This window comes from Silene latifolia, chromosome 7 (genome assembly GCF_048544455.1).
Source record: "Silene latifolia isolate original U9 population chromosome 7, ASM4854445v1, whole genome shotgun sequence".
Classification (NCBI taxonomy): Eukaryota; Viridiplantae; Streptophyta; class Magnoliopsida; order Caryophyllales; family Caryophyllaceae; genus Silene; species Silene latifolia.
In genome coordinates this window covers 13,175,341-13,247,429 of record NC_133532.1, presented here as the reverse complement: position 1 = coordinate 13,247,429, position 72,089 = coordinate 13,175,341, and the positions used below count along the sequence as shown (strand labels likewise).

The 72,089-nt window shown below is 40.3% G+C and overlaps 4 protein-coding genes and 1 non-coding gene across 5 annotated transcripts; 3 read left to right on the top strand and 2 right to left on the bottom strand.

Moving 5' to 3' along the window:
- The first annotated feature begins 14,943 nt into the window (after positions 1-14,943).
- LOC141591781 (ubiquitin carboxyl-terminal hydrolase 23-like) lies at positions 14,944-29,973 on the top strand. Its single transcript, XM_074412235.1, has 11 exons — positions 14,944-15,574; positions 16,302-16,416; positions 17,569-17,679; positions 18,984-19,156; positions 19,336-19,662; positions 22,411-22,536; positions 26,894-27,445; positions 27,561-27,635; positions 27,740-28,271; positions 28,655-28,745; positions 29,368-29,973. Exons 1-11 carry the CDS (start codon positions 15,281-15,283, stop codon positions 29,522-29,524), a joined length of 2,553 nt encoding a protein of 850 aa, XP_074268336.1. The 5' UTR covers positions 14,944-15,280; the 3' UTR covers positions 29,525-29,973.
- Positions 29,974-32,079: 2,106 nt separating this feature from the next.
- LOC141590898 (glutaredoxin-C11-like) lies at positions 32,080-32,668 on the top strand. The gene has a single exon (XM_074411412.1). It carries the CDS (start codon positions 32,242-32,244, stop codon positions 32,548-32,550), a length of 309 nt encoding a protein of 102 aa, XP_074267513.1. The 5' UTR covers positions 32,080-32,241; the 3' UTR covers positions 32,551-32,668.
- A 1,929-nt stretch (positions 32,669-34,597) lies between these two features.
- On the top strand, positions 34,598-35,224 carry LOC141590897 (monothiol glutaredoxin-S9-like). The gene has a single exon (XM_074411411.1). The coding sequence runs from the start codon at positions 34,683-34,685 to the stop codon at positions 34,989-34,991; it is 309 nt and encodes a 102-aa protein (XP_074267512.1). The 5' UTR covers positions 34,598-34,682; the 3' UTR covers positions 34,992-35,224.
- Positions 35,225-40,862: 5,638 nt separating this feature from the next.
- On the bottom strand, positions 40,863-46,438 carry LOC141591779 (E3 ubiquitin-protein ligase MIEL1-like). Its single transcript, XM_074412231.1, has 12 exons — positions 46,254-46,438; positions 46,066-46,153; positions 45,910-45,966; positions 45,783-45,815; positions 45,478-45,555; positions 45,344-45,387; positions 45,208-45,248; positions 43,750-43,832; positions 43,541-43,632; positions 42,299-42,368; positions 41,514-41,552; positions 40,863-41,145 (listed from the first exon to the last, which is right to left on the bottom strand). The coding sequence occupies exons 1-12, from the start codon at positions 46,337-46,339 to the stop codon at positions 41,002-41,004; spliced, it is 855 nt and encodes a 284-aa protein (XP_074268332.1). The 5' UTR covers positions 46,340-46,438; the 3' UTR covers positions 40,863-41,001.
- A 12,953-nt stretch (positions 46,439-59,391) lies between these two features.
- On the bottom strand, positions 59,392-59,498 carry LOC141593908 (small nucleolar RNA R71). Its single transcript, XR_012521963.1, has one exon. It is a non-coding gene; the product is annotated as a small nucleolar RNA R71 (small nucleolar RNA).
- Between the last annotated feature and the right edge of the window lie 12,591 nt (positions 59,499-72,089).

Below are 72,089 nucleotides of genomic sequence, written 5' to 3'. Positions count from 1 at the left end.
AAGAAGCTCAAGATGGATGCCGCGGGGTCCTTCTTCGAGGATGAGAAGGCGGCGATGAGGCTTTTTGAGGCGGACAAGGGTGGGGTGTCGAAAAAATGGATTTCCCCAACGCATATCATTCTTCAGGATGAGCCGCTTTGCCATGTCGGCCTCATACCGGCCCTAGCACAGGGTGAGTGGGGTCGGTGTGAGGCCCATCACCGCTCTTAATGTTCCTGTTTTTCGAACTTCGATTTATTTCTTCTACTTAATTATTATATATTTTTTTTTTTTTTTTTTTCGCAGACCACTTTGGACGGGACTTGTCTGAGGATATCCTCCAGAGAATGGGGCTGCACAAAGACAAAACCGTTGCTAACCTGCACCCCAAGGCTCTGGCCCATGACCGTAGGACGTCGCCGAATGATCTTATGGACCAGCGGCTGAAAAGCTTGAATGCGGTGGAGGCTCAGGCGAAGGTTGTTAGTAACATGCCGCGCCATACTCGAAAAACAAAGCCTTCGGCGGTGATGGCGTCGACATCGGCTCCACCTTCCATCCCCCCTGTTCAGAAGGAGACGGTGGAGATCGTTTACATCTCTAATGGGGATGATTCTGACGAGGAGGAGGGGTCTCCCCTTGTCCGTAAGAGAAAGCAGACAACCTTTACCGCTGCCGTTGCTTCTGCTGCTGACGAGGAGATGCGCCCTTCGGCCAAGAAGGCCAAGCACGGTACTGATCTATCCGGTGGCTCAGATTTAGCCGGTTCATCAGGCGCTGCCGGTGACCGGCTCTTCGGCATGTCGATGTATGTTGATACTGATGCTTTCTTTAAATTTTGTAGATCAGCCGCTGTCAGTCGCCGCTCCTATTGAGCAGCGAGTGGAAGAGAAACCCGCGCAGGCTGATGATCATGACGTCGCCATTGGGTCTTCATCCCAGAAGGTTTCCCTTTCCCGACCGCAGACTAGTGATCGAAATGTCACTGTTGACCCTTCATCCCAGAAGGTTTCCCCCTCCCGGCTCGTGGCGGGAGGTGCGAGGTTGGTCGAGGAGCTGGCGAGGTGGAACGAGCTGGCCGGTGCTCGCATTATAGAGCAAGAGAAGGCCGTGGCTCAGTCCGCTCTTGAGCTTGATGTCACTAAGAAGGTGGCCGCGAAGGCGGGCGGATCTCCTCAATGAGCAAAGGCTTAGGGAGATGTCGAGAAAGCGCTCTTGGGCGAGAGAAAGCTTAGGGAGGACGCTGAAAAGGAGGTCCTTCTTTGAGAGAGCCAAGGCCGAGGCTGCTGCGGCCGAAGTTGCAAAGTTCTTGGAGAAGTGTGACCTTGTTCGAGGCATGCCGACCTTTATCTCCAAAGAGAGAATGAATTTAGGGGCAAATTTCGATCCGGGGAAGGTGATCCGGAGCAAGGAGGCCATCATCGGGCAAAAGGAGGACGACATTGAGATGCTCCAAACCAAAATGCTCCCGACCCGTGTTCCGACCGGGATCCGGCCGGCAAACCGCCCGGGGAAGTAATTGAGGAGCTTTTTCCTCTTGAAGGTTCCTTTCCGTGGGACAAATATGACGAGCTGTTTGACGATAAGCTCGAAGCTAAGGAGAAAGCCGTGGAGGAGAGGGTCAAGGAGGCGGCGAGAGTGAAGATAGAGCAAAGAGCGGCCGAGGAGGCGGCAGCTATCGCTGAGAAGGCTAAAGCGGCCAAGGAGGAAGCCGATTGGGCAAGGGCAGTTGAGGCTGCCGAGGCTAAGGCCGGGGCTGCTGAAGCTGAGGCTGCTAAGGGAGCTACTGGGTTGCCCCTCGAAGAAGGTGCTGCTACCGCTGCTGATGGCGAGCAACGGCAGACATAGGGAGATGATATCCGTAGCCTTTTGTCTTTTGGTTTGTCCTTGTAATTTCTTGTAATTCGTTGAACATTTTTTAATAAGAGCTCGTTTCTTCTGCCTCCGGCCTGGCCGAGGTTTTTACCTTACTTCTTTTTCTTGCGCTAGTATTTGAGCCTCAACTGTACTTTTAGCGTCTCTCTTCTTCGTGCGGGTTGTCTCCTTACGTTATTAATTGAGTGTCTCTTTTGCTTCCGCCTCGGCTTGGCCGAGGCGATCTAGAGCGCGTATCTCAATCGTGTTAACGCTTCTAAGGCATTTTGATTGCTTTGCGAGTATCAATCTGCGATGGTCGTGATTGCCGCTCTTGTCGGTGTGACAATGTGAGCCAAAGATTCGCTTCTTCATGAGTCCCGTGGCGTCTACCACTTGGAGTGATGCGACGGCGTCCAACCTCTTGGGGTGACCGCCGTGGCGTCTACTACTTGGGGTGACTGCGACGGCGCCTATTTCTTCATGAGGCTAGTGGCGTCTACCACTTGGAGTAGCTGCGACGACGTCCAACCTCTTAGGGTGACTGCCGAGGCGTCTACTACTTGGGGTGACTGCGACGGCGCCTATTTCTTCATGAGGCTAGTGGCGTCTACCACTTGGAGTGACTGCGACGGCGTCCAACCTCTTAGGGTGATCTGCCGTGGCGTCTACTACTTGGGGTGACTGCGACGGCGCCTATTTCTTCATGAGGCTAGTGGCGTCTACCACTTGGAGTGACTGCGACGGCGTCCAACCTCTTAGGGTGACTGCCGTGGCGTCTACTACTTGGGGTGACTGCGACGGCGCCTATTTCTTCATGAGACTGCCGCTCTTGTCGGTATGACGTGTGAGCCGACATCTCTTATCGATAAAGACTGCTCTTGTCGGTATGACAAGGTGTGAGTCGGCGTCTGCTGCTTCCTAGTTACTATGGGAAGAATGAACATTTTGATGGAAGACTTGGATGATTTAGGTAAAAACACGCGTCGGGGTGCCCACAGCTGTTTTGGACACCTCCGCCGCTACATAGAGTATTCCCGAGATTACCGGCGTCCTAATGGCCTATCAAAGGCACGAGCGTCCTAGTCGGCCGCTAGTTACATCCATGAGGTCGCCCTCCTGTTGTAAGGATAGACTTTTCCCTTTCTCCGATTTCTTTGCCACTTTGAGGGATTGCATGTTGCATCCTCTCGGCTATCCGGACGTTGACCACCTTGTCGTTCTCGTCTTTGGAGACGAGCTTATGCGCTTCCCCGGTCCGAGACGTACATCGTGTTAGGGCCGGATGGACATCACTGCGTCAGCCTTACTCAGGGTGACTCGGCCTATGAGAACGTTGTAGGCGGACGAGCCGTCGATGACCACGAACTCGGCTAGGACATTTTTAGCCGCATTCTTTTCGCCGAACGTCACCGGAGTCGATTGATCCTAGTGGTACCAGTAGCCCCCGCAGAAGCTGTATAGTGGGTTGGCGCGCAGGGCTCAAGTCCTTGACTTTCGGTAGCCGAGGCTGAGGAAGCACTCCCTGAACATGATGTTCGTGTAGGCGCCTGTGTCAATCAGGCACCTCTTGACTAGGTGGTTGGATATGTCCAAATTGACTACAAGTGGGTCGCTGTGAGGAGCGATGACTCCTTCGTAGTCCTTCCTTCCAATGGTTATATCGGGGATGTTGGAAGTAGGGATCGCTGTGTTGGGCACAAAGTTGATGGCCTGATATAGCTCGTTCAGGTGCCGTTTGTGCCCATGAGCGGACCCTCCGTTCTCGTTGCCCCCGATGACAACATGAATTACCCCTATCCGTTCGAAGACGGATTTCTTTCCTGAACTGTCGGCGTCAGTCTTTTGGCCTTTGGCGACGTACTTGCCGAGGCTCCCCTTCCGGATCAGCTCTTCAATGGCATTCTTCAGATGCCGGCAGTCGTTGGTTAAATGGCCGGTGTGGCCGTGGTACTCACAAGATCTTGGCTCGTGTCACCGTCACTTTTTGGCTTGGGGGGTCTCTCCCACTTCTGGCCCTCGTTTTTGCTCAGGGCGAAGACCTCGGCGGCTGATACGACGAGAGGGGTTTTATCACTATACCGCCTCTGGTGGTACGTTCCCGAACTCCACCCGGCGCCTGTTGAGTCCTGTTTCCTGGCAGACTTGTCCGACCGTGATCTATTATTGTCACGGCGTCTCTCATCGGACCGTGATCCATTGTTGTCACGGCGCCTTTCATCCGGGTTGTCCTCCCGGCGGTTCTTCTTTTCTGAGTGTTCGGCCTCGCTGGGGCCTACCCATGTCTTGTGATAGTCTTCTACCTTGATGGCCTGGTCGGCCATCCTCCTGGCGGCATCCAAGTTCAGGCCTCCGCACTTGATGAGCTCATTTTTTAAGTCTCCCCTTGGGAGGCCCTTCATCGCCACAAGGCCGCCGCCCGGGGTTAATTTCCCGAATCTGCTGGACCTTTCCATCGAACCTCTTCACATAGCTTCGTAGAGACTCGCCCCCCTCCTGTTTGATAGTTAGGAGGTCCGATGTCTCCACGGCCCTTCTCTTGTTGCAAGAGTACTGGGCTAGGAAGGCGTCTCTTAGGTCGGCGTAATAGTATACCGAGCCGTCGGGAAGCCCTTTATACCAACTTTGGGCCATCCCATGCAAAGTTGTTGGGAAAACTCGGCACCAGACCTCATCGGGCTGCTCCCATACCGACATGTAAGACTCGAAAGCCTCAGCGTGGTCGGCTGGATCACTATCTCCTTTGTATGATAGGGGTGGCAATTTGAGCTTAGTTGGCACCTGGACTTCTAGGACGTAGGCGTTGAGGGGCTGTCTGACCACGTGTCGAACGACACGCGGCGATCGGCTCCTCGCATTCCTAATCCGGCTCCTCTCCTCGTAGCGGGAAGGACTCCTTCTTCTACTCGGGCTTCTTCTCCAACTCTGCTGAGTCGGACTCCTCTGGTTCCTTCGGGGTAAGCCTCGTTCGTGTTGCGGGGACGCTGTCCTCCCACGAGTGCGGGAAGGACTTAGGTCTACCACGCCCACTTTGGGCTCCCCCGGCGACTTGGCTGGGTCAGCTTCTCCCAGTGCTCCGTTCAAATTTCTCGGAGTCACGTTTTGGGCCCTGGTCTCCTGGACGGTTTCCGCCGCTCTTGTCGGCGTGACAGTGTGAGCAAGCGCATTACTAATTAAGTCCGGGACCATTTTCAGTTTTGATATGTCAACCACATGTCCCATGATGGTGACCTGGTTGGCTAGCAGCGGCGTGTCCGGCATTGTTGGCATCCCGAACTCCGGTTGGATTACTCCGCCGGTGGAGGGCTGCACGACTCCAGAATTGTTGAAAGTATCATCGTGGTAGAATGCGGTTTCGTCGGTCACGACTGCGTCTTGTTGTTTTGACATCTTAGCTTTTTGGGTGGGTTTTTGTTTGGGAACGAATGTGACTAGCTTCTAGTATCTTTTCCCACAGACGGCGCCAATTGTTCCGGGCGTAATTCCAGAGCAAGTATAGTTACCACCCGTGGCTTGTTGAATGATGTCTTGAGTTGGATTCTCCTTTGGTCTTAATCGTTCCTCTGGGCCTCTCCTGCAACAATGAACGAACTGAGGGCTTGGCTTTGTGCCAAGCGTACTCACTCCGACGCTCAAGTCAGTAAACTTAAAGGATAAGTTGCTACTTGGCTGAATGTGTATTGTAGAGAGATAAGGAAGATATTACCAGATGAATAGTGTATTTAGGTTTTGTTGTGTATTCGTTGGATCCTTTCCTCAATGAAGGTTGAGGAGTATTTATAGGCTTTTACCTTTTGTCACGTAGTGGCCAAGTGGCCAAGTGGCTAGCAGGTGGAAAGACTGATCTACCCCTCGGCCGAGGTTTCTATGGCAGGCCGGCGGGACCTGTTGACTCACCGCCGAGGGGTCTTGGATATGAGTACGCGGGTATGTGTCCCGTCTGTCAGGTTGTCATGCCGAGACCCAGTGACAGCCGATGGGTTCAGACGGCTAGGGCCGCATAAGTCGTTGACTTGCTGTGGATGTCTTTGACCTTGCTCAATATGTTGACTTGGTCAGCGGTGCAGAATATGCCCCATCAGTAACCACGCTATATATTTCGAAGTTAAGAGGGTTTTAACTGAATATGGAGTAGAAAATAAATTTCAATGCAATTTGTTCATATATGGAAGGGTGACTTCTTTTAATGTTTTGTTTTATTGGTAGCAACTTGTATTCATATTTTAAATCCTTTGAAAACAGGGGACGACAATTGAGCGCAGGTTCATGTTCTAATACTTCTATGGCGTCAAGATTGTCCATAAGACCACAAGTACCCGAAAGTTCAATTTGACGGACTGTGTCCTCGCTTCAAAACAACCAAACTATTCACATTTTGGTTTCCCTATCATCCCGAATCAAAAATTGAGAGTGTATTAAACTTTTGTTTTAAAATACCGCTCCCTCAATCATGTTCATTTATTTACCTTTTTTTTTTTTAATTATTTGTGAGTAGTTTTTTAAATTAAAATTAAACAAATGATTGAGAGAGAGAGAGGGTGTAACACCCCACAGTAATTGGAGAGGTTCAGTGATAGGCTTAAATGACTAGTGCTTAAAGGGATTGAAAGTACTACTCATATCAACAAAGTGCACTTTCTTTTATGGTCATCCATGCGAAAGAACTCCAACGTTAAGCGTGCTTGGCTGTGAGTAGTCTTAGGATGGGTGACCTCCTGGGAAGGTTCCCGAGATGCGCATGAGTGAGGACAAAATGCGCTATAAAGGACCCGTGTTGATCTGTGGGCCATGTACACAGCCTGGTGAGCTATCATAAGTAATCGCTCCCGATCCGGTTTGGGCCGGGGTGTTACAGAGGGACTACTCCATATACGATATTCACAAATTAAACACTTTAACGCAGTCAATTATTAACGATCTCGTGATTTCACGGGCTCCAAAACTAGTTTTTAAATTAAAACTCAAAAATTTTACTTGAATGCTAAAAAATTATACCATCTGATGTACTGCATCAGATGTACTTTCCACTTACTGTACATTCATGCCAAATAAGGAGGAAAATCAAAGGAAATCCGTTTCATTTCCATTCATCTCCCTTTATTTTCATTTCCATTTCCCTCTTTCGAACCAAACGCACCCTAAAAATATTCGAATCACTTGACTGGATTCCATAGTGACTTATACATCAAACTTGATGGGGCATATTCTGCACCGCTGACCAAGTCAACATATTGAGCAAGGTCAAAGACATCCACAGCAAGTCAACGACTTATGCAGCCTAGCCGATGCAGCCCATCGGCCTGTCGACTGGGTCTCGGCATGACAACCCGACAAAATGGGGACACATACCCGCGTACTCATATCCAAGACCCCTCGGCGGTGAGTCAACAGGGCCCGCCGGCCTGCCATAGAAACCTCGGCCGAGGGGTAGATCAGTCTTTCCACCTGCTAGCCACTTGGCCACTTGGCCACTACGTGACAAAAGGTAAAAGCCTATAAATACTCCTCAACCTTCATTGAGGAAAGGATCCAACGAATACACAACAAAACCTAAATACACTATTCATCTGGTAATATCTTCCTTATCTCTCTACAATACACATTCAGCCAAGTAGCAACTTATCCTTTAAGTTTACTGACTTGAGCGTCGGAGTGAGTACGCTTGGCACAAAGCCAAGCCCTCGCCTTCGTTCATTGTTGCAGGAGAGGCCCAGAGGAACGATTAAGACCAAAGGAGAATCCAACTCAAGACATCATTCAACAAGCCACGGGTGGTAACTATACTTGCTCGAATTACGCCCGAACAATTGGCGCCGTCTGTGGGAAAAGATACTAGAAGCTAGTCACATTCGTTCCCAAACAAAAACCCACCCAAAAAGCTAAGATGTCAAAACAACAAGACGCAGTCGTGACCGACGAAACCGCATTCTACCACGATGATACTTTCAACAATTCGAGTCGTGCGACCCTCCACCGGCGGAGTAATCCAACCGGAGTTCGGGATGCCAACAATGCCGGACACGCCGCCCGCAACAACCAGTCACCATCATGGGACATGTGGTTGACATAGAAACCGAAAATGGTCCCGGACTTAATTAGTAATGCGCCCGCTCACACCGTCACGCCGACAAGAGCGGCGGAAACCGTCCGGAGACCAGGGCCCAAAACGTGACTCCGAGAAATTTGAACGGAGCACTGGGAGAAGCTGACCCAGCCAAGTCGCCGGGGGAGCCCAAAGTGGGCGTGGTAGACCTAAGTCCTTCCCGCACTCGTGGGAGGACAGCGTCCCCGCAACACGAACGAGGCTTACCCCGAAGGAACCAGAGGAGTCCGACTCAGCAGAGTTGGAGAAGAAGCCCGAGTAGAAGAAGGAGTCCTTCCCGCTACGAGGAGAGGAGCCGGATTAGGAATGCGAGGAGCCGATCGCCGCGTGTCGTTCGACACGTGGTCAGACAGCCCCTCAACGCCTACGTCCTAGAAGTCCAGGTGCCAACTAAGCTCAAATTGTCACCCCTATCATACAAAGGAGATAGTGATCCAGCCGACCACGCTGAGGCTTTCGAGTCTTACATGTCGGTATGGGAGCAGCCCGATGAGGTCTGGTGCCGAGTTTTCCCAACAACTTTGCATGGGATGGCCCAAAGTTGGTATAAAGGGCTTCCCGACGGCTCGGTATACTATTACGCCGACCTAAGAGACGCCTTCCTAGCCCAGTACTCTTGCAACAAGAGAAGGGCCGTGGAGACATCGGACCTCCTAACTATCAAACAGGAGGGGGGCGAGTCTCTACGAAGCTATGTGAAGAGGTTCGATGGAAAGGTCCAGCAGATTCGGGAAATTAACCCCGAATCGGCGCCTTGCGCAAGATGAAGGGCCTCCCAAGGGGAGACTTAAAAAATGAGCTCATCAAGTGCGGAGGCCTGAACTTGGATGCCGCCAGGAGGATGGCCGACCAGGCCATCAAGGTAGAAGACTATCACAAGACATGGGTAGGCCCCAGCGAGGCCGAACACTCAGAAAAGAAGAACCGCCGGGAGGACAACCCGGATGAAAGGCGCCCTGACAACAATGGATCACGGTCCGATGAGAGACGCCGTGACAATAATAGATCACGGTCGGACAAGTCTGTCAGGAAACAGACTCAACAGCGCCGGGTGGAGTTCGGGAACGTACCACCAGAGGCGGTATAGTGATAAAACCCCTCTCGTCGTATCAGCCGCCGAGGTCTTCGCCCTGAGCAAAAACGAGGGCCAGAAGTGGGAGAGACCCCCCAAGCCAAAAAGTGACGGTGACACGAGCCAAGATCTTTGTGAGTACCACGGCCACACCGCCATTTAACCAACGATCGCCGGCATCGAAGAATGCCATTGAAGAGCTGATCCTGAAGGGGAGCCTCGGCAAGTACGTCGCCAAAGGCCAAAAGACTGACGCCGACAGTTCAGGAAAGAAATCCGTCTTCGAACGGATAGGGGTAATTCATGTTGTCATCGGGGGCAACGAGAACGGAGGGTCCGCTCATGGGCACAAAAGACACCTGAACGAGCTATATCAGGCCATCAACTTTGTGCCCAACACAGCGATCCCTACTTCCAACATCCCCGATATAACCATTGGAAGGAAGGACTACGAAGGAGTCATCGCTCCTCACAAATGACCCACTTGTAGTCAATTTGGACATATCCAACCACCTAGTCAAGAGGTGCCCGATTGACACAGCGCCTACACGAACATCATGTTCGGGAGTGCTTCCTCGGCCTCGGCCGAAAGTCAAGGACTTGAGCCCTCGCGCCAACCCACTATACAACCTTCTCCGGGGCCTACCTGGTACCACTAGGATCAATCAGACTCCCGGTGACGTTCGGCGAAAAGAATGCGGCTAAAAATGTCCTAGCTGAGTTCGTGGTCATTGACGGCTCGTCCGCCTACAACGTTCTCATAGGCCGAGTCACCCTGAGTAAGGCCGACGCAGTGATGTCCATCCGGGCCCTAACACTGATGTACGTCTCGGACCGGGGGGAAGCGCATAAGCTCGTCTCCAAAGACGAGAACGACAAGGTGGTCAACGTCCAGATAGCCGCCAGAGGATGCAACATGCAATCCCTCAAAGTGGCAAAGAAATCAGAGAAAGGGAAAAGTCTATCCTTACAACAGGAGGGCGACCTCATGGATGTAACTAGCGGCTGACTAGGACGCTGTGCCTTTGATAGGCCATTAGGACGCTGGTAATCTCGGGAATACTCTATGTAGCGGCGGAGGTGTCCAAAACAGCTGTGGGCACCCCGACGCGTGTTTTTACCTAAATCATCCAAGTCTTCCATCAAAATGTTCATTCTTCCCATAGTAACTAGGAAGCAGCAGACGCCGACTCACACTGTCATACCGACAAGAGCGGCAGTCTTTATCAGTAAGCAGATGTCGGCTCACACTGTCATACCGACAAGAGCGGCAGTCTCATGAAGAAATAGGCGCCGTCGCAGTCACCCCAAGTAGTAGACGCCACGGCAGTCACCCTAAGAGGTTGGACGCCGTCGCAGTCACTCAAGTGGTAGACGCCACTAGCCTCATGAAGAAATAGGCGCCGTCGCAGTCACCCCAAGTAGTAGACGCCACGGCAGTCACCCCAAGAGGTTGGACGCCGTCGCAGTCACTCCAAGTGGTAGACGCCACGGCAGTCTCATGAAGAAATAGGCGCCGTCGCAGTCACCCCAAGTAGTAGACGCCACGGCGCACACCCCAGAGGTTGGACGCCGTCGCAGCCACTCCAAGTAGTAGACGCCACGGCGGACTCATGAAGAAGCGATGCTGGCTCACACTTCACACCGACAAGAGCGGCAATCACGACCATCGCAGCTTGATACTGCAAAGCAATCAAAATGCCTTAGAAGCGTTAACACGATTGAGATACGCGCTTAGACCGCCTCGGCCAAGCCGAGGCGGAAGCAAAAGAGACACTCAATTAATAACGTAAGGAGACAACCCGGACGAAGACAGACGCGCTAAAAGTACAGTTGAGGCTCAAATACTAGCGCAAGAAAAAGAAGTAAGGTAAAAACCTCGGCCAGGCCGGAGGCAGAAGAAACGAGCTCTTATTAAAAAATGTTCAACGAATTACAAGAAATTACAAGGACAAACCAAAAGACAAAAGGCTACGGATATCATCTCCCTATGTCTGCCGTTGCTCGCCATCAGCAGCGGTAGCAGCACCTTCTTCGAGGGGCAACCCGGAGCTCCTTAGCGGCCTCGGCCTTTCAAGCGGCCCCAGCCTTAGCCTCGGCAGCCTCAACTGCCCTTGCCCAATCGGCTTCCTCCTTGGCCGCTTTAGCCTTCTCAGCGATAGCTGCCGCCTCCTCGGCCGCTCTTTGCTCTATCTTCACTCTCGCCGCCTCCTTGACCCTCTCCTCCACGGCTTTCTCCTTAGCTTCGAGCTTATCGTCAAACAGCTCGTCATATTTGTCCCACGGAAAGGAACCTTCAAGAGGAAAAAGCTCCTCAATTACTTCCCCGGCAATGTGCTTGGCGGATCCCGAATCGGAACACGGTCGGGAGCATTTTGGTTTGGAGCATCTCAATGTCGTCCTCCTTTTGCCTGATGATGGCCTCCTTGCTCCGGATCACCTTCCCCTGGATCTGAAATTTGCTCCTAAATTCATTCCTCTGCTGGAGATAAAGGTCGGCATGCCTCTGAACAAGGTCACACTTCTCCAGCAACTTTGCAACTTCGGCCGCAGCAGCCTCGGCCTTGGCTCTCTCAGCAAGGACCTCCTTTTCAGCGTCCTCCCTAAGCTTTCTCTCAGCCAAGAGCGCTTTCTCGACATCTCCCCTAAGCCTTTGCTCATTGAGGAGATCCAACCTCGCCTTCGCGGCCACCTTCTTAGTGACATCAAGCTCAAGAGCGGACTGAGCCACGGCCTTCTCTTGCTCTATAATGCGAGCACCGGCCAGCTCGTTCCACCTCGCCAGCTCCTCGACCAACCTCGCACCTCCCGCCACGAGCCGGGAGGGGGAAACCTTCCGGGATGAAGGGTCAACAAAGTGACATTTCGATCACTAGTCTCGGTCGGGAAAGGGAAACCTTCCGGGATGAAGACCCAATGGCGACGTCATGATCATCGGCTGCGCGGGTTTCTCTTCCACTCATTTGCTCAATAGAGCGGCGATCGACAATGATCTACAAAATTTAAAGAAAGCATCGGTATCAACATACATCGACATGCCGAAGAGCTCACACGGCAGCGCTGATGAACCGCTAAATCCGAGCCACCGGATAGATCGATCACGTGCTTGGCCTTCTTGGCCGAAGGGCGCATCTCCTCGTCGGCCAGCAGGCGAAACGCAGGCGGTAAAGGTTGTCTGCTTTCTCTTACGGACAAGGGGAGACCCCTCCTCCTCGTCAGAATCATCCCCATTAGAGATGTAAACGATCTCCACCGTCTCCTTCGAACAGGGGGATGGAAGGTGGAGCCGATGTCGACGCCATCACCGCCGAAGGCTTTGTTTTTCGAGTATGGCGTGGCATGTTACTAACAACCTTCGCCCGAGCCTCCACCGCATTCAAGCTTTTCACCGCCGGGTCCATAAGATCATTCGGCGACGTCCTACGGTCATGGGCCGAGCCTTGGGGTGCGGGTTAGCAACGGTTTTGTCTTTGTGCGGCCCCATTCTCCGGAGGATATCCTCGACAAGTCCCGTCCAAAGTGGTCTCAAAAAAAAAAAAAAAAAAAAAAATATAATAATTAAGTAGAAGAAATAAATCGAAGTTCGAAAAACAGGAACATTAAGAGCGGTGATGGGCCTCACACCGACCCCACTCACCCTGTGCTAGGGCCGGTATGAGGCCGACATGGCAAAGCGGCTCATCCTGAAGAATGATCTGCGTTGGGGGAATCCATTTTTTCGACACCCCACCCTTGTCCGCCTCAAAAGTCTCATCGCCGCCTTCTCATCCTCGCAAGAAGGACCTGCCGGCATCCATCTTGAGCTTCTTCCTGACCGACCCATCCGTCATGCTCCGCCTTAGTCTCACACCGCAAATTCACTTGGTGCCGAAAGGAGAGGGGCGGCGGATAGTCATCCCAAGCACCTTAACATACACCCACCGATCTCTCCAGTCTTTTACAAGAAGTAAGTTTGTCAACGAAACATAACCTTTCTCCGTTTGCACACCGTACCAACCGACGCGCCGCGATTGACGGTGGAGATAATGAAGCCGGCGGAATAAATTCACCGTCGGGCCTCCCCTTGAAGAGACAAAGCCACACAAAGCCGACTATCGTCCTCATGGCCAACGGATGCAGTTGGGCCACAGCGACGTTCATAGCTTTAATGATGGCCATGACGTACTCATTCAGCGGGAACCGGAGCCCGAACTCCAAGTGTCGCATGTATACGCCGGTATGGCCCGGCGGAGGGCAACAGACGGCCTGACCCTCCTCAGGGATAACAATCTTGTACCCCCTGCCGAAAAAGAAATGGCCCTCGAAAAATTTCTCACCAGAACAACTGGCAAACTTATGGGTCCAAGTTCGGTCAACGTGTACCTTGCAGACGTCACCATGATCCATAACGCTTCGCCTCACCTCTTTGGGACGAGCCTCTTGACATCATCACCAAAATCGTCCTCGCGTCATCATCAACATCAGAGTCATCCTCCCATTCCTCCAAAATTCGAGGATCGACTTCAGAGAAGGAGACCAGGGCCCCCGTGCTTTATCGAGGGGGCGTCCAACTTCCCCTCCTCGTCAAGACGCAACGGGAACCCCCGGCGCCGGTTTACTAGGACCGACATCACCAAGACATGTTTACCATAAAGACTTACAAAGTTAAGAAATGGAAAGTTTGTTTGTTTACCTTAAAGAAAACACTCACGAGTAGCAACTCGAGAATTAGAAGACAAAGAAAACCCTTGAAAGTTTAGAGAGAAATTTTGGAGAATGAAATTGGTGACCAATTTCACGGGATAACTGCCCTATTTATAGGGAAAAGCCCATGAAGAAGGACCAATCAGAGAACATCCCATGAAGCGTCAACCAATCAGCGTGCAGACACGTGTCGGACATGCAACCACGGGATGTCAATCGTTGCAACAGTTGAACGTCAATCAATGCAACAGCGACCAAGCGTCTTCAACACGCCTATTCATATCTCTCCGCCTATTCACCTTCCTCAACAAATTCCCAAGCATCTGTTCTCCGCCGCCATATGATCAACCAAGCTAAAATAGCGTCGGTACGGGGCAATCAAAAACAACCGGCACACTCAATCCTGGTCTCGGCCAACAATCACTTTTTTTCCACATCGGATGCCCTTCACGCATCCATGTGGAGGGGGGATATGGTACGGCCTAACAAGAACCACGCCGAGATAAAAGAAGCCGCCGCAGAAGAAGCCGATGCAGAAATTTTCCGCAAATTACTTACGCAGAATATACGCTCAAACGTACATCGGAGCCCATACCACGGCATGACTACGGGGGGCAAATTGATGGGGCATATTCCGCACCGCTGACCAAGTCAACATATTGAGCAAGGTCAAAGACATCCACAAAGAAGTCAACGACTTATGCACCCTAGCCGATGCGACCCATCGGCTGTCACTGGTCTCGATGACAACCGACAAATGGGACACATACCCGCGTACTCATATCCAAGACCCCTCGGTGAGTCAACAGGGCCCGCCTGCCGCCATAGAAACCTCGGTAGAGGGGTAGATCGGTCTTTCCACCTGCTAGCCACTTGGCCACTTGGCCACTACGTGACAAAAGGTAAAAGCCTATAAATACTCCTCAACCTTCATTGAGGAAAGGATCCAACGAATACACAACAAAACCTAAATATACTATTCATCCTGCAGAATATCTTCCTTATCTCTCTACAATACACATTCACCAAGTAGCAACTTATCCTTTAAGTTTACCGACTTGAGCGTCGGAGTGAGTACGCTTGGCACAAAGCCAAGCCCCTTCCCGTTCATTGTTGCGAGAGGCCCGGAGGAACGATTAAGACCAAAGGAGAATCCAACTCAAGACATCATTCAATGGCTCAAGTAAGCATCTTTTCTATACTGCTTCCTAATCACGCCCGGAACAAAACTAATTTGACTCACAATCACCCCAATCTCGAAAACACCCACTAATCCAGATCAATCCGGGAAAAATGTAAAACAAACCCAAATTCTGAAATGATTCAACCCAAACTGATTCGACCATACAAGTTTACAAGATTACAAATTTACAACCGACTCAACGACCTATTCGCCAGTGGGCCAGGTCTACAGTCATCCCTCCGGAGAATTAAACAACAGAACCGGAGATTTAAACCATTTCTCACTCCCACTTTTCTCGCCGCCGCCACCGCCACCGCCGCCACCGTCACATCTATACTCTACGCCATAACATTTCAACATCATAAAATTCGGACTAAACCCTAAGGTTAGCACCTCACCGGAATCCATGTCTGCCGCCGCCGCTGCCGCTTCTGCCGCCGCATCAAAAAATTCTACCGAAAAACAGCCGCCAACGTTGCGTAAAGTCGAGTTTCATCTAGCGAGACAGCCTGAATCTTTTTTCTCAAATACCAGTAACCCTAATCCCATGCTCCAAATGTTAAACCCTAATTCTTCCAATAATTTTACAATATTCCCTTTCTCGAATCCACCTTCTTCTTCCTTCAATTCGAGAAAGTCGGAACCTTCTGATTTTTTTGAGGATGCCGTTCTCTCCTTTCGAATGCCGTTTCGCCGTATTGTAAGCTTACCTCCTTTTCGCATGTTCTTTTCGTTTGTCAATTAGCTCATTTTGTCGAATGATCATACTCCCTCTGTATAATTGTCATTTTTTTGTGGTTTGATTGTCAATGCCATGTTTTTTTGGATTTTGATGAAAAATTATTTAGATGGTTGGAATTTTCCTGCCTGAAGTATGAGCTTTTTGCTAAAAATTACGCCTTTTTTGGGAAAAAATGTGTGCGAATTATAGAACAGTGCGTCTTGCTTCAGACCATTGCTTTTGGTCTGAAATAAGACGGACAACATGTTATCATTTGACAATAAAATGTTTGTATTTTCTGGTAACATGTTACCAGTATTTTTCCCATTATTTTCAGGGTAAAAATGACACCTCTAGTAATAAGATTTTGTAGTTTAAATGATTATAATCTCTTAAAAAATGGTAACATTTTGTCGGTGTTATTTCAGACGGGAAAACTGCACGTCTGAAATAAGATTTTGCGATTATAGAATAAGACCGTCTTGTGAGAAGGTCCTTTTATTGCTGAAACACTCGTTCATTCCTACTAAAGTTTTTTTACATAAATAAAAGGATCGCCTCACGCAATAATATAATTATTAATTACTGAAAAATGTGACACTAGTTTTGTTACTTCGGTTCTTGTTGCTAATTAGTTATCTTTGGAAAATTCAGGTTTAGTTTGTAAGTTATAACCTCTGAATTCATTTGGATAAATGTGTTGTAGGGTCCTGGATTGGTGAACCTTGGGAATACCTGTTTTCTTAACTCAGTCATACAATGTCTTACTTACACGGAGCCGTTGGTCGGGTATTTGCAAAGTGGCAAACACCAGACTTCTTGTGAGTGGCTTTGGCTTTAACCTCCGACTTTTAGCTATATTATTGAATGCTGTTGTAAGTCTAGACTATGGGTTTTGCAGCTTGTAGTTCATTTGTAATCATGTGCTACAACGGGATCTTGTTTAAATTTGTGTATGGTAGCAATGTGGCATGCTGTTTAGTTTTTTTAACGAAATGAGATGGTGAAGTAATAGTAGTAGTGATATTAGCCAGTTGTTAGTTATAAATTGATGCCACAACAATGTTACATAATCTTGGTGTTCGATTCGGTTTAGGAAACTACTTCAAGTTTGCATATAAAGAACATTGGCAACCTAGTCCTCAGAGTCTCAGACATACACCCTTTTCAGTATAGATGGTTTGAGGTGTTGGAATTCGGAATGGGCCTGGCCTTACTCGAAAGGAAAGAGCGTATTCACTTCACAAGCCCTAGGGAACTCCATCTTTCCCAAAACCAATTTGCAATAGGACGAGAACCTCTAGGCCTTGTAAAGTGAGCAACTTTTTATTCCATCACCAATGTGGGACTTCACGTGTTGGTTTCTTACATCACACCAAGGATCAACCAACCAGCCTGAAACCACGCTGACAACCATACAGTCTTGCAGCGGTAGAACTTGGACCGTATTGTCCCTACCGTATCATTTCACTTAGAATTCTTGGTCAGCATTGGTAATTGGTTATTGAAGTGTGATATGGTTGTCTACTGAAGTGGACAAAGTGGATAAAAACCCTAGTAGTATTTTGTACAGTGTGTTGTTCATCTACAAGTGTCATCTATTTTTTGGTTCCAGTGTTGGATTGTCCCTTGCTTATTGTTACTGGAAGGATGACGCTTTAAATTGCTCTTTGTGTGTGTATGTTATTAGAGAATGATGTAATTCTGTGACAAGTAGAATGGAAATAGCAATAGCTGTATTAGGGCAATGGTGTTGCTGACTTGCTGTACATTTTTTCCAACTCGTAGAAGTAATCAGCAATTGGACAAACATGGACTCTTAAGTGATCTTGTGCAAGATTTTCCTGCTTTCTTTGGTGCTTAATGTCTTGTGTGTGGTAATCTAGATGTATATTTATGCGTTGTACTTGACATTTTGGTTTTTTTTTAAAAGAGAGATATTTTTGTTTGATGTTTCTTTTCTTGCTTTCTAGGCCGTGTTGCTGGTTTCTGTGCTTTCTGTGCCATCCAGAATCATGTTAACCGTGCCTTGCAATCGTCTGGAAGAATATTAGCGCCAAAAGATCTTGTTTCAAACTTGAGACGTATCCTTTACAACATTTACATTTGTATAATTAAAGCTGATGAATTATTTCTCGATAACGATGCTCACTCTTAGCTTTTACTTTTATTTCTACTACTTGTTATGGCCTTGGGTGAAGTTTTAAATTTCATGTGGGATGGATTCTGTTCTGTGGACAAAACATACTTCAGTGTTTGCTTTTTATGAGTGAGATTCGTGAAAGTAGTAATTGAACCCCATCACTTTGGTCTAATCGTGAGATTAAACCTCTTAAGTTTCAATTGGACTATTGGAGTGATTAGGCCCCTTAACTTACATAAAAAGTGAAAATCAACCCCTTACTCAAAATCTCTTGAGAAATTGAATATATCATATAAAAAGAATAACAAATATTTTATCTAAAACATAATTAAATTTAGGGAAAAAATATAGTATAAGTTATTTTAATTAAAAAAATGATAATTTAGACGAAAAAAATAGATAATGTATAATTTGAAACTAATTTAAAACACACAAGTAACAATTTTAAAAAATAAATAAGAAAAACATAAAAAATTGAAAAAAATACCTTATACTTGAAAAAAAAAGTTTTTATTTTGTAAATAATGAGTTTTTATTCTAATATTTCTAGCAATTCTTAAAAATGGTAAATAAAAAGTTGGGATACAATTTAAATATGCCAAAACTTGAAAAACCCTAATAATATACTTTATTTTGGCTGCGAAAAGTTTTCTTTTTTTAGTTTAAAATATTTTGGCGAAAAATAATATTCTTATCAAAACAATATTGAAGCTATGGAACATATATAGCATGCAGAAAGAAATATAATTTTTCTTCACATATTTTGAAAAGTTCTTTTTTATTTTATAATTTTTTACTGTATAATTTTTTCCCAATAATTTTTTTTTCTATGATAAAATTTTCTAATATTATTATTTGTGAATATTCCGTATATTTTAAAAATATATGTGTGGGCTGGTGTATGTGCAAGTCTTAAACTCCTATCATCTGGTATATTAATGTCATCTTCTCAGGCAAATCTCCATATTTTTTTTACTGTATGGCTAGTTTAATTGCTAAACATAAGCACCCACTTTCTTCAAGTATGCTAGTGTTCTTCCCATACTAAATTATTTAGTTCTTCAGATTTTATCGGATATCTTTGGACTTTGTCAATTTCAAAGTATGCTATAATTTCAGACAGGAGTACCTAGTTGGTACTTCCCTGCATTGCTCTCTTGATTAGTAATTGCTCATTTGCTCCTACATTGTAATATCTGCTCTAAAGTAGCTGCAATGGTTATTGTTCCTTGACCACACATCAAGGTGTATCTCGGAACTTTCGAAACGCCAGACAAGAAGATGCACATGAGTACATGATACATCTGCTGGAGTCCATGCATAAATGTTGTTTACCATCAGGAGTCCCTTCTGAGTCACCTGGTGCTTATGAAAAAAGTGTGGTCCACCGTATATTTGGGGGTCGCTTACGGAGTCAGGTTCTATTTTTTAGTAATTTGGTATTAACTGTTTAACCTCAGCTATGCAGTAAAGATTTGATTTCTGAATATATTTTCAAGACATCAAATTTGTTGACCTTGAACCTTAATAGTCTTTATCTAACATAATCAAATTTGTTGACCTTGAACTATCTAATATAATCTTCTACTCTCTGTAGGTGAAATGTTTGCAGTGTTCGTATTGTTCTAATACATTCGATCCGTTTTTAGATCTGAGTCTTGAAATAGTCAAGGCAGATTCTCTTTGCAACGCCCTTAAGCATTTCACTTCCCCAGAGCAACTAGACGGTGGTGAGAAGCAATACAAATGTGAAAGGTGCAAGCAGAAAGTTAGGGCGCTCAAACAGCTTACGGTGTCCAAAGCACCTTATGTCCTAACTGTACACCTGAAGCGTTTTCGATCGTATTTTTCTGGGCAAAAGATTGACAAGAAAGTTCAGTTTGACTCTACATTGAATTTGAAGCCTTTTGTTACTGGAGACTACGTATGTTTACTCCTATCTTTGGTTTATTGATTTCCAGTCTGGTGCTGTCTAAGCACTGTTTTCATGTTTTGTTATTTTTTTTTGTGGTGCTGTTTCTCTGGCTTGAGATGTTATGATTATATCAAGTTCACTTGAGGTCTTAGTTTTAAAAGGTGTGAGGTGCACGAGGTGAAAAAGCACAAGACGCGAAGTGACGGCGGGTGGCCGGGTGCCTCATAGACATGAGGCACACTGTTTTTGATCTGAGTACGGAAGTGATAAAGGCTGTGGATGGAGATCGAACTCGGAACCTTGATTCATGAAGGGGCGAGATCGTTCTCGATGGGATATTTGACTGAAAGTCGCCTAGACTTCTAGTCAATGGGATATTTGGGTCGAAGATCCGCCGAGATCTCGATCCAATGGGTGTTTAAAACTAAGACGCCAATCTTACTTTTAAATGAGATATGAAAAGAACCATTCAAACCTTAAATTGGGATCAAAACTTTAATCAATTTTCTTTATTTCTTAGAACTTGAATGAATAAAACTGAAATACAACAATCCTAGTTATAATCCCTAACTATGTATCTATGTGGGAGTAGGAAAACTAATTAATCTCTAGTATTCTCAACTCCTTATCCTATTAACTACTAAACTTCTAATGACGCACAATCACCTTATTTTAATTCTAGAAGATAAAATTTAATCCATACCTTAATCCTAATTAAACTATGATACATGACAGATTTTTCATGCATCAGTTTTTGCAAACAAATTTTGTATTTTTTAGATAATGTTTATGCCATATTTTCCTTTTTTGGGATTTCTTTTGAAGTGGTCTTTCTTGAATTTTAAAGATGGTTAACTAACATATAATAGAGTACACTCAAGGGATAATGAGCCAAAGAGAATGGCATTATAAAAGAACTACAAGAAAAAAATATTGAAATTCCATATTAGCGTGCCTTGGTAGCTGTGGCTTGTCTTATGTGCACAAAGGCGTCTTGGCTAGTGCCTCACTGCCCCTCTGGTGCGTATCTTTTTAAACTAAGTTGTGGGGTGAGGTGTTATTGATTTCCTCATGATTTGAGATAAACTATGTGGCGCTGTTGTACACTTGTACTTACCTCTCACCTTTCTCTAAGTCTTCGGAGGATTTCTATTTGCCCCCAATTCCTAAGTGCTGTCTACTAGTTGATATTAGATGAAGTAAACATAGACTTAGGTTTGTTCTAAATGAATCTTAATAGCTGTTGCGGTCTATGTTGCTCGGACTCAGTTAGAACTTAGAAGTATCCGACACGGTTACGTGTCCAAGTGTCGGATTCGTCTATTTTATGGGAAAAAAAAAGCATGTTTTTGGTCTAAAACGAAGTGTCCAAGTGTCCTACCCATGTCGGAGTGTCCAGTGTCCGACACGGGTATGCAAGGCAATATTGAAGAGTCTAAGCAACATAGGTTGCGGTCTGTTGGTTTTGTGTGTACTTGGTTTGAGGTCGCTCCAGTAGCCCAGTAAGTAGTAACTATCATATCACAAGTTGTAGGTGCATTAGATTGTACTTGTTGTACTTCTTAGAGGTTTTGATTCTACTTGCTACTTGAAAATTCTCTCATGAGGATCTATGGGTTTTATATTTTGCCTCCAAATTATCAGTTGAACTTCACCTTGTGTATTTGTATGAACATTATTGAGCTTTTAGTTGTACTTGCTCTTTTAGCTGCAATTTTTGAGATTTATTTCCTACTTGTTGAGTTTATAGGAGTTATTGAATATTTATGTTTATACTTGTAATACTAACTCTATTTCGGTTTTTAAAAATCGTTTTAATCTTTTCTCTCGATTTAAATTTTAAGTTTTTATAAAAGAAAGACGAAATTCGATTTTAAAACCCCTAAGTTCACCTTGACTTTCCATTACATTTTCGTTCTCCCTTTTTGTTTTTCACCTTCCCTTTTTTTATTCGCATTTTGAGGCGTGCGTTCACCCATGGACGGTTCGAAAGGATGATTCATGTCAGCCGACCCCAAATCATTTTGGGATTAAGGCTCTGATGTTGCTGTATACTTGTAATACTAAGTTGAGATTCCAGTTTCACTTTGTGCACTTTGGTTTGCAAATGCACTTCTTGAGTTTCATGTCTTGTTGAGCTTGTAGAGAAATTTATTCAGCAGCTTTATTTTTTTTGCACATCCTTGTATCTAGCTGCTTCATAAATGTTCTCTTGAGCTTTATGTTCAACATGTTGAACTTCTATGTTCTTTGTTGAGCTTCGAGTTTCTCCTTTTCTGCTTTATGTGCAAATTCTTATGCTAATGCAAAACTGTAAACAATTTTTTTTGAGTTTCTATGTAAACTTAAAGAAGTACCCTTGTCATACCTCATACTTGGACAAAATTTTTAATTTAACTTCTGGAGCTTACAATTGCACTTCTTTAGCTTGTGTTGTGAGCCTGTGACACATCAAATTGTGAAAATGACTCTGGTTTTACATAAGCTACTATATTGAACATACTTTTATCGCAGGGTTAATAATTGATCGTGCACAATATCATGTGTTTGTAAACGCTTGGCCTGCAAAATGTAGGTGGAAGGGCCCTTTGCTGCTTTTTATAAGAGGGCCTTTTAAAAACAAGTATCTTTGTAAACCTTAAAAATTTAGAGGGCCACTATGGTCCTGTTTTTGGGGGGTTTACGGACTAAATCGTGCTTTGGTTACAATATGGTCCTGAAAGAGACTGGTTACAAACTGTACTTTTGGCATTTCAGGAGGATGATTTGACATATACACTCTATGGAGTTTTGGTTCACGCTGGCTGGAGCGCACATTCTGGTCACTACTATTGCTTTGTCCGCACCTCAAATGGTCTGTGGTACTCACTTGATGACAATATGGTAGGTCTTTAATATCTTTTCCGCAAATCCCTTAGTTATCCATTGGGTGTTTTTCATGTCCGCTTGTTGATTCTTGTGCTTTTGTGCTCATTCAAGAATTAACATTTCCAAGGTATTGCTCAAATAATATGATGAATTGTGATGTTTAGTTGGGCATATTTGGCTGAGGGCCTTTGGTGTAAATCTTTGGTTCTTCTACCATTGTGCTGCTGATTTTAAGTTCTTAATGAACTATCCTGTAAAGATACGTGAATATGAAGATGCCATGATGCTTAGATGACGTTTGAAAAGGGGGTTTGGGGAGGGGGCAGGAGCAACCAATATAACGGTCATGACGCACGAGCAATTGGAAAGTTCGGATTTCTTGGTTCGACAGTGAATGTTGGTCTATAGGACTTGAGCAACGAATATGGTCACATGAGTGCATGACTATCGCGAGGCACAGATAATCTGATATCGCGGGGCCGTAGATGTCATTTCTTTTTGTGGATTTATACATAACTACTACAATGCCAATAAGTTGTCATGAGTTTTTTTTATTAATAATGATTCATTAAGAGTTAATTTTCATTTTCGTTGGAGCCAAGACTCGCTCTTCTTTGCTTTTGGAGTAGGATTGAATAAAGCAAAATGACTCGCTAAAAGCAGTTGGCCAATGCAATTCATGAACCCATTTTTCTTTATGGGTCACCTGGAAACAGGTTAACCAAGACGAGACCGAAACTGGCTCGCATAAGAGACCGAAAGACGAGAGATATTGGGAGAGTTAGGTGTGTGAAAGATATGAACGACAAGGTTCTCGTTCAGGATAACGAAATAAAGGCTAGATGGAGTTCTTACTTCGATAATTTATTCAATGGACATCAGGAACAAGGTTTTGGGGATGTAGAGGTAACACCAAGCATGGTGAATCGGGAATTTGTGCGTAGAATACAAAAGAGTGAAGTTAGAAAGGCGTTAAGGAAGATGGGGTCAAAGAAAGCAGAGGGACCGGATGGTATACCCATAGAAGTCTGGAGGTGCTTCGGGGAGAAAGGGATCGAATGGGTAACCATGCTCTTCAACAAGATTTGGAGGAGCAACAAGATGCCATCGGCTTGGAGGAGAAGCACTCTTGTCCCTTTGTACAAGAACAAAGGTGATGTTCAAGAGTGTTCCAATTATCGGGGATTTAAGCTTAGGAGTCATACGATGAAGTTATGGGAGCGGGTTATCGAGCAAAGGCTTAGGAGATGTGTAGACATCTCAGAAAACCAATTTGGATTTATGCCCGGGAGATCGACTATGGATGCGATTTTTATCATGAGACAGTTGATGGAATACCATCGGGACAAGAAGAAGGACTTACATATGGTTTTTATTGACTTGGAAAAGGCATATGATAGGGTACCAAGAGAAGTACTTTGGTGGGCTTTGGCGAGAAAGGGTGTGTCGCGAAAATATATTGACCTCATAAAGGACATGTATGAGGAGGCTAGTGCAAGTGTTCGCACTAATGTTGGGAGAACGGAAGAATTTCCTATTACCATCGGGGTGCATCAAGGTTCCGCACTTAATCCTTTTCTCTTTGCTATAGTTATGGATGAGTTGACAAGGGATATTCAGGACGACATCCCTTGGTGTATGATGTTTGCTGATGATATTGTGTTGATTGATGAGACAAAAGAGGGGGTGGAGAGAAAGTTGGAATTGTGGAGGCAGACTTTAGAGACTCGTGGGTTAGAGACTCGTGGGTTCAGGCTGAGCAGGAGTAAGACTGAGTATTTGAGGTGTCAGTTCACTAAGGACTAAGGTGGCGGGGTTGAGATCGACAGAGGCGGGGAGTATTATTTTCGATGGGAATGTTGTTGAGGGTTCGGATTTCTTCAGATATCTAGGGTCTATTATTCAAAAAGATGGGGAGTTAGACGGAGATGTGGCTCACAGAATTAAAGCGGGATGGTTGAAATGGAAAAGTGCTTCAGGGTTTCTATGCGATAAAGATATGCCCCAAAGATTAAAGGGAAAATTTTATCGCACGACAATTAGGCCTGCCCTACTTTACGGCTCCGAGTGTTGGGCCGTGAAGCATTGTCACATTCAAAAGATGAGTGTGGCGGAGATGCGCATGTTGAGGTGGATGTGCGGACATACAAGGCAAGATCGGTTAAGGAATGAGGTGATTAGGGAAAAGGTAAAAGTGGCGCCAATAGAGGACAAGATGATGGAAATTGACTAAGATGGTTTGGCCATGTGAGAAGGAGACCTATGGACGCACCTTTGGTTAGGAGGCCGGAGACTTGGAGAAACGAAAAAGGTCCCTAGAGGCAGAGGAAGACCGAGACAGACAAGGTTGAGAGTGATAGAGCACGATATGAGAGTTCTGGGGCTTGAGGAGAGTATGGTGACGGAGAGGGCACAATGGAGGGAAATGATACATGTGGATTTTTAGTATTTGATGTTTTTTTTTTGACAGATTTAATGTTTTTTATTTAATTTAAAAATTAAATTATTTATTTTTCTCTCCTTTATTACACTTTTTCACCAACCACTTACTTATAGATTTTACCTGGTTCATTCCGAAGCCTTAACTCTATTTCGGTTTTTAAAAATCGTTTTAATCTTTTCTCTCGATTTAAATTTTAAGTTTTTATAAAAGAAAGACGGAATTCGATTTTAAAACCCCTAAGTTTACCTTGACTTTCCATTACATTTTCGTTCTTCCTTTTTGTTTTTCATCTTCCCTTTTTTTATTCGCATTTTGAGGTGTGCGTTCACCCATGGACGGTTCGAAAGGATGATTCATGTTAGCCGACCCCAAATCATTTTGGGATTAAGGCTCTGATGTTGTTGTTGTTGTTGTTGTCACCTGGAAACAGCCTCTCTGGTTGCGTACGAGTGTCCAAGTGCCTTATTTCGTCACGTGAGTGAGCTCTTAAAGGCATTGGGGTGATGTTGTTGATGATGCTACCGCGTATGCATTAAGAGTTAGGATCTTGGAGTTCCGTTATTACTTAGCCCTGTAAATAACAGTCCTACCAGGTGCATGGAGCAAATCTATACAGCAAATAGCTTTGGAATGACACTCTGATGATTATATGAGACATAATGTTTCTCAGACTCGGGTACGACCATATGGTATCAGACACGACTCAAACTTTGAGACACATTTCCAAAATACAAATTTAGTTAAAAGTATATGAAATAATTGATGTTTAGATTTTGAGTTGTCGCATAAGGCAGAAATCATCAAAAATCATATCCTATGCTTCACATACCGTGCTCCTCATCTTAACTTTTGTTATGCACGCCTCTCTGTCTGCTTGTGAAGTGTTGGGTAAGGATTCCATACCCATAGGCCATATTACCCATATCCTTATATGTCTCATTGGATAGGTATGGACCCAAAACTGAAGAGTTGAAGTAACATAGATGACAAGCACTATTGGTATTTTTGTTGTAAATAACTAAATAATGGATTTAAACATGACTTATTTAACATCAGTTACTTTTTCACTTTGTTGGAGTAACTGTCACAATGCTCCAATCTTGATGAACATATTTGTCTGGCGTGCTTCTTAAGCGTACTCGATGATGTTAATGAACCATGGTTGGCATGGTAAGCAACCTGTTGATTATGGGGATGGCCGCTTGTATGTAGCTCTAAGAAGATAGGATAATCTTTTAGCAGAATATCTGGCTCTATCTGAACTGCTTTAACAATGATTGTTGCTTCAGGCTGAGGGTTGAAGGAAGTTGTGGGTTTTCACTTTCAAACTTTCTTGAACTTGTCTTGATCATTAATAAGATTTTTTTTATGTTTCCAGTAGAGTCTTGACTCGGGAACTCTCTGGCTTCAAAATAGTGCCCAATGGTCTCTATACTTTATGCACATTTTATATTATAAAGTAGCACTCGGACACTTCGTCGATGAAGTTACCGACTTTTCACTATCAGTCATTTATTTATAAGTATAACAACCTGTTTGTGTGTCTCCGACCCCCTTGTGAGATCCTTTGAGGTAATAGCCTAGTAGGTGATTTTGTTGATGTGTTTTGTACGAAGGAGGCATTGTGATAGGATGATAATGTAGCCTTGCCTTTGCTGTAGCAAAAAGTATTTGATCAACAAGTATTTTGTCGTTAATAATTTATCGTGCTTGTTATAGGCTTACAGGTGTTTTCCAATTTACTATATCTGTCATCTTTCGATGTTGCCTTTTTGTAAGTTGAGTAGTTGAACATTTCATTTAATTCTCTGCTTTCAAATTCTGAGCATTTTATTAAGGGAACGATGGCTTAATTTATTTTTAAGTGCACTATTAGGCTCTATTCTGAATTGGTTTTCTTAACCTTGCAACGTTGGCTTCATAATGCAGGTTACTCAGGTGAGTGAGAGGGTTGTCATGGAGCAGAAAGCATATATGTTGTTTTATGTTCGTGATCGGAAGAAATTTGTTTCTAAGAAAGTGATGGACATTGTACAAAAAGAAAACCTGGTTGCGGCTATGCGAAATGTTTCAAGTTCCCTTCCTGGTGTCAAGCATCCTGCTGCTGGGAGAAATTCAGATGAGGCTATACAGTCTGGTACGGCTGTGAAACGGTCGGCGAACTCTAACCCTTCTGAAGTTGCGGTTCAAGCAAATTCATCAAGAAGCTCAAAGCAAGACATAAATCGAAGTTTAGGCAATATTTCATCTGAATCTTCAGTTATGAAAACTGATAATTTGTCGGAACCAAAGGCTAATTTAGATAATGTGATGAAATTAAGCAAGGGTGCTGAAAATAGTGGTGAGAATGTAGCTAGCTCAGATAGCAACAAAACGCTTAAGAGTGATGCTTGCTTACACGTTGAAAAAACTGCAAGTCTTGAATGTCCATCAAGTGTTGGTGATAAATCTTCTGGTGTAGGGGAGAAATCTTCTGTTCTGGTTAGTTCCTTCATCCTTTCCCTTCTTTCTTTGTTTTTTTGGAGGGGATGGGAAGAGGAGAGTTTTTTTTTTTTTAATATTTTTTGATTAATCTTTGTTCTCTTTTTATTTCCAGATACAAGATAAGGCGTTGACAGATGTTCTATTGGGTTCAACAATTCAGGGAAACAGTCAAGGTGGACCGACTGAAGTAAGTTTCATTATATATATGCCGTTCTTCCCTTTCTTATACATAGTATCAGTTTAAAGGAAGCAATACCGTTTTCTCAAATGGGGAGTGTGGTATCTTCATAGATTTCAAAGGTGACCAAATCAAGAATAAAAAAGAAGTGTTTGGAGAAGTCAGCATCTCGGCAAGGACTGTTGAAGAAGATATCAAAGTCTAGGATTGTAGGGATGCATTTGAGCACCAAGATGTTGTATGCGGCCGCTTTGAATTGTAGGAAGAAGAAAAAATGCAAGAGGATTAAACAACAAACAAAACTTGCTTTGCACAAAAACTTGTTTAACGAGGGAGTTGTTCCTGCAAACACAAATTCTTCTGCTGCAATTGCATCAACCTCTTTAGGAGTTGACAACTCTATTTCTAGAGAGCGAGAAAAGGATGATTCCAAGGACTGTGAAATGGATACCAATTCCAGTTTACCTCTTGTGGAATCAAATGATGTACTCAAAAGTATAGCTCAATCCAGCCAAGCACTGCATGTAATTGGTAAGCTTCCAGAAGAAGCTATTAGCCTGAAAGCGCAATGCAAGGATGTTGGTGGTTCTTGTTCTGGAAAGCAACATTTTCAACCTCAGAATAAACTATCGCAGAATACTATTGGTTAGTAGCTTTTGATCTTTTTTCAGCTCTTAGTTTTAAAATAGGCTTGGTGCATCTCTGTTTTCATCTATTTAAGTTTACCACTCACTCGCAGTTTTTGTATAATTTTGCTTCACATGATTTTTATGCTTGTTCTTGTGTGGGACCTTTTTTCTCCTTTATTAGAAAAGCTTCATATTGGTCTCCGTTGTCCGCGTTCTGTATTTTGATTGTATTTACTTCTGCTGTGTTTCCTGGCCGCAGATTGTCATCCTTTCCTGATTACTTCAGCCTTCATGAATATGATTCCTGATGCCTGTTATGTCTTTTATGTGCTTTGTTTCTGCACAACACTTTTGCACTCTGATTTCATTAATTATGGTCTTTGTGATTTTATTTTACAGTGACAAGTTGGGAAACAGTAGAGGCTGCCTCAGAAAATGTGGCAGACAATGTCCCGGAGATAGTTACCATTGGTCATGTATTGGATGAATGGTGAGCTAATATGCATCTTGATTTTCAATCTCTAGTTTAAAACTGATGCACACTATAGGACCACTTGAGAAACTATTCTTCCTTCTTTCCTCTTCCTAACTACATCACCCAAACCTCTCCTTCCCTCAGTCACCGCCATCCCCACCAGCTACCACACACTACACAGAATCGAATAGGGTTAGCACTTAGCAGTTGTTTTGGTGGTGGTTTGGGTGGGAATAGCAGGTGGTTTGTGGAGATGTGGTGGTTAAGGTTTTAATGGTGTTTGGTGGGGGTGGTAAGGTGGTTATATAGGGTCATTGGTTTCTGGCGGGGCCAGTGTTGTAATAACGGTGGAAATATAAGCTATTATATTATAAATATAAGCTATACCCACAAGTCCTTAGACTGTCACTCGTGGAAATATAATCACGAGACTGCCTCATGTTAGTGTTCAGTTTCTGTCAATAGTTTGTCTTGGTTTTCGATGCTCGACACTGTAGTAGGTGAAAGGCGTACCTTCTTGTGAGTCTAGTTTCTTTGTTAGGACTGGGGGAGTGGGGACTTAGACAACTGCTTCTGTTTATAGTGGGTGTAGTGTTTATCTTTGTAACCAATGGATTTCCTTGATACAATTTTCCAGGGATGAGGAATATGACCGAGGTAAAAGGAAAAAGGTGAGGGGGTTGAAGAACTCTCTTGGCGGATCTAATTTATTCCAAGAAATATCTTCAAAGAAAGCAAAATTAGAGGCAAAGAAAGGGAAACATATTTATGTACATGAGCCATTCAGGATATGATCCAGGGTTAATGGCAGAAACGATTGATAATTTCTCATGAATTACGCCCTTAGCAAGCAGAGATGGTACAAGGTCCAGGTTCAAATTTGGGCATGCTACGGAAAGATTGCGAGGAGTTTGACAAAATTGGAGCAATCTGGCGTCGATGCTCGGGTATCTTTAGATGGAAGTGGAATACTTCCACATGTGATTTCTGTCGGGTTATTCTCGGAAGGGGGTTGGTCGTTTTTTCAGGTCGGGTGTGGTGCATGTTCCGTGGAGCACTGCAACTGTTGACGAAACTACAATTTTTTTATTTAATATTTTAAATTAATTGTAGAAGTTCATGACGGTGCTTATCACCGGGTAATGTTGTATCTGTGTGCTGCTGAAGCAGTTGGTGAGTAATGTGTACTAGTCAATACATTAACCTTACTGAATAACAAGTGAAGTAAATCTTCATTTCTGTTTCCATGGTGTTCAGAGTTCACTCTTACAAGTTCATCTTTAATTACAGTATTAAACTTTGTTCTCATTATTTTCACATAGAATCTTACTTGCCTCATTGATAATGGATGCGGAAGTGGATAGGCAGGAGTAAGGAAAGATTGTTCAACTTGTTTGTTTCGGAATCTCACTTTAGTTGGATCTTGTATGATATTTTCTTTTTTCCAAGGAATAAGGCGAAGACGCGGGATTTTTATGCGTACAGTGAACTCTTTTGGTTACATAATAACGTTTATTTTTTATTGGAACAGTAATTTACTTGATTAAGGAAATCGACGAATATCTTAATTGACCTAATCTCGGAAAATGATAGGAATTTCTGAGTTGAAGGGAGTCATTTTTGAGCGAGTTTGACGAAGTTAATACGCTAAAATGCTACCATCAGTAAACATATTTTTGATTTGCTCACTTAAAATGCATCCTGAGCATGGTCACCACAACAACGACGACAATGGTAGAAAGATCAGAAGCCATTAACATTATTTCATAAGCTGGATATCTCTGTTGTTTCAGCTTATGATATACAGTACATTTTGTTCACAAGTTAAAACATTTTTGATGTTCTGACCATACAATGTTCCAAGTGAGGTTGCATATGGATCGGTTTTGGTACGTTTCACGCTTAAAACCGTGTTACATAAGAATTTGTAAAATGGAATGTGCTGACATGAGAAAGAAGCCAACATATCTCTCATCCGAATCTCAATTCACATCCTACACTGGTTTGACATTCCTCCCTATCTTACACTTGTGTCTTCTTATTATTCCTCCAACTTCTATGCATGATTCTATTCCTCATTTGTAACACACTAGAGAATATTTTGGTGTGTGGCCATTATAAGAATAAACGGCCATGATCGCGATTCTTACTGCTTTACCCATTTTTAATAGACTTGGCAAACGAGTCATTCAGTTTAGACCTGGATCGGTCCTATTTGGTTCATTTATACACTGCCTTAGTTTGGTTCATTTTAAGTCCTGTCACGTTGGATAGACTCTAGTCAGACGGGTTTCATCCTCGTCATTCAGGCAATTTTCGCTATTTGTAATGTATACAATCATTTTGAGTTAATCAGGTCATTTCGGATCATTTTGGATAATGGGATGGTCTTGTGTCCGACAGACATCGGATCAAGGTCATTCTCAGGTTAGGTAAGTTTCGCTATGTATAATTTTAAATGGGGCTAAAAATCTGCTACTCCTCGGCTTTGGTATATAAATTTATACAATCCAACCAAACTGTTTGCGCTTCTTACATAATGAAGTAACAGTCGTCAGTGTCATTCTCGATACAACTAAAATGATTACTCGTTTCCTAAAAGGGCAAAAGGATTTTAACTAGCAAATGGCAGATGATAAATACTGTAAGCAAGTTGATCAAGCTGTGCAAGGAACCTTGGCTGAAAAAAAACGAGTAGTCATCTCGTGAGTTTACGACAACTCAGGAAAACAGGAATGCTATTATATAGTAAAAGAACAATACTGCACTACCAGAAAGTTACTACTAGCATTGTAGAATTTGATACAAAATGTTTAGAAAACAGTACTGATCAGAGTTGTACTGTATCAGGATGCAGTTGCATTATGACGATCCCGGTTATATTCTCCATCAACTCAACCTGAAAAGACCATTCTATATAAATCAGGAATATATTCCTACCAATCCACTCTACACAACCTGCAGGAAGCCTTAGTTGCGGAAAGATTATGAGTCGGCTAACCTGACTCATCGTCTGAAACAGTCATTAAAATAGTTTAAACCCAACAATTAACTAACTTCATGAAAGATTTCAGAAATGTAGGGACAGACATTCCTGATTTCCTGAAACTTAAATTAATGCTCAAAGTTGATACTTAAAGGCTAAAGCAAGTTGATCATAGCACAACAGTCACTATACAACAACAACAACAACAACAACATCAGAGCCTTAATCCCAAAATGATTTGGGGTCGGCTGACATGAATCATCTTTTCGAACAGTCACTATCTAAGCCAAAAAAAATCATACAAACTAAGGAAATCTTCAAGCTTATCCTTATCCCACAATGTAATTCAGATCATCTTTTTTCAGCATCTATAAATTGATAGTCAGCCAAGAACAGAACTCACAAAAACACATCAGTTTATTCCCTACTTCTTTCAACTTATACCGGCCTTGTGCCTCCTTTTCACGTCTTTAATTAATTAACTCTCACTGAACTGTCGATAATAATTCCTTAATTAGTTAAAACATGGATTGTGTTAGCGAGTTGTCGAGGACTAAGGCAGTCGTGATTTTCACCAAAAGCTCATGCTGTATGTGCCATAGCATCAAATCACTGTTTTATGATTTAGGTGCAAGTCCTGCAGTCTATGAACTAGACAGGGAGGCTAAAGGCCGGGAAATGGAGTGCGCCCTACAACGGCTAGGGTGCAACCCTACTTTCCCTGCCGTGTTTATTGGAGGTGAATATGTAGGTTCCGCTAAAGACGTTCTAGGAGCTCATCTCAATGGCTCCCTCAGAGATTTGCTCATTCAAGCAAAAGCTATCTGGTTTTAGTTTTTACAGAAACCCTAATGCATAAAGAAATAATCAAGAGCTTGTGATTTTTTAATGAGGTTTTGACAACCATTATGTAACATATTAGTCTGTAATATCAATCTTTTTAGCTTTATTACGCGTAAATTTGGACAACCGGAAATTAACAGTGACCATTATTAACTGAAATTACATTAAGCAAGACTCTGGTAAAAGGATCATTAACTCCCCATATGCTCAAATTTTAAAAAAAGCACTCAAAGATTAAGATATCATGTATGCCTTTCAAGGACTTGCTAACTTCCATCTCAGTAGACCTTAGTTAGGAACTTGTGCCCTTACGAGCTGGTCGAGCTTAGTAACTCAATCGATTCAGCCTAGTTTTTTTTTTCACCAGAATGATTTTTTCTAAGTGAATCCAATTTCTGGCAGCAGATCATGTTCTTTTATCAAAAAGAATCGAATCAAACAACATGTGAGATATTTTGTTAGCCTACATGGCATCAGACTAATATCAGTCACCTACGATCCTAAGATTAAACAGAACACGTCTTATGCGACAGTTAGAGTTGTTAAAGTCATTGGACGTAGTACTCATAGTCATGACCAGGTTTAAAGCCAGTCAGCATCAAAACTGCATAGCGGCTCTGTTAGTGTCACAATCCGCTTCTTTGACCTCAATATTACGCAAGGGTGTTAGTGTTACAGTCCGCTTCTTTGACCTGCAATATTACGCACACCCTTGCTTGCCTAATTGACTTATGGCCCTTATCTCACGGCAAGAAAGAAATCTCCATGGTCAAACAATAGTGAGGGTCGAGGGATCATCTTGTAGTCAAGGCAGGGAGAGACATAAGTTAGACTGTTGGACGCTCAGGAATCTGTAGTTTTCATTACAGTGGCGACTTACATTCAATTAAAGAAGAGATCACAATGTTCTTATTTTTGAACATAAGCATAGAGCATAAACAAGGATCAAAAGAGGAACTGTCCTTTTTATTGACTAGCACCTCCTAAAGAGGCTAATTTGATTTTACACAGATAATGGTAGGAAACATCGAGTGTGCATGAAATAACGTCAAAAGGGTCGAAAAGTGCAGACAGTCACTGGGTTGCCTCTAGCGGAAAAAAATAGGAAAATATGAAACAAAACAAACCCAACTCAGTCTACATACTGTGTCATCACCATTTTACAGGATATAGTTTACTGAGTCAGTATTATTGACATAATATAAGTTCATGAGTCAATAACAACAACAACCAACCAACATCGACGACATTAACCCAGTGCCTCACAGGTTCACAGTTTATTTCAAGTTCATGAACCATTGTCTCACAAAAAATCTCATGGAAGAACTGAACCTACATACAGATGTAACATGTTCATTTCTTACACTAATGCTAATAACAACTTTCCAAATATACTGTGTTACAGTATCCGGCAAAAGGTATAAAAGATTGGGTGTATTTTTTAGTATAAAAGTACAGAATCTTGCAAGCTTGACATATAAAAAAGAATCAGGCCAAGTTGGTGTTCACTGCACAGAATCAAACCCCACCTAAAGCTGATCCTGATAAACTTCCTCCTGTGAATTCAAAGAATGCTTTTTTTTTCGAAAGAATCCGAATGAAAACACACATCACAGAACAACTTTTAAGTAATTTTCTTCTTAGTTTCCTATGAAAAGACAATTAGTATATAATGTCAGTCATAATCATACTTCTGAAAGCATTCATTTTTCATAAAATTAGACTAATGAAACGACTTTCTTGTTAATACACCGCGATTTCTGCGTTTTGTCACTTCAGTAATGAAGATTTTTGTCAAGATTGTGTCTGCCAACCAAGCTGTTGATTTGAAGAGAAGTACATACAACACACTTCACACTACTGCAACCGACCCTAGTTCCAATCTCTTGGAAAGTCGCTTTACGAGCATCTAACTAAAGCACAGTATCTTTTCAACACTTCTGTACAAGCAGAGCAAACATTGTACACAAACTACCCTTATAAATAGTTCAGCCGCGAAACACAAAGTTCCATCAACAAAACATTCAAACAAATTTCCCATACAAAAACTGCCCTTAAACTCAATATTATTAAGTCCAGTGACCTAAACTAGGTCACATTTAACTTAACTTCCCCGAATCAAGATGGACAAGGTTATCAGGGTTGCATCGGAAAATGGGGTTGTGATCTTCAGCAAGAGCTCATGTTGCCTGTGCTACACCGTCAACATACTGTTCCAAGAGCTAGGGGTGACTCCTTGCATATATGAGATTGACCAAGACCCTGATGGCAAGGAAATGGAGAAGGCCATAATGAAGCTAGGATGCAACGCACCTGTCCCGGCCGTGTTCATTGGGGGGAAGCTCATGGGTTCGACCAACGAGATTATGTCGCTCCATTTAAGGGGAAAACTGATTCCACTCATCCAGCCTTTCCATCAAGTTCCATACTAAGACCATGTTTCCGAACATGTTTATTTCAGGGTACAAGATATGATTTAGCAGCACAGAATAAGAATCCAGTTACTTTAGATCAATTGTACTACTAGTTTCGGTTTTTAAGTATATTTTGTGTGCTATTTTAAGTAAACTATCAATGAACTAAGTAGCTAGTTCAATGTTGTAGTTAAAGCATGTAATATGTAATGTGCTCTCTATGTTTAATGAAACTTAGCCTTATTCTATCATTCTGAAGTTCAGCAGAAGTTACCTGTAACCTGCATTCGTTTTTTCGAAAAGTAATTTATTTAGGACAAAAGACAGTGAGCTGCTAATATACAGCAACAGGAGTAACCTGATATTGAAAACCGATATTTTTCGCATCCATAGTCCATTTTGTTAAACAAAAGCTAGTATTAGCAAAATTTGGTTCCGTCAGTAAACCTAGAAACCTTATAATAGAGGTAATAGCAAGTTTTGCGAAGGCAAAAGACACAAAGAGAATGTTTCCGAATGAGCCATAGTATAAGAATTCATAGTAACAGCTAAAAAGAAGCTGCATGGAACAAAACTGACAATTTTGACAGGAAAACAACATCTACTGAGAAGACTGAAAGAGAACATATTGTATGAACTTTTGATATACGCCCCTACCTTATTGGAACACGCGCGCACACACACAGACTAAAAAGCCAACCAAAAAAATGCTCTTTTTTATATTTTACAATGATTTACATCTTTTTATCACAGAATATTTGATGATTAAAGGAGACTGATTATATATATTCCATACTTCCCCTATTATTAGAAAGACATGGACTATACAAGTTTTATGCTAAAATAGTAAATACCAGCCATTGACCATGTTCATTAATCGGCGTAAAGCCGTAAACTATGACAGATAATATATGAGAACTGGAGCTTTCTCATTAATCTGATCAGCTTGGAGCATTTTAACTATGTTGACAGGGTTCGAACTGAAACTACCTCGACTTTACCAGTATGGTCTAACCCCTTGTGCAAACTTTTGCAAGATACTTGTGAGAGTTGTGATCAATATTTTAACTATAACAATCATTTTCGACATAACATTACAACGGCAGTTTGTTATGTTGACGGGATTTCAGCTTGAACCCGCCTTAATGACTTTACCAGTTAAGCTACTTGACATTTGCAGTATTATAAACCCCCCATCCGAACTTTTGCAGGATACTTGTGATCAAGTTATACATGGAGTCTAATTCACAAATACCATCCTACAACCAATTGTATAATAGCATTATACAACTGCCTCAAAGTTATTGAACTCTTACACAAAGTTGTTGAGCTATTTTACAAGGTATTGAGCTATATTGCGAAATTATTGAGCTTAATAATTATTCTGTTAAGCTCAATAACTTTGTATCATAACTCGATAATTTTGTTAATAGAGCTTAACAACTTTGTAACAACGCTCAATTACATTGATTAAGTTGTATATACAACCAGTTGTATAATACATTAACTGAGTCTAAATACATAGATATTAAATTTGGTATGGTTTGTGTTGTTTCGGAATCTGAGTCTCAAATGGACATGGATCCTTGAATGAAAAAGAATCATGTATCACATGTCACTCCAAACTTTTCTCAAAAACTAGTGGTAGAATATATATATTCTTGTTGAAAGTTGCAGGAGTGGAGGAGCATATAATCTTCCTTCTTTTTTACACTTTCTTCTAAACTTGACTGAATCTGTACCCTTGAATACTAGTAAGCCTAGTCTAGTATAATATGTTCTCTTTTGCATTATTTCCTTCTTGTTGCCAAAGCAATGGCCTCAATCGCGCCATCACTACTCATTTCCTCTTCCTCCTCACCTCATTTCACTTATCTTGTTTTCATAGTTATCGTGTTTTCCCTCTTGTCGCTCACATTGACGTTTCCATACCATGAGAGTTGATAGTTATCGTGTTTTCCCTCTTGTCGTCTTTTTTTACTCATCTTTGTGGTCGTCGTTGGGGGTGGTAAAGGTGTCAAGCATGAAATTAGATATTCATTACAAGTACTTCACATAAAAAAAACGAAAAAAGAGAATACTAACTCAAAAATAAACGTAAACTATTTACTGGGACAATCAGATCGGAAATATGCCTAGGGATGTATTCTTTATCTTCATAACTAGAGGTAGAGGACCATCTCTGAAACCTATGAAGTGGGAATCATTGTGTTAAGATTGTGATCTCCCACAACCGAAATTGCATAGTAATCGAATACAAGAGGGTCTCTTCCAAGGACTTCGCCAAACCCAGCTAGCCATACGACAAATCTTTTGTTTTTCCCCATGTATTCTGCTTTTGTCTTATTCCTCTCATAGTAACACCTCTTTGAGTTTTGACCAGTTTAAGCTTGAGACGACATACCTAGGGGTGTTCATTGGTCCGGGACCGGACCGGACCGGACCAAACCCTTTGGACCGAAGACCAAATAAGGGTTAAAAGATGGACCGAGGACCGGACCATATTAATATTGGTCCGGTCCGCTTTGGACCAGAAAAACGCGTAGACCGGACGAACCGGATCAAATGGACCAAAGTGGACCAAATATGATTGGCATGTACATGCCTATCATATAAAGTTAGAAGTTAAAAAACTCGCAACGATCAAAATAAACAATATTTTATTTTTACTAGATTTAAGTACATAATTACACATCTTATAATACGTGTTAACAAAGTTAGAAAATAAAATCAATAATCTTCCAATTTTAAAGATTCTTTTCTTATATAAGTTCGGTCCATGGTCCGGTCCGCGGTCCATTCGGTTTGGTCCAAGACCGGACCGTAGACCAAAGTAGAGTAAATAGGTGGACCATGGACCGGACCAAATAAAATCTGTCCTACCAAAATGGTCCCGTCCCGATCTCTGTCTTTGTCCAACCACCGAAATGAAAAATTTCCTGACATACCCGTCTTAAATGAGAATTTGCTGAACAACTCAACTTGCATCTCTTAGACAATTGTTGAAAGAGGAATGCGTGTGATGAGCACCCAAAAAGTTAGACCCTTTTTTATCATCAGTTAACCATACATAACCAACTGCTCACCTTATGTTGGGTTTATACTGTTGCATCTGATTCCAGATTCCAATGAATCTGACATTCATGTGTCGTTGTCGAAACAGATTCCATATAATTAATAATTAATGATTAAAGTATACAACAACATTCACAAATAATTCTGACAGCAAATTAAAGGTTAATAAGATCACTACCATCAGTCTTTAAAGAATATCTCAGATTTTTTTGCGCTGTCTAAACCACAAATACTATCTTACAACCAGTTGTATATTAGTATTGCATGATAATCCTCAAAGTTGTTGAGTTAACTTACACAAAGTTGTCGAAATTTATTTTATAAGTTATTGAACTAATTTAAAAAGTTATTGAGTTTAATAATTATTCCTCTTAAGCTCAATAACTTTTTGATTGAACTTCGACAATTTTTGTTAGTAAAACTCGACAACTTTTTAACAAAACTCAACAACATTGAAAATGTTGTACATAAACTACATACAACCAGTTGTATAATCTACTAATTGTGTCTAAACCATATTAAAGTTGTAGAGTATAAACAGATACTAATAAATACGCAAATTCTTGTTTCAGACGGATACTTTTGGTCTTATTTGTCAGACGGATAAAATGTTGCCATTTTTTAAGAAAATGTAACCAATTAATTCACAAAATGTTATGACTAGAAGTGTTATTTTTTACCCTGAAAATGATGTGAACAATAATGGTAACATGTTATCAAAAAACAATAACATTTTATTGTAAAATGATGACATGTTACCCATCTTATTTCAGACCAAAAGCAATGGTCTTAAGAAAAACGGACCGAATAAAATATGATTCCCCACAAATTTTAGAAGAAGACGGTCTAACATTATACGCAAATTCTTATTTCAGACCGTTATATCCGTTTGAAATGGTCAGACGGATATCATTTTCTCTCACAAAAAACCCATTTAGGGTGTGAGTGGGAAAGCACATGGGGTGGCCCACCACCCATGCTTCTCGCCATGTGAGAGCCTTATCATGATGCTAAAATAAGGCGATGCAAGCAAAGATTTTACTTAACATTATATGACGGTTCTTTTCTATGAAGGTTTATTCATTTATTGTTGTCCATAAAAGAGTGTTTTTTTATACTAGTGGACTGTCTTATAGTGTCAGAACCGCCTCACACAATAATCACCGATGATTCAATACTTTGAGCCTTTGAGGTAGACAAGTGATGGCAAACTGACCAAGTATACTATTGAAAAGATTGGAGCTTCATCACTTTATTTCTTTTTTAATGTTCTCGTTTTGACATGGTGCTAAGATGATAAGCCAATATCTTTCCAAATATTCTGGAAATTCGACTTAAGTATCACACTTCTTAGTTCTTGTACGAAAAAAAAAAATAAAAAATAAAAAACTTTCTTAATTCTTCCTCAACGCCACGAAAAATATTTAGGTATACCTGTCTACCACAGAAACAGTAGTACTTTTCATGAAGGGTTATGCTCATTCATGGACATGATTTACTTAATCATGGACATGAATGACCATTATACCCTTGTTATTTGACCTCATTTACTATTTTGTTCTAATTACAATTAAATATGAAAAATTACTCCTCCAAAAACCACCAACCAACCACCCCATACAACCACCACCACCCACCCAGCAACGTCCACCATAGCCATAGGCCACCGGCTAACCACCACCACCACCGACAACCACCGTGCACCAACCTTCACAGTCCCTCCCTTGTAGGCCACACCCAATTCCCAGACCCGCACAGCCGCACTTCGCTAGACTCGCACCTCCCAAACCACCATTGAACCACCCCCTGTGCTGCCACCACTCCCGATCGCAAATGCACATCCACCCTGAAGGCTGAAACTTCCTCACCACACCAGGCCATCCACCTTAGAACCACTCGAGCCACCCCACGACCTCTTAACCAGCCACCTCAGACATAATCCCTCCGTCACCCCCCTGCACGTCCGATGACCACCCATCACCCTCATCTCCTTGCCGCCGCGGCCTCCACTTGTCTGACCTCTGACGTCCGCCTCTACTACCCAGCCACCCTTTCCTATATTGCTAATTTTGATTAACCCTAATTTTCCTAAAACCTAAATCAATTAAATCTCCCTAATTTGATAGTATAATTGATGCATAATTAATTAAGTTAGAAAGTTAGAATCATTGCCTGATTAACTTGAGAATTAAAATTCATAATTGATTAATTTGATTTGAATTTTGTGAGAGAAGAGAAATAGTTTTTTTTCGCCTTTTTTTTTCCTCGAGAGGAAGGGCGGGGGAAGGGAAGGGCAAAGGAAGGAAAAATAATGGTAAAAAGTCCGTGAAAGAGTAAAAATCGTACTTAAAAGAGCAATGACGTTTCATGAATACCAAAACATAATCTAAGTGAAATAAAAATGGTGTATTCTCATTGGTTAACGCCTTAACGGTGATACAAATTTCTCTCCACCTTATTTTGTTAGACTATGAATAAGTTGCTAAAATGGGTAGCATTTTATTATCGAAATATGTTAATCCTACAATGTGAGACTGGAGAGCGGGGAACTTCGGAGAGTAACACCAGTTTTGAAGAAACGGTATCAACTTGGTATTCTGACTATGGACAAAGTAATAGAGGCTATCTTATGTGGTTACTAAACATAGCCGAATATAATTTCAACTTCAGTAGATTCTAGGACCCCTTCAAGTTGCGCAAAAGCATCTGTGATTAAAACTACACTTTCACATTACCAAAAAAAATTGATCAGGAATGCAAATACAGCCTCAGTTATGATGAATTATCAGGAGAACATGCATGAAAACTCCGTCATTTAGATTGAAAACGGGGAGAATTATCATAAATGAAATCTGTCCAACCAACTGCAAGATTTTTTCAGTGAAGTCACAGAACAATGCAGCAGCAAAACCACTCAAGATATCAAAAATAGGAAAATGAGAAAGGAAAGAACTCAGTGATTTGATGATGGTCCGGACTGACGTTTTAGCTTTTGAGTTACACGAGTATTGTATGAATTGCAATCACTGCATTTGTGCCCAAATATGTGAAACCTGACTGTGCTTGTACTGCTGCAATCATTGCAAAGAACCAGTACCTGCCAATTTACTTCACATTAGTTCCCGATCACCCAACGTCGGAATAGTCATGCAGCACAATTCAGTCAGAGTGAAAATGAAAAGAACATGCCCGTTTGTTTGTACAAAGCTTGTCTAAATAAAATCTCTGGTGAAAAAAAAAAATGACAACTCTAGCTCTTCAAGATTTAATTTAAGTGAAATCTCGGACTAATTATAGCTCATCAGCATTTACAGAATTTCGTTAAGAGTTGCCAATCCCATATTCTCCCACTATTTCTCAGAAATAAGGCATAACAAGGGACCACCTTAATCTTTAGAAAATAATCTAGAAAATAATATTAAACGCGAGACTGATTTAGAGGAAAAACATTGCAGAGGGCAGTACCTCATATTGATACTCATCAGGCATGGGTGTAGCTGCAACCTACAATGCACAATGGAAGTAATCAACAATGTCAGATAACTCAAATTAACAAGTGTTGCAACAATAATATAAATCTACATCCAGTTCACAGCATCAAGAACGTCAAAAGCATTCACTCGACAAGAACATCAAACCAAGTGCCTTGACGCCACCAGGAAATGGAGTAAGGAAGGGGTTGGGTTGTCCCCTGAGTTAACAACCAGTTTAGTGAGCCAAATTGCTTTATCCCATCATAAATTGAACCAAAGAATTATGAGTCTTTAGTTCCAATGGAAATGATTATATCACTCAAGTAAATCAAATTTGTCTTCTTCTTCACACCTTCACATCCTTGATAAACAAGTTTCTATGTTCTCTCGCATACAAAAACACTGACACAAAGATCTACCATCTTAGTAATTTCTTGTGGACATTTCAGGCAATGAGTATCTGAAATAATGTTCACTTGTTCATATGTGGCTATCGCTTGACGTCAAGTTCAATAATCGTTTCACAAGACACACACATGCCTTCGCTATAAAAATGTTGGACTGATCTTAATAGTAACATTTAATTTATTAATATTCTCATCAAAAAGAAAAACGACACTACCATTCAAAATGTAATCTGATCCCCTCAAAAAAAAAAGTTGAAAGGAACGATACAAAGTACTCTACTACTTAGGGCATTATTCAAATTAAACATGACCAGAAAAAAATGGAAGAAAAATAAATAAAAATCAAAGGCATTAATAACTAGTCAATCACCTCAGCATCTAATCTTTCCCAATGCAAAGACATGTCCACGGTCGACTTGGAGCACATTGGGCACCGGTACCTAGCTCATGACACAAGTTTTCAGAATAAGTGATAACTAGCCAATAATGGATATGAAATTATGAATTAAAAGATGCATAAACACCACTATTAAACAATTATGATTGAAACACACACCCCCAAAAAAGTGAATCAAAGTATAAGAGAGCAAGCGCAGACAGAAAACAGAGAGAGCCCCGTGGGAAAAAGAAAAAAATAAACCCTACAAGCTTAAGAGATATTACAGGCTGTTCAGGACAACCCTTTACTGAACTGCAACCCTCAAATTTCATACAAAAAATTATAATTTCTAGTTCCCTACCCCAGTGAGATCCAGATTAAACTTGACTTGAGCCATTTCTTAATATCCTTTCAAGGTGCACTAGCAGATGAAAAGTCCATTTTCCTCACTGGTCGGCATTAGAAGTAGCAAAAGCTGACCCGACCCGCATAACAGACTCAAACTGCCCGAAAACCGACCCGAGTGGACCGATATGAGAGCTTGAAGGCCGTAACGATGAAGGAAGATGTTTCAAAATATGGTAACTAGCTGACAGCCTTACATAAAGAAATGAAATATTTCCCTCTTGTACTTGTGCCAACCAACAATAAACAAAAATAGCCATTTCATTCCTCTTCACTTTGCAACGCAAACCAAAAACACCATATTGAGATCCTCGAAACCATGCAAACAGCATTCTGGTCCTGAAAATCTATTATTCTATCTGAAAAATGTCTTTTAGTGTATTCAACACTGTGCTTGGGGTAAGGACGTAAGGTTGGGTACACTCCATCCCCTACCCTGCCATATCCCATAGATGGGCGACTCTGAGACATTTGGGGTAATATTGTTATTATGTGAATGGGCGAAAGACGAATAGTCATTGAGTCTTGTCTTGGACTGATATGACAAGACAGATAAAACGCGGAGTTATTATTAAAAGTTTACTCTAAACAGTCACAAGGTTTAAAATGATGTGCTACCCAACAGGCCAACCCAATAAGGCAATGTCTCCCCCCACAGACGGGCCCACTGACAAACTGCAGCAGTAATTTATAGTGTTTCTCTATGCTCCAAACTATTGATACATATATATCTCAATTCCAGAGCATAAGCTTCTTTCTAATAAAATGATTAAGAAACGGATCACAGTCAAAACACAAAAATGCAGCTAAAAGTGTGACAGTGCTTACTGCCGCTTATCCAACAGCTCAGAAAAGCATTCCATGTGTAGTGTATGTCCACATTTCATAACCGCTGTCCCTTTGATCGAGTCAAAAAGATACTGTCAGCAGAATAGATTATGGTCAGAATATGAAAGTACACATGTGCATAATATGGGCACCATATAAGAGTTAAGAATATGTCGAGATCAGCTCAAATTTAATAGTTTATATCAGACCTCATAGCAGATAGGACAACAATTCTTCATCGCATTCTCTACACATGCATGATTATCACGAAGCTCAATTGTATAGCACGACCCTGCATGTAGCCAACAAAAATTTAAGGAAATCTTCCAAGCATCTCAATCTAATTCCACTGACACGGATATAATCTACTGAAGTTAGTAAAAGTGTAAGGCCCCTAAGCCTATTAAACAACTATATTAACATTAGTGAGTGCTAGAATGGCTACAACTTGCGAGTTATGACACAACTTTATCCTTGTGTTAAAAACACTAGAAGGTTGCTTCCACATGACAGATAACAAAATTGTAAGGAAAATTTTATCGGGCATGGAAAAGGAACATATAACAAAATAGAAAGTAGAGTAAGGAAATCGGTAGCAGAAGTGCAAAATAAAGCTAAAGAAGTATGAAGGGCAATATAAAAAATCCAACATAACCGTAAACCCAAACAAAAAAGAGCTAAAGGTCACATGTGAGAAAAAACTATAGTTGCTCGCTTATGCTATGTGGTAGGAAAAGTTTGTAAGTCTCCGCACTTAATCAAATTTTTCTTTTTCTTTTATGAGGTGATTCAAACTAGAATAAATCCCTTTTCACAGAGATACACAACTGTATTTTCTTGAGGCTATCTTAAGTTACCAAGATTCAAAAGCATAGTAAAAAAAATGGGTAGAACATTATATGTATTAACAGAGAAAAATAACTGAAAAGAATATAGCCTTATATGCTGTATTTTTATTACAACAAATAACAGAAAGCAACTGAACCTAGACGACAATAAGTCATGCCGGTATTTCTACATCCACTTGAACCTTGGCAAGGAATGCTGAGAGGCATCAAAGCTCGCGCCTTATAGACATGAAGCGCAAAGTATTTGCACAAAAAATTATATTTTCGACAAACGGTTTTGTGCAATGTTTTCCTTTTGTGGATTTTGACAAGATTGAATGTGTTAAGAGAGTACACTTTAGGGATATTATGCCAAAGAGAAGGGTAAAATTTACAAAAAAAAAAAAAAAGAATAAAAAAAACATAACGAAATTGCATAATAGTGTGTGCTTTGCCGGCCACGCCTTGCCTATAAAGCGAATTTAAGGGGCGCCACCAAGGCATTTTGGTTAGTGCCTAACTGAGCCCTGTAATTAGGCGCACCCACGAAGGGGCATTTTTAAACTAAGAAATGAAAATCAGGGGCAGAGAATTTGTACATGTTTGTATAGTAGTCGCGCGTACAAGAATACAGAGATTTATCCGACCAATAAAAGAAAACATCATCATTACAACTCTTTTACGGAAATTGGTGATCAAAGTTCCCAAATCAAAAACAAATTACATTCTTCTCAAGTTGTCTTCGTTCAAATCTATTTCAGAATATATAGCACCCATTTTGCTTAATGCTTACAAAGCATCATTTTATAATAAGTAGACAATAAGGTGAAGAAGACATACCACACTTTTGGCAATGGAAGAACTTATCACGACCACCGACCCTGGAATTAAATACATGAATGAGCAATGCAATCAAGGCACAAGCATAATTAAATGCTACAGGTAATACAATGGTACAAGAGTTGAGCTAGCGAACCTACAAATCCCACAGTCATCGCAATGAAACTGCTTTTTCTCGGTCTGAAGCAAAAACAATAAGCACTATGAGAAAGACAAACACATTGGTAGAATTATTCACTTTTACTAGATAATAATAGAAGAAACCAATACCTCATCATCATAGAATCTGCAAATCTCACAGAAGTACTCTCCCATGTTAACTCCACAATTCGAGCAAACCTTTGCTACCTATACACACATTACACGAGCGTAGAGAATGTCAAATTTCCTTCCTTAGTTCTCATTTCTAATATGGTCCCTTGGTTTTAGAATGTCAAACTTCTTCAATTAATAACAATACACAAGCATTCCTCGCTTTACGAATGAAACAGAAAACTCCCGCAAACGAAATTTAAAAACACTATCTAGCTGGATTATTACAGTTCATGAAAATTAATAAATACGAATCATCTAACCTGTTGTTCAGTTTCACAAACTGCACAAACAACCTGCGAAAAACGATTAAATTCAAAGCTCAAACTCCGAAATCAAATTAAAATTCAACATAATAAAACCTAGGCACACGCGAAATAGAGAAATTACTCGTTTAACATCATGGCGAACAAGCTCGTGACGCTCCTTCGGATTACTCAACGAACCCTAATTTCAAACAAACAGACAAAAAATCGATCGAATGAACATCAAAAGAAGCTCAAAATTCGCTAAAACAACCAGAAATCAATAAAATCAGGAACAAACCATAACATCGTTATGACAATGGCGGCAAGTGAAAACGCGATTGCAACAAGGAGCAAGAAGTTTACAACGCCTTTTATAATGTTCGCATCTGAAGAACGATTATAATCAATTTATAAAATTCGATTGATTAACAGAAAAATATAGAGAATTACGAAGAAAAAAAGAGAGAGAAAAAGTGAGAATCGTACCCGAATTCGAGTTTCTTGAAATCTTGACGAGTTTCTGGTACGGCGGTGTCTTGTCGATTTTCAGGTACGGAGGATTGTTCCGCCATTGATGAGAGCTTGAGTTTGGTGAAAAAAAGGCAAGCAATTGCTAATTGGTGTGTTTTGTGTACTTCTTGTGTTCTTGATGTTTTTCGGGCGTATTGCCTTTTTTTGTTGGTTGAATTATATACGGTTTCCTTATTCGATTATTCAGATTTAGCCTATTTTTTTCTGGTATTGATTTTCGCAGTACATATTTTACTCATCGCAGTACATTGTTGATAATTAAACCCCTATTATATCCCCTCTCATTTTCTCTCCCTAATTTCTCTCTAATTAAACACTCATTCCCTCTAATTTACAAAATCCTTACATACGACTACTAATGTCGACGGTTGGTGAGGGGTTTCGCCGGCCGACTAGGGCGTCGTCGGGGAGAGCCCGGAGAGTGGGTGTGTCGTCGGCGGGGAGTGCGTGGGTCAGGGTGGCTGCATGAAAGGTGGGTTGGATTGAATGTTGTGTTGTACTACATGTCCATTGTATACTACAATACATCACTACTGTACTACTTTGATTTTTTTTCCCTTAAGGTAGTGTTTGGATACCCGGAATTGATTTTATTTTTATGGTTTCAATTGTAGAAATCAAAATGTTTGAATTCAATTCCAAATCTAATTCCAAAAATTCATTTGGAGATCACATGAAATTCGATTCCAGATTTCAATTTCTCATTACAGTTTGGGAACTCATGGAATTGGAATTGGAATTGGGCGAGTCACGTATGGGTCGAATTCACCAATTTTTTTTTTTGAGTTTTTTATTAGGAAAAAATAAATCTTGTGACGGAAAATATTTGCGATTAAAAAAAACATAAATAAAAAAAATTGCGATGAAACGTGCATCACAAAAAACCGTAATCAAGTAGTGATGGAATTGAAATGACTACAATTTCAATTCCAAATTCTGGGGGCTCCCAAACGTTTGAATTGTCTCAATTCCGGAATTCAAATCTAATTCTAGGTTCCCAAACACACCATAAATGTAGTTCATTGATAATTACATATGCACTGTGTACTACGGTGACTCCTCAAATGAGATTGGTTATGTAGTGGACAAAAACCGTATCTTGCGGATTAACGTCGTCCTATCAAACGGAATCCAGCCAACTGACCAATATAGTCATCGGTACCTAACTAGTAACTACACCAATCATATATATATATTCCAGAAATCAATGGACTTTTATGTAATTAAATAAATCCATACTAGTTTTTGAACCCGTGCAATGCACGGGTGATAACAAAAAGTATTTTTATTAAAAGTAAAGATTTATGTATTTTTTTTATTTAATAAATAACTAAATATTAGAAAATTTTACTTGCCTTACCTATACGCACTTTTGATAACTTTATGTTGCTTAATTTTATTAGAAGTACTCTGGGTTTTTTTTCTCGACTTTTTAATTTATGAGAGGTGAAATCTGAAAAATTGATATAAAATTATTGCAGATTTCATAAACATGTTTATTTACGCAATATATATTTAGTTCTACTCGTTTTTGTACCTTTTTTTTTTTTGGTTATCGTATTACCCCTCTTGTTTATTCTCCTTCTAATTGTCTACCTTCTCTCTCGTTTTCTCTCCTACCCACCATCGCCTGGAAGCAGCTTTCGCCATCAGCCCATCACTGACTGACTACCTCGAGATCCACCAGCAGAACCTCCACCACAACCACAGTGATGACCACATACACTCAACACATTAGACCATGACGTCCCTCTCAACCCCTATCTCAAGAGGCCCATACAACTAACCACTCTCCGTGCAATTCATATCATACATCCTCCAACTACCCTACCCCATATTGCCTTCTCCACCTCATCCCCTATGTCTCGTACCTCCAGCATAACCACCATCCTGACCCCACCCCATGCGTGACCTCTAGCCCTTCTCATAATAATCTTATGCGACTCCCCACCCCATCATTACTCACCATCGCGACCCCTAACCATTCTCATAATAATTTTCAATTTTTAATATTCCAATTTTCATGCTTATAAATTATGATACTTGACACTCATATGAACTATCGGTTTTAACTCTAATATAATATATACTATGATATATGATAAATTAAATTAAATGTTCTAAACAAATATTAAGTCATAATTGTTATTAAAATATTAATGTTTATATATTAGGTGTGAAATAATGATATGCTTAAATTTACAGAGTAACAATCTAAATTAAATTGACCAAACTCAAATGTAGTTGGCCTAAACTTTTTAGTCTGATCTTTATCTGCTAAAAATATTCATTCTTAGGCTCTAAATAACTATTTTTTTAGTCAATTTATAACCCTTTTCTAATTAGTATTTCCTTTACCAGTCGTAAGCCTTTTTATTTTTTCCATTTACGTACCTCAAATCTATTTTCGTTGTTTATATTTTGGCACTAATAAACAAATTTGTATTTGTAACAAAATTAATTAGTTTCTTTTTAGCCATTGGTCGGCTGGTTATGATTCATTGACCCCGAACCATTTCATTTATCATCATTGCCTTATAGAAAATTAATTTAGCAAAACATTCCTTATTGATCAAATTTAGCAACATCATTTTAACCACTGCCTCGCTAATATATGACTCTATCATAAGGAACCGACTCGAATGACATGACACAAACGAACCTTATCTAAAATAATCGTACACGAATAACCCATATTCGAGATGACTCAGTAACAACGTAGCAGAAGAAGGTGAAACCCTCAATAACCAAATCTGATACGACACGGATGAAATGAATCGACCATGACCTGACTTACTTGTTTGCCAACTCTAAATAAACATCTGAAATAAACCTGCAAGACTCACGCGATAGAGAAAACAAAAGCAATTAAAGTCATTATGTATTGATCATCTTCATTCCCAAATTTTGATTTGTATTATTGTTTGGTCTTTATAACTGTGTTGATCATTTTTGAAGAACAAACCCGCCATAAAGCTTCTTCACAAACAATAATTATTGTTTGAAACGGTTACACATTGTAAAACGGTGATGGTTTTATAAAAAAGAAAATTCGTTCACTTATTAACATTAAATAAATGAATAATATTTTTACAAAAATAAATCATCTCACGGTGTAAGATTATTTTATTCTATAATATGTGGTAAACAAATGATTTAAAAAGTTACTGTAATATAAACATCGTCTTCGTACTACCTTGGACAATAAATGTTACATTTCACCACATGCAATATTGAGCTAAACCCGCCAAAATTTAAAATAAGCAACAACAGTCACAAAGCTTATATAGAGATGTCTTTTGCTCACGCATTTATAATTGTTTTCGCTTACCAAACAAAATATCGAAAGCAATAGCCCGCTTAAAAAATAAACTAAATCCAAACTATCATTATGGCAATATAATTGTATACGAAGTACTCTGTATAACATTGAAAGTGTAGAAGATACTGACATAGTCCCGAAACCGAAACAATACAAACTCAAAGAAGCGCTCATAACATGAAATAGTTTTTGAATTTTCTGTAAATTTTATTCATGATATATAGATAGACCAAGCCACACATACTCAACTGAAAGAAGGAAGATTTTCATCACCTAGAATTTGACATGGCTTATAGAGGGACAAATTTTTATGTGTGCATTAAAATACAAAGAACGTATATTTTTATAACGACGTTAACAAATTAGGCTATTTTAATTGATATCAAAATAACATAATAATATGGTATTGTGATCTTCTAATATAGGTAAGATTATTAATCCGATCTTAAATTTCTATAATTTCAGTTATGACATTATTAAATGGCCTAATCATCTAGTAATTTCCTCCTAAAATCACACAAAGAGTATATTATTTATGGTGAAAATTCAAATATTTAATAAATCACACATTTAAAATAGGAATTAAAGCATATTTTGTAGATATTAGTCATTATACGGAATCTTTTAGGAAATAGTGCGATTTATATAATTATGGCAATCAGTTTAAAATCCCGTAAGTTAAGTGATATCTTTTTTTTTTTTTAAACTCATCGGAGAATTCAAACCTTAATTAATTAGTCGGATTTAAAACTTAATTGATATATTAGTCATTATACGGAATCTTTTAGGAAATAATGTGAAATTATGTATTTATGGCATTCAGTTTTAAATCCCGTAATTTAAGTGAGACCTTTTATTTTTTAAATTGACCGGAGGATTATAACCTTAATTCGTTGGATTTAATACTTAATTAGTCAAATTTAAGTTAATCAATCAAAATGTTATATTCTTTAAAAGATATTCTAAAATTATTTCTAATATCTCAACTGAACAAATATCCATCCCAATTAATTCGTTTTTTTTTTTAAAGAATTAATTAGTCAAATTCCATGTCTTGTCTACAACAAATTAACTCTAAAAGATCATTCAAAATCACTAAAAAGAGAAGAATCTTCAACTGATGCCAAATAGTGTGCGTTGGTAGCTATCTTTGTTTTTGATTAGATAAGGGAAATGCTTGATTAAGTTAGGTTACTTAAAATTTCGTTTTATAAATTTTGATCATATATACGGATTAATGGATTATTATAAATACAACTTTGTATTATATTAACGATGAGAAATGTAAAGTTTGACATATAAAACGTAATAAACTTATAAAGAGGATCAATTTTACCGATAATTTAGGGTACATTTATTAAAAGTTGGAATTAATTTTATCTCTATAATTTTTTGACATATAAAACATAATAAACTTATAAAGAGAATCAACTTTATTTTTCGAATTATATACATTATGAACATAAAATATACTCCGAATAAGTGTAGTGTTATAAACCTAATTTTCGTATTTGCCATTTTTGCAGTATATATCCATCACAGCTTAAGGAAAGATCATATTGATTGACATATTTATTTACATTGAGAATATTGTTCTTGTTACGTTAATATTGTACTCAAATTCTTTCATAAATTTGCGCCCAAATCAACTTTAAATCAGCAAGATTGGTTTGGTATGTTAAAAATTATACCGAAAATATCTCCTAATTTTTTTTTAAGTTGTTCTGTTAAAATATTATACCGAAAATCTCTCTTAAAATTACGCCCAAATCAGCTTAAAATTAGCAACTTCCCGTTTTTTTTCATGTTTACGTGATTGCACATCTTTTATATAATTTTTTTTAATTAGAGAGTATGACACGTGGCGTTTGAAGGTGTTGTGACACGTGGCGTAAGATGGGATAGCCGGTTGTTGCTTTAATATAATATATGGTGATAAATTAATTATACTATATGGTTTTTAATCGACAGCGTTATGTGATGGACCTGAACAAGGTACTTCAATGTAAATATTATATAGTTTTGGTTGAAGTATAAATTTAGAGAACACCATAATAGAGCGAGTTTCCTTAATATAAACAAGTCCCACTTATGGTATTAGTTAGTATATAGATGTTAATTATTTAACTTACACAAATATAATATAAGTATATGTTATATTTTGAAACCTATTAAAAGGTAAATAAGCCAATCTAGATCTCCAAAAAATATAATATTTCATAATTCATTAGATTTGTAATTTACTTAGTAAATAATAATGATTGCTCTTAAATACTAATCTAATATATCATATTTATTTAAATATATAACTCTAGTACAACTAGATAACAATATGATAGTAACCACCCATGTGAGTAGTAAAAGCAGCAATACTAGCAATGAGAGTAGTGAAAGTCATACTAGCAGTAACGGGGTAGTGAAATTAACAATAATAAATGCGGAAGTAGTGAAAGAAAAAATAATGATGGCGGGAGAAGTGAAAGGAATGGTAGTCATAACACATGTAATTAAAGTAATAGTAGGAACAATGGAGAGAGTATGAAAAATTAACTAACAATTCGATTTTATAAAAATATTAATTTGTTTAAATATTTAGAGGGCCAAAACTAACGGGTTAACCATAAAAATGGAAGGAGTAGTTAAAGAAACAACCGTAATAGAAGAAGTAGTGAACGTAATAGTATTAACAGGGTATGTAGTGAAAGTAATAATATTAATAGGGGGAGTGGTGAACGTGTCTCATAATTTGTTGATTAATTTACATCTAATCATAATATCAAGATATAAATTATAAATGTATGTGTTAACCAAATTTAGCTAATCATATTTCATAGAAAATAAAATTTAAATGGTAAATAGCTCGGGCGTAGTCAAGCACCAAACCTAGTATACCCACATTCTCACACCAATTATAAACCGTAATTTAAAAAAAAATACAAAATTTTAACAGAGTCAATCTAATTATTCATAGTAAATTAGTGAATCAGATATTGGTTCTATACTTAATAATCATTGAAGAATTTGAAGGAGGTTGAAAGTAGTTAAGGATTTGTGTTTTAACAATAGAGAGAAGGTAGAGAGAATTAGGTTTATTATTTTTTAGTAGGGGTAGAAAAATGAAAAGTTTGGTGCAGAAAGTACTGTAATGAGTAAAATATGTACTGCAAAAATAAATTGTGTTTTCTTATTTGGACATAAATTATTTTTAAATGGACAGATATACTTTCATCCCAATCTCAACCCAGCCTTTCCTACAAAAAGCAACCACACCCACATTATCTCACACAGAGTCGCACCCATCAACAAGTACATCTCACATCTGACCACCCACAACCACCACTACATCCATTAACTACACCACTCATCCTTTTCCTCGTTGGTGCCATTGTTACCGCCCCACCACCACCACTATCACCGATAACGCCTCCCCTTAACCTAGTCATGCTCGACCACCATCGAAAGTTTCCCATTCATTAGCGCCATCAATATCCCATACCCGTCACCTGGCAATACACCTCGAAAACACCCACATCCTCAATTTACGCACGCCACGCCCTCCCCCCCCCCCCCTCCAAAAAAAAAAAAATCTTATTTTCCCTCGACACCCTTGAAAGTCACCTTTGAGAAGAAAATATCCAACAAACAGGCGACCTTGTAGTTGATTGGGAAACAAGTTTCTAAATCTCCACCAATATCTTAGCATATATGATATTGAAATTATTTCCTTATCTCAAAGATAATTAATTGAAGTAGCTTTAAGCAGATAACAACCACAATAGGTTGGGGAGTTGTTTTATTATTCGGAGTTTTAGTTGTATGAGTTTATTTCTAAAACGTTCAATAACATAACGTTGGACGTAGGTCACGGGTAGTGACCGAACCAGTTTTAAGAACATTGTTGCGTTTTGTTTATTTACATTTTATTTCTGCTGCACTTTTACTATCAATTTATTTTTAGAAGCAACTGTTGAATACACTGTGACTTCTACTTGCTGAATTGTCGTTGGATACTTTTAACTCAATAGTTATAGATATCAATGATGTATCACTTTCATATATACTTTTATAGCCCCCTTTATACCACTTTACATACCGTTTCGTGCCTATTTTATCATTTATATGCCTTATTTCAATGAATTGTCGATACTGCCGCTATTTTGTGTTTTGGTGCAGAAATGACTCGTTATGAGTATGATCAAGCTAAGATTAGCATGGCGGAGACGGCATAGAAGAATACACGAAGCATGGCACGAGAAACGAGGAAGCACGAAGGCTAAAGAGAAAGAAGAGAAGAAAAAGTCTGTGAAGATGGTTCCTCGATCGAGTCACCACTGGCTCGATCGAGCAGCTGTCCTCGATCGAGTCACCTCTGGCTCAATCGAGGATCAAAAAATTCAAAAAAAATTGAAAAATTATAAAATCCAAAAACATGTTTTTACTTATTTTTATTTATTTTTGAGTCGAGTCTTGGTGAATTGTATAGCAATGATGATAATCTGCTTTGTCTTTGCATTTGAGTCTCATTTAGTTGTCCATGTACACTGTTTTGACTTGTTAGCTAAGATGAACAAAGCTCTTTACTCAAGTCTTGACCGTCACAATATGCCTTATGCCGAGTAGACTTGACTTTATTTTGTTGGTAAACCACTTAAATTTCTGAGGTCTTTAGAGCTTCCTAGGCCGGGAACATTAATAAACCGGTCTCATTGTTATTTAGGCTGATGAGTGTGGTCTCCTTGTGGAATATGTAATATCAAATTGCATAATTGTGACATTAGTTTCTTAGCTTTTGCGCGTTCATATGATTAAGTACATGAGGATAGGCGGTTCTTTTTGTTCAAATATGCCGTACATTACCCAGTTTTTGTTAGCCCGTTTGAACCATGTAGCCATTTTATATCTTATTTCTTAGCTACATTCCAGAATTTGCCTACCTTTTTCGGAGACGATCATGATTGCTTGAGTCCTTATTGTTATAGCTACTTTGGTTGGGTTGAGACTTTTATTGTCATGTGGGTAGTAGCTATCTTTTTGTAGCAATTGTGTGACCTCTTATGTTGAAAAAGAGAAGTATTATGAAGCAAAGAAAAAAAAAAGAAAAAAAAAAAGAAAAAAAAAAAAAAAAAAAAAAGAGATGAAAAAAAAAAAAAAGTTTCAAAAAAGGATTCGAAGAGAAAAGAAGAAAAAAATGTTTGCTTCATTCAGTTTTTAAGGAGGTCGGGTGTGTGGTAATTACTGGAGTCTAATGCACATTTGGAGAGCCTTTACATTTCTCTCATATGTTGTCAAAGTTGAGATTATTTCTCCAGTTGGATGTTTGTTTTATTTCTTATTAGATTTGGCTATTGGTCTAGCGCTGCGACTACCGTCCCGAGCCTCACATATCTATACGTGCTTTTGCACAAGCCACGTCTATACCCATGCCACTTTACCACCTTTCTGTCCTTGATACATGTACTTGGTCTGTTTTGTGAATTCGTATTAGTTGGAGAATCTCTTATCACATTAGATTGCATGCATATTTCATAAGTCGAGTGAGAGTCTTACTTCTTTCTATCTTACACATATCTCACCCCTTATGAGTGCATGAGTGAAACCGCGAGAATCCGACAAAATTGTATTGCAAGGTTGAAAAGTATTTGGCTGAGTCTCGGTATCATGTCACATCTTGAGTAAGAGCTGCGTTAGTCTATTACCCGTGTCTTTGAATTTGTTTTATTGGCACAATTTTTGGTCATTACTTTGTTATAGATATGGACACTGAGACTTGTATGTGCCTAGACATTTGCTCTGAGTTATTCATTCACCATATGTTTGTTGTTCTTTGTTTGGCCTGATTGCTTTGCTTGAGGACAAGCAAAGGTTTGGTTTGGGGGAGTTTGATGTATCACTTTCATATATACTTTTATAGCCCCCTTTATACCACTTTACATACCGTTTCGTGCCTATTTTATCATTTATATGCCTTATTTCAATGAATTGTCGATCTCCGCTATTTTGTGTTTTGGTGCAGAAATGACTCGTTATGAGTATGATCAAATTAAGATTAGCATGGCGGAGACGGCATAGAAGAATACACGAAGCATGGCACGAGAAACGAGGAAGCACAAAGGCTAAAAGAGAAAGAAGAGAAGAAAAAGTCTGTGAAGATGGTTCCTCGATCGAGTCACCACTAGCTCAATCGAAATGTCCTCGATCGAGTCACCTGCGCTCGATCGAGGATCCTCTCTGGCGGGCTTATTTCCGGATTTTCCTAAAACGATTATCTTTTGTTATAAATTAGAAACTCGTGTTTTATTGTTAGACTACGCTTTATTTTACTTGAATACTCTTTGGAAAACTCTCTTAGAACCCTAATCTTTCCCTTGTATGGTACTAATCTTTCCTCATTAATTAATCGTTGATTGTTTTATGTTCATTAATTATTGTTTCATGCTTTCAATCATGTTTTCATTCTTAATCATTATTGTTGTTGTTATCGTTATGAGTAGCTAATTCCCTCATCTAGGATGAAGGGGATCTACGTTAATTAAAAAGGGAAAATCGATTAATTGCTATTGATATCGTTAAAGTTGTTGTTTGATTATTGTACTTCTTCTAGTTAATCAACTTGAGGCCTGAGTTATTAATTAGTGTAGCGAATTGATCCTATCGCCGACCGGGTTAGAATTAATATAGGCTGCGATAATCAAATAGATTGTATCTAATTATAGCGACCGCATGTTAGAATCGATCTAAAGGGCATAATTGAGTCGACCGATCTTATGACCTTAAACAACTTGATAGATTTAGCAATTGATTGATAATCCCCGACTGATTGACCTAGTGAACCGTAAATCCTAGACTTTTAATAATATCGTTAAAACCTTCATTTAATTACTTGCAATTAGTTTATTAGAATCAACACAAAACAAACCCCGAAATTGGTTACTTTAGACGACTTAAATATTTACTGAGACTTAGCTTTCACCGCCTCCCTGTGGATTCGATACCTGTCTTACTACTAGCTATTCTTGTTAGTCCCGAGATAGATTTACTTTGGTTTGGTGATACGACTTTAGCCACATCAAATTTGGCGCCGGTGCCGGGGAGGCAACAATTGTTTAGTCTGTTTGTGTTTATTTTGTCTTTTTGTCTCACGGAACCCAGTTCCTTGAGACCATTCTCACACTCTTCTTGTTAGTTCCGTTTATGCCCAGGTCTAATAGGTCAGAGATTATTCCTTTTGATCCTGAACCAGAGAAGACTTTTCGCTACAGACGGAAATTTAATCAAGAAGTGGGTCAAGTAGAAGACTTGAGTATACTTGACGTCGAAACGGCGAGCTCAACAGAGACAGCCGATCGGTCCTACGAAGAGGAAGAGGACGAAATTCCTATTCTGAAATTCCAGATTCTGTTGATATTCCCAAAACTCCCATCATGCCTACTCTAACCAGTCACTCTGAGCCGACCTTAGATTCTATCCCACAAGGATTTAAGCTGCCCACTACTACCAATGGAACTTTTGAGATTCGGCCATCTTATATCAATTTGGTGGAACGAAATATGTTTGGAGGGACAGCTGCTGAGGATCCTGCGACACATATGGAGAAATTTGTCACTTACTGCTGTTCTATCCCATTAACAGCTGGAGTGACACAAGACCAGGTTAAGCAGGTGCTCTTTCCTTTCTCTCTGAAAGATGGAGCTGCTGAGTGGTTGAGAGATATGGATATGGATACTGAAGGAGTTACAGACTGGAATTCCTTGGCTCTTGCTTTTGATTAGTCTAGTTTAGTATGGGTCAATAAAGGTTATTTTGATGGTTAATTGATAGGTTGAGAAGCATTTTAGTGGATTTTGTTGCATATGTCTCTTATGTTGGGTTGGTTATGACTTGTGTGTTTTTATGGGATAATTGGATTGATTTATTGTTATGTATGGAGAGGGCTTCTTTAGAGGTTGGTATTGGGCTAAAGATGTCATGTGAGTGTGGATTTTAAAGCAAGTCAAAGCCCAAAGACTAAGGTCAAAGCAAGGAAGCATCACAAGGAAGTGCCACTCGGAGTGGCAAAATGCCACTTGGAGTGGCAAAACAAAGACTCTTGAACTTCTAGCCACTTGGAGTAGCAAAATGCCACTTGGAGTGGCTGAGCATTGGATTCCGCATTGGATTCCAACAAGTCCTTAATTCTCCTTTATTTTGGCAATTATGCTCATACTTTATGAGACTTTATGAAGATGCTTTTTGAAGACCTATATAAGGAGATGTTGTTGATCAATTTGGATATACTTTGATATACTTTCTCTACCTCTTTAATCATTAGAATACATAAACAATTTCCAATTTCAAGTTTGTTTTTATTGTTTGTATGGAGGGCTAAGTTCTACATCTTGGAATAAGTTCTTGAAGCCAATTTAGTTATTGAATTGTAAGACTCTTATTCTATTTCTATTTCATTGTTTGAATATCAAGTTTAATTTGGATTATTGTTGGTTTGTTAATTATACATCTAGAATGATCAACTAGTTGTTATTATTTAATTAACCATTGCTAGATTAGGTGAATGAATCTTTTGTTTGTTTACCTATTCCGTTGTAGCAATTATAATTCATCAAGTAGTATGCTAATTCATCATTGTTGAGTTATAAATGGTTAAACTTGTATGAATCAAAGTGGAGCATCGCTTGTATTTTTTCATTTATTCATCTTTGCTAAATTCCATCGCTATATTCTACAATTTTGATACGATTAAACGCTTGACTAAATTGACAACATTGTAAGGGTTATTTGTTTACGCTTGTAGCTAATAACTAATATTATGTGGAATTAGAAGTCGACAACTTCATAGCAAAGTATTCAATAATGAAATAGATTAGAAGAGTCAATTATCAATTCATAACTAGTTGGTGGAAATTACTTGGTCCAAGAATTATTCTCATCATTTGTTTACATTTTCAATTACTTATATTGTTTTTACATTTTCATTTCCTTAAATTATTACTTTAGTAGACTTTAGTCAATCAACATTCAAAACCCCCCAATTGGTTACTTAACTTTGCACACATTTAATCAACATAAACACCTTCCTCGTGGGATCGACCCCTACTTACACTTGCTACTAGTTTGAGTTTGTAGTGGATAAAAATACTAATTTGGAGACTCACGACAAGTCTAGCCAAATTTTGGCGCCGTTGCCGGGGAAAGGCTATTGTTTGTTTATTTTGTGCAATTTTTTTATTTCTCAATTTTATTTTAAGTGTTTGGTTTATGCCGAACACCCGTTCTACTAACAAGAAACTGTTGGATTTTGATCCATAATTGGAGAGAACTCTTTTTCGTGTTAGAAGAGAGATAAGGCGAAAACTTCAATTTGACAATCAAGACAAGAAGGAGGAGAAAGAAAACATCAAAATGGCAAGAGAAACCCGCACCTTGAGAGAGCTCACCGCTCCCGATCTCACTCAACAACCTTTATGCATCACTTTTCCGGCCTTGGCGGAAGGCACCACATTTGAATTGAAGTCGGGTTTGATCCACTTACTACCCGCATTCCATGGGTTAAGTGGTGAGGACCCAAATAAGCATTTGTCGGAATTTCATGTAGTATGCACTAGCATGAAACCAAATGGCGTAACCGAAGAGCAAATCAAGTTGAGAGCATTCCCGTTCTCACTCAAGGACACCGCTCGTGATTGGTTGTACTACCTTCCACCGGGTAGTATCACCACTTGGGCTCTAATGAAGAAGGCGTTCCTTGAAAAGTATTTCCCCGCCTCCAAATCTTCCCATCTTAAGAAGAAGATATCAAATGTGGAGCAAAAGGATGATGAAACACTCTATGAGTATTGGGAGCGTTTCAAGAAGTTATGTGCAAGTTGCCCATACCATGGGTATAGTGACCAAGATCTCATCCTTTATTTTGTTGGAGGACTATCGCCGGAAGATGCACGGATGGTACATGGTGCTAGTGGTGGAGGCATCATCAACAAAAATCCAGATGAAGCTAATGAATTGTTGAGTGAGCTTGCCGAAAGCACACGCCAATTTAGTGTGAGATCCAAAACAAGAAGGGTGAGCATGGCTAGTTCTAATCCTTCCTTGGAAAGCAAGGTTGAAGATTTAACTTCCTTATTGAGGGAGATGATCATGGGGAACAAGCAACAAGTGCACGCTTGTGGTATTTGTTCATCTAATGGGCATGTCACCGATCAATGCCCACAAATGCAAGAGGAGACCGAGGAGGTGAATGCCGCGGGTGCTTTTGGTCAACCCCAAAAGAGGTTTGAACCTTACTATAATCCTATGAGAAGAGACCATCCTGGTTTCCAATATGGGAATCCACAAGGCGGCTTGCAACCGCCAAGCCAACAAAATCAAGGCTCGTCATTTGGTCAACAAGGTCCATCTCAAAATTTTGGACAACAATTTGGTCAATCTAAACCAAGGTTCATTCCAAGACCACAAGGTCCAAATTCATTCTCTTCTCAAGGTCAAACTTCCACTCCATCCATGTCTACGGAGGACATGATTCGGGCTCTTACTTCTAATGTGGCTACTATGCAAGCTAATCAAGTGCAATTTCAACAAGAGACAAAGGCTAGCATTCAAAACTTGGAAAATCAATTTGGGCAAATGTCTAGTGCTCTTGGGAGACTTGAAGCTAGAGATTCCGGGAAATTGCCTTCCCAAACCATTCCTAATCCCAAGTCTAATGCAAGTGCCATGACTTTGAGGAGTGGGAAGGAGTTGCAAGGGTCAAAAGCAAAGATTAGTGAGATCATTGAGCAAGAGGAGGAGGAGTTGGTCATTGAGCCTAATATCGCCCCACCATTGGTTCAAAAGGAGGAAGTAACACCGGTTGTCACACCTACTTATGTGGATTCTCCACCATTTCCTGAGGCTCTCAAGAGGAAAAGCCGTTCTACACAAGATAAAGATGTCTATGAGACCTTTCGCAAATGTGAGGTAAACATTCCTTTATTAGACTTATTGAAAAGTGTGCCTAGGTATGCTAAGTTTCTTAAAGAGTTGTGTACCATTAAAAGGAATCAAAAATTGAAGGGTGTCCAAAAAGTTAAAGTTAATGAACATGTGTCGGCCTTGTTTCAACATAAGCTACCACCTAAGTGTAGTGATCCGGGTATGTTTACCGTACCTTGCACCTTAGGAGACACCACTATTCCCAATGCTATGCTTGACTTAGGTGCTTCAATTAATGTACTCCCTTATTCCTTGTACAAGTCTTTGAAATTGGGACCATTGGTTAAAACGGGGGTGGTAATTCAATTGGCCGACCGTTCAAATGCTTATCCTAAGGGGGTGGTTGAGGATGGACTTGTGATGGTGGATAAATTAATATTTCCCGCTGATTTTTATGTACTTGAAATGGAACATGATTCACAAGCGGCTCCTATACTTTTAGGTAGGCCATTTTTGAGAACCGCAAGTACTAAAATTGATGTGTCTAATGGTTCTCTCACTATGGAGGCCGATGGTCAAGTGATTAAGTTTAATATCTATGATTCCATGAAGTATCCTCATGATGACCATTCTTGTTTCATGATTGATGTTTTGGAGCCTTTAGTGCAGGATGTGTTCAATGTAGATGGAGGAGATGAATTGCTTGTAGCTATTGATAATAGTTTATCTTGTGATAATTTGGATTTCTCTCTATCTAATAATTTGAAGGAAGTTGTGGCTTTCTTAGCCAAGATTGAAACTTATCCCATTATACCTTCATATTCTAAACCACTAACACTAACGTTGCCTCGTGAGAAATTGTTACCTTCAGTTTTGCAGGCACCCATGGTAGAGTTGAAACCATTATCCGACCATTTGAAGTATGTTTTTCTAGGTGATGGAGAAACTTTACCGGTGATCATTTCTAGCAAGCTCACCAAGGAGCAAGAGGTAAAGTTGGTGGAGGTTCTTAAAGAGAATAAGCTTGCAATTGGGTGGACTATTGCCGACATTAAGGGTATTAGTCCAACCACTTGTATGCATCGCATATTCTTGGAAGAAGATGCCAAGCCGGTGAGACAACCACAAAGGAGATTGAACCCACCTATGATGGAGGTGGTGAAGAAAGAGATTCTTAAGCTTTTGCAAGTGGGTATGATCTACCCAATATCCGATAGCAAGTGGGTGAGCCCTACACAAGTGGTGCCTAAGAAGAGTGGAGTGACGGTTGTAGAAAATCAACATGGAGAGTTGGTTCCCACCCGAGTGCAAAATGGGTGGCGTGTTTGTATTGACTACCGTAGACTCAATGCGGTGACAAGGAAGGACCACTTTCCCCTACCGTTCATTGATCAAATGCTTGAGAGGCTTGCCGGTAAGCCTTATTATTGCTTTTTAGATGGTTATTCGGGCTATTTTCAAATTGCTATTGCGCCTGAGGATCAAGAAAAGACCACATTTACTTGCCCATTTGGCACCTTTGCATATCGACGGATGCCATTTGGGTTATGTAATGCTCCCGCAACTTTTCAAAGATGCATGGTTAGTATCTTTTCTGAATATGTTGAGAATTTTATTGAAGTTTTCATGGATGATTTTACCGTGCATGGCGATTCCTTTGATAGTTGTTTGTCCCATTTATCTCTTGTGCTTAAGAGATGCATTGACACTAACCTTGTCTTAAATTCTGAAAAATGCCATTTTATGGTGGAGCAAGGTATTGTTCTTGGGCATGTGGTTTTATCTAAAGGTATTGAGGTTGATAAAGCGAAAATTGATACTATTCAATCCCTTCCTTATCCTACTAATGTTCGTGAAGTTCGCTCTTTCCTTGGTCATGCAGGTTTCTATAGAAGATTTATCAAAGACTTTTCAAAGGTAGCTTCACCATTGTGCAAATTATTGCAAAAGGAGGTGGAATTTGAGTTTGATTTAGCTTGCAAGGAGGCATTTGACAAGTTAAAAGAGAAGTTGACATCGGCCCCAATCATACAAGCTCCAAATTGGTCTCTTCCATTTGAGCTTATGTGTGATGCTAGTGATTACGCGATTGGTGCCGTCTTGGGTCAACGAGTTGGGAGAGTACCTCATGTGATCTACTATGCCTCTATGACTCTCAATGAGGCCCAAAGGAACTACACTACTACCGAGAAGGAGATGTTGGCGGTAGTATTTGCTCTAGAGAAGTTCCGATCCTATCTACTTGGTACTAAGGTGGTGGTGTTCACCGATCATGCCGCTCTTAGGTACTTGATGACAAAGAAGGAGGCTAAGCCGAGACTTATCCGTTGGGTGTTATTGCTAAGTGAATTTGACATTGAGGTTCGAGATATGAAAGGAGCCGAGAATGTGGTTGCGGACCACTTGAGTCGGCTATTGAATTTAGGAAGGCTTGAAGGGCCTATTCGTGGCACATTTCCCGATGAGACACTCTTTGCCCTTACTTCCGTTTCTCCTTGGTATGCTAATATTGTTAACTTTCTTGTTTCCAATGAATTTCCTACAGGTTTTTCAAAGTCCCAAAAGGACAAGATAAGGAGTGATGCCAAATACTATGTTTGGGACGATCCTTATGGAAGCATTGCTCGGATCAAGTGGTAAGGAGGTGTGTTCCCGAAAATGAGATGAGTTCTATTCTCACTTTTTGTCACTCTTATGCTTGTGGAGGTCATTTTGGAGCTAGAAGGACCGCAAGGAAGGTGCTTGATTGCGGTTTCTATTGGCCAAGCTTATTTCGGGATGCCCATGGATTTGTCAAAACTTGTGACAATTGTCAACGAAGTGGTAACATTTCTCGTCGTAATGAGATGCCCCAATCCCCTATGCTTTATTGTGAAATTTTTGATGTGTGGGGTATAGATTTTATGGGTCCATTCCCCACATCTCACGGTTTCTTATATATACTTCTCGCCGTTGATTATGTGTCGAAGTGGGTGGAAGCTAAACCCACTAGGACTAACGATGCTAAAGTTGTTGCAGATTTTATCAAGTCTAACATCTTTTCTAGGTTCGGAATTCCAAGAGCATTGATAAGCGATAGAGGCACTCACTTTTGTAATAGGACGGTAGAAGCACTTTTAAAGAAATATTGTGTCACTCACAAAGTTTCTACCGCTTACCATCCTCAAACAAATGGTCAAGCCGAGGTGTCCAATAGAGAAGTGAAGTCCATCTTGGAAAAGACGGTGAATCCGAGTCGAAAAGATTGGAGCTTGAGGTTGGATGATGCATTGTGGGCCTATAGAACGGCCTATAAAACCCCGATTGGTATGTCACCATATCGGTTGGTGTTTGGTAAGTCTTGTCATCTCCTACCGAGCTTGAACACAAAGCTTTTTGGGCGGTAAAGACTTTGAATATGAGAATGGATGAATCGGGTGAGTACCGGAAATTGCAATTACAAGAGTTGGAGGAGATTAGGAATGAGTCGTATGAAAATGCGGCGATTTTCAAGGAGCGAACAAAGGCATGGCATGATAAGATGCTCGCTAGAAAGACGTTCACCGTTGGTCAAAAGGTTTTGCTCTACATATCTCGTCTTCGATTATTTCCGGGTAAGCTAAGGTCAAGATGGGTTGGTCCATTTATTGTTACTCAAGTATTTCCACATGGAGCGGTGGAGATTCGTAGTCCGTCTACGGAGAAGATTTTCAAAGTAAATGGGCACCGTCTCAAACCATATTATGAAGGATTTCAACAAGAAGCGGTCGAGAGGATTGATCTTGTCGACCCAATTTATGACGATTGACTTTCTCATTTTTATGTCGAGCCACGACATTAAATAAGGCGCTTTACGGGAGGCAACCCGATTTATTTTCGTTGTTGATTTATTTACATTTTTAGATAGTTTAATTTTTATTGTTATTCCGTTAGTTTAATTATGTCTAATGTTTGCTTGTGTTTTGTAGGTACCAAAAATAAAAACAAATTAATTTATTAAAAAAAAAAAAAAAAAAAAAAAAAGAGAACCCGGCTAGGTGAAAACCCGAAAGGGCGCCTAGGCAAGATTGGGTATATGGCCGAGGACGGAGTGAAAACCCGAAAGGGCGCTCCGGGTAAAATGAAGAATTGAGATGCGTGCCATGAGAGTAGTGTAAGGAATAAAAGCTAGATTGAAAACTCGCAAGGGCGAGCGATCTAGGCAAAATGAGAGATTAGGAATTAAAAAAAAAATGTTACTTGGTTACTTGTTCTTTCATCTTGGAGGTGGCGACATAAGGAGGTTTGAAGGGTGGTTTGGGATAGGACATTTGAAGAAATAAGGGGGGATGGGCGGTGAAGTGTGATGGTTTGAACTACATTTTGTTTCACATTTTCATATTTTAAGATGTAGTTTGTTGTTGGATATTGTTGCTTAGTGGAGGATTGGGTGACATGGTCATTATGTTGGAGTAGTAGTGGTTAGTTGTAGTGTTTGGAGTTGGAGCAAGCTACTCACGTTTCGCTTTGTAGACCTTGGTGTGGGTTATTTTTTACTTGTCCATGAGTTTTACTCGAGGACGAGTAAAGGTCTAAGCGTGGGGGAGTTTGATTAGTCTAGTTTAGTATGGGCAATAAAGGTTATTTTGATGGTTAATTGATAGGTTGAGAAGCATTTTAGTGGATTTTGTTGCATATGTCTCTTATGTTGGGTTGGTTATGACTTGTGTGTTTTTATGGGATAATTGGATTGATTTATTGTTATGTATGGAGAGGGCTTCTTTAGAGGTTGGTATTGGGCTAAAGATGTCATGTGAGTGTGGATTTTAAAGCAAGTCAAAGCCCAAAGACTAAGGTCAAAGCAAGGAAGCATCACAAGGAAGTGCCACTCGGAGTGGCAAAATGCCACTTGGAGTGGCAAAACAAAGACTCTTGAACTTCTAGCCACTTGGAGTGGCAAAATGCCACTTGGAGTGGCTGAGCATTGGATTCCGCATTGGATTCCAACAAGTCCTTAATTCTCCTTTATTTTGGCAATTATGCTCATACTTTATGAGACTTTATGAAGATGCTTTTTGAAGACCTATATAAGGAGATGTTGTTGATCAATTTGGATATACTTTGATATACTTTCTCTACCTCTTTAATCATTAGAATACATAAACAATTTCCAATTTCAAGTTTGTTTTTATTGTTTGTATGGAGGGCTAAGTTCTACATCTTGGAACAAGTTCTTGAAGCCAATTTAGTTATTGAATTGTAAGACTATTATTCTATTTCTATTTCATTGTTTGAATATCAAGTTTAATTTGGATTATTGTTGGTTTGTTAATTATACATCTAGAATGATCAACTAGTTGTTATTATTTAATTAACCATTGCTAGATTAGGTGAATGAATCTTTTGTTTGTTTACCTATTCCGTTGTAGCAATTATAATTCATCAAGTAGTATGCTAATTCATCATTGTTGAGTTATAAATGGTTAAACTTGTATGAATCAAAGTGGAGCATCGCTTGTATTTTTTCATTTATTCATCTTTGCTAAATTCCATCGCTATATTCTACAATTTTGATACGATTAAGCGCTTGACTAAATTGACAACATTGTAAGGGTTATTTGTTTACGCTTGTAGCTAATAACTAATATTATGTGGAATTAGAAGTCGACAACTTCATAGCAAAGTATTCAATAATGAAATAGATTAGAAGAGTCAATTATCAATTCATAACTAGTTGGTGGAAATTACTTGGTCCAAGAATTATTCTCATCATTTGTTTACATTTTCAATTACTTATATTGTTTTTACATTTTCATTTCCTTAAATTATTACTTTAGTAGACTTTAGTCAATCAACATTCAAAACCCTCCCAATTGGTTACTTAACTTTGCACACATTTAATCAACATAAACACCTTCCTCGTGGGATCGACCCCTACTTACACTTGCTACTAGTTTGAGTTTGTAGTGGATAAAAATACTAATTTGGAGACTCACGACAAGTCTAGCCAGCTTTCTACAAGAGGTACTTCCCACCTCAAAAGACTAATGCTTTGAGAAATCAAATTACTAGTTTCAAGCAAGGAGCTACTGAAGATTTGAATGAAGCTTGGACTCGCTTCAAGCGTTTAGTTCGATCAGTTCCCCATCATGGTTTCCCAAAGTGGTTCCTTTGCAACCAGTTTTATAACGGGTTGTTTGATGATCATCATGCCCTTTTGGATTCTTCTACTAATGGGAGGTTTCAAGACAACACCAATGATAGTGACGCGTGGAAGTTGATTGATCAGATTGCTACCCATACCGCCAGGTATGGAAATCCTAGGGGAAGCATGCGAGGTACCGGTGTTGATAGTGCCCTGGCGGCACAGCTGGAGACTATTTCTGCCCAGATTGCTGAGATAAAGACTACCCAATCATTGGGTAGTAAGGAGAGAGTTCATGCCATGAGTCAGCAAGTGGAGGAGACTTGTGCTAGATGCGGTTTAGATGGTCACAGTGCAGCTGATTGTATGAGCACATTTGAGCAGGTTAACGCCTTTCAGGCTTACAGACAAGGTGCACAAGGTACACAAGGTACACCTTTCTCCAACTTTTACAATGAAAGAGCGAAGGAACATCCGTTCCTTCAATGGTCTAGTCATAATGTGCAAAACCCGCAGCAGTCACAACCGCAAAAGAATACTTATATCCCTCCCAACAATCGCGGTAATCAACAACAAGGGGGGTATCAAAGGCAAAATCAAGGAGGCCAGCAGTTCAACAATCAATATCAACAGCCTCCTCAGCAAACTCCTCAACAAATTCCTCAACAAGCTCCGAACAATGATATGGCAGAGTTGCGCAACCTTTTGCAACAAACTTTGTCGATGATGAAAGCAGGCGTCTCAAATTTCTGAGCTGATTGCCCATAACAAGATGCTAGATAATCAAGTGGCTCAGATGGCACTTCAAAACCCATCAAAACAGGCCGTAGGTCTTCCTTCTCAAGGTAAGCAAGCTCATGAGCAAGCTAATGTTATTCAGCTGAGGAGCGGTACTTCTTATGCTAATCCCGACCTAAAAAGCCTTGAGAAAGACGTGCCCATTATTGTTGATGAGGTCCCTTATATGCATCCCAAAGGATTGGGTAATTTGGAGCTTAGTGATGATGAGAAAGAACCTGACGAAGTTGAAACACGAGCCGACGATAAAAGTAAAAAGACGTAGAAGCCGAACCCTCAAAGGTTCCTCGATCGAGCCAGAGGCGACTCGATCGAGGATCCAGCCAGCTCGATCGAGTCACCCCTGGCTTGATCGAGGATCCAAAATCGACAGCTGACGGTGTTTCAAAAGTTGTTTCTAAGGACAATCAAGCCGAGCCCATAACTATTTCACTACCTTTTCCTCATCGAAAACAAAAATCCAAGCTGGATAAGTAGTTCGGTAAGTTTATGGAGGTTGTGAAGAATCTACAGGTAAGTGTCCCTTTTACTGAATTAATTACTCAAGTGCCGGCTTATGCGAAATTCATGAAGGAGATTTTGACAAGGAAGAGATCCTTTGACGCGGTGGAAACTATTGCTTACACTCAGAAGTGCAGTGCCATGTTGCCAATTAACTCACCACCAAAATTAAAGGATCCAGGAAGTTTTTCTATCCCTTGTCAAATTGGTCATCTTTCTATTAGTAAAGCTCTTTGTGATTTAGGAGCTAGTGTCAGCGTCATGCCGTATTCTATTTGTAAGAAATTAAATATGGGTCCGTTGACAGTTACTAATATGACACTGCAGATGGCCGATAGAACTGTTAAACACCCATTGGGGGTGTTAGAGGACGTTCCCGTTCGTATAGGGAAGTTTTTCATCCCCGTTGATTTTGTTGTCATGGACATGGCTGAAGACAACCAAATCCCTATCATCTTAGACAGACCGTTCTTACATACTGCGGGGCGGTTATAGATGTTAGGAAAGGGAGATTGACCTTAGCTGTGGGGGATGATATGATTATTTTTAACTTGGAAAAAGCATTGAAAAACCCCATGATAGAAGAAACTTGTCATAGTATAGATGTTGTTGATTTTACTATTGATGAGTGTCTTCCTATGTGTTTGGACATGGATCCTCTGGAGATTGCCCTTGTCACGGATCCAGCTGATCAGACGAGTTCATGGAGTCCAGAAGTTCATCAGATTGAGAGGCTTCTAACTGGAGAGGAATGCCCATATCAGAAGGTATACCGTTTGGGTGTCACACCTAAGGTAACTGAGGTAAAGAAACCTGAATTAAAACCCCTTCCCTCTCATCTCAAATATGAATTTCTTGATAAATGTGAAATGAACCCAGTGATCGTCAATGCTAGCCTAACTGAAGGTCAACTATATGCTTTATGTATAGCATTGATGATCTCAAAGGTATTAGTCCTGATTTTTGTATGCATCGAATTCATTTGGAAGAGGGCCACAAGCCCAAAGTCGCAAGGTCGAGATTTACTAAACCCTCCAATGCAGGAGGTGGTAAGAAAAGAGGTACAGAAATTACTTGATGCTGGTATTATTTTCTCTATTTCTGATTCTAAATGGGTCAGTTCTGTCCAAGTTGTACCTAAGAAGGGAGGTACTACAGTAGTAAAGAATGATAAGAATGAATTGATTGCTACTAGACTTGTTACAGGGTGGAGGATGTGCATTGACTATAGGAAGTTGAACACGACCACTAAAAAGGACCACTTCCCACTTCCTTACATTGACCAAATGTTAGAGAGATTAGCATGTCATAGTTATTTCTGTTACCTAGATGGCTACTCCGGTTTCTTTCGGATACCCATTCATCCTGAGGATCAGGAAAAGACCACTTTCACTTGTCCGTATGGTGTATTTGCTTATAGGAGGATGCCCTTTGGTTTATGTAACGCTCCTGATACCTTTCAGCGTTGTATGATGGCCATATTTTCTGATTACATAGAGTCTATCATGGAGGTCTTTATGGATGATTTCAGTGTATATGGTACTGATTTTGATATTTGCTTGAGAAACTTGACTAAAGTTTTGCAGCGCTGTGAGGAGAGCAAACTTGTTCTCAACTGGGAGAAGTGCCACTTCATGGTTACTGAAGGGGTGGTACTCAGTCATTTGGTGTCAGGTAAGGTCATTCAAGTGGACAAGGCTAAGGTTGAGGTAATTGAGCAAATCCCGTACCCGGTTAATGTTAAAAGTGTGCGTAGTTTTCTTGGTCATGCAGGGTTCTATCGCCGCTTTATTAAGGATTTTTCCAAAATTGCTCAACCTCTAACTCAGCTTCTTCATAAAGATACACCTTTTGTGTTTACTGACAAGTGTATTCGAGCCTTTGACAGGATCAAACAAGCTCTTATCTCAGCTCCTATTATCCGATCTCCGGATTGGAGCCTTCCCTTTGAGATTATGTGCGATGCCAGTGACTATGCAGTTGGAGCTGTTTTGGGGCAGCGAAAGGACAAGGTGTTATATGCCATTTACTATGCAAGAAAGACTCTAGATTATGCACAAATCAACTATGCTACTACAGAGAAGGAGCTTCTTGCAGTTGTCTATTCTTTAGACAAATTTAGAGCTTATCTTGTTGGTTCTAAAGTTATCGTTCACACTGACCATGCAGCTTTAAAGTATGTTTTAACCAAACAAGAGGCTAAACCTAGACTTATTAGATGGATTTTATTATTACAAGAATTTGATTTGGAAATCCGTGATAAGTCCGTCTGAAAAATGTTGTTGCAGATCACTTGTCCGTATTGAGATTCTCGGAAGAGAGATTTTGCCCTCAATGATTCTTTTCCTGGACGACCATCTTCTAGTCAGAGCCGCAAATACCCCATGGTTTGCAGATTATGCCAATTATTTGGTGGGAGGTACACTTCCTCTTGACTTATCTTATCAGCAGAAGAAGAGATTTATGCACGATGTGAAGAGGTACTTCTGGGACGATCCCTATCTGTTCCGAGAATGTGCCGATGGTATATATAGACGATGTATCCCAGAGGGCGAGGTACGTGCCATCCTTTCTCACTGTCACTCTTCTTCCTATGGTGGTAATCATGGTCCTTCTCGGACATTTGCTAAGGTAATGCAATCGGGTTTTTATTGGCCTACTATCCTTAAGGATGCTACTAACTTTGTCCGTTCTTGTGATGCTTGTCAAAGAACTGGCAATATCTCGCAAAGGCATGAGATGCCTCAAACTGGGATCTCCGAAGTGGAGATTTTTGATGTTTGGGGCATTGATTACCAAGGGTCGTTCCCTACATCTTTTGGGAACCAATACATATTAGTAGCTGTAGATTATGTTTCTAAATGGGTGGAGGCAATTGCCACCCCCACTTGTGATGCTAAATCTGTTGTTAAGCTATTTCAAAAGACTATATTTCCACGGTTTGGAGTGCCTCGCGCAGTGATCAGTGATGGAGGCAAGCATTTCAATGAGCGTCATGTTAATTCTCTCTTGAAGAAATATGGCGTTACACACCGCAGATGATTGGCTTATCATCCTCAAACCAGTGGACAAGTAGAGATTTCCAACAGAGAGCTGAAACAGATCTTGGAAAAGGCAGTAAGCAAGAACAGAAAGGATTGTAGTTGGAAGCTCGATGATACTTTGTGGGCTTACCGTACTGCTTTCAAAACGCCGATTGGAACCTCACCTTACCGTCTTGTCTATGGCAAGTCCTGTCATTTACCTGTGGAGCTTTAGTACAAGGCTATGTGGGCCATAAAAGAGCTGAATATGGATCCCTCATCGGCGGGTGAGAAACGACCGATGCGATTGAATGAGCTTGATGAATTTCGACTGCATGCCTATGATAGTGCTCAAGTATACAAGGAGCGAACGAAGAAGTGGCATGACAAGCATATCTTGCAAAGAGAATTTCATGTTGGTGAGAAAGTTCTCTTATTTAACTCTCGTTTGCGCTTGTTTCCAGGTAAATTGAAGAGTAGATGGTCTGGACCGTTCACTATTACTGATGTGAACAAATTTGGGTCAGTTACACTGCATTCTGACACAGGAAAGACTTTCAAAGTGAATGGGCAACGCTTGAAAACATACTATGAAGGTGCTTTTGTGGGGGTCATAGAGGCTCTTGACCTCTTCCCCATTGATTCTTCTTGCCGATGAAGAATTACGGTCGTGCGGGACCACAAAAACCAGCGCTACCGAGAGGCAGCTCGGATTTTGTAAATTATTAGTTTGTAATTAGGATTTTAAATTCAAGTTTTGTTATTGTTTTTATGTTTCCTTGAACTTTGAGAGATGAGGAGAGGGCACTTTATATGCTTTCAAGTATCTTTTGCAGGAATTTTGACGGGATTTGAAGCTATGAGTAGCAACTGACGAAAAAAAGAAGCCAGCCCAACTTCCTCGATCGAGCCAGGAGCGACTCGATCGAGGAACCTATCAGCTCGATCGAGCCAGCTGCGACTCGATCGAGGCACCAGTGAAGAATTTAAAAAAGTTTAAAACGAAAGTTGGGTAGTCAGGAATTTGGTTCCTCGATCGAGCCAGGCGCGACTCGATCGAGGATCCAAATTGGACCGGGTTTCGCGTTTTTCTTTAACCGGTTTTATGCTTTAATTACTCTAATTTCTTTCAATTCCCT

Excerpts from the sequence above, each read along its gene's own strand:
- LOC141590897 (XM_074411411.1), top strand. The coding sequence starts at position 34,683 with ATGGACAAGGTTATCAGGGTTGCATCGGAAAATGGGGTTGTGATCTTC.
- LOC141590898 (XM_074411412.1), top strand. The coding sequence starts at position 32,242 with ATGGATTGTGTTAGCGAGTTGTCGAGGACTAAGGCAGTCGTGATTTTC.
- LOC141591781 (XM_074412235.1), top strand. The coding sequence starts at position 15,281 with ATGTCTGCCGCCGCCGCTGCCGCTTCTGCCGCCGCATCAAAAAATTCT. Across the intron at positions 16,417-17,568 it reads TGGCAAACACCAGACTTCTT|GCCGTGTTGCTGGTTTCTGT; the intron begins GTGAGTGGCTTT and ends CTTGCTTTCTAG. Across the intron at positions 27,446-27,560 it reads GGGAGAAATCTTCTGTTCTG|ATACAAGATAAGGCGTTGAC; the intron begins GTTAGTTCCTTC and ends TTTTATTTCCAG.
- LOC141591779 (XM_074412231.1), bottom strand. The coding sequence starts at position 46,339 with ATGGCGGAACAATCCTCCGTACCTGAAAATCGACAAGACACCGCCGTA. Across the intron at positions 45,816-45,909 it reads TTCGCCATGATGTTAAACGA|GTTGTTTGTGCAGTTTGTGA; the intron begins GTAATTTCTCTA and ends CGTTTTTCGCAG. Across the intron at positions 43,633-43,749 it reads GTTGTCCTATCTGCTATGAG|TATCTTTTTGACTCGATCAA; the intron begins GTCTGATATAAA and ends TTCTGCTGACAG.